The sequence below is a fragment of the Antechinus flavipes genome, chromosome 4, assembly GCF_016432865.1.
Source record: "Antechinus flavipes isolate AdamAnt ecotype Samford, QLD, Australia chromosome 4, AdamAnt_v2, whole genome shotgun sequence".
NCBI lineage: Eukaryota > Metazoa > Chordata > Mammalia > Dasyuromorphia > Dasyuridae > Antechinus > Antechinus flavipes.
Genome location: NC_067401.1, coordinates 255,928,358 through 256,000,446, shown reverse-complemented (window position 1 = coordinate 256,000,446; position 72,089 = coordinate 255,928,358).

Below are 72,089 nucleotides of genomic sequence, written 5' to 3'. Positions count from 1 at the left end.
GTTAATAATGAATATTAAAGGTATGTCATTTATAATTTTTTGTTTTGTTGTTTAGAATTAGTTATAAAACATCTACAAGCAGACCCCAGGATATAGATGCCTTATAGCAAGGTGAAGAGATGATAGTTTGAGGAACAATATGTTAAAATCCATTTTCCACATATTTATTAGGGCCTCATTCACATTTACAATGATTGAAACCCTGTTCAAGCATTTAATTCATTTGATTCCTTCCCCACCCCTACCCTCACCCCCATTTGTTTGTTCTTCTCTCCTGTACTGAACTATTAGAGATTCAGAATTGTAACATTCAGGCATACAACATTTGTGAGAATTCTTTATTTTGTACATATTGAATTATATTGGGTCTAATAGCACATGTAATCTTTCTCTTTAACTTCATATCCTTTGGGTGTAAAGAACAAAAGATTTTTGGGGAAGGACCTATACCAGGTCATGACACTAATTTTCATTCTCCCCATAATTCCTAGACGAAAGCTCACTCTAGGATGAGACAACCCCCTTGAGATCTGCACTTAAACTTCTCCCTCAACTCTGATTCTTAAGATCACAGGATCATAGATTTTTAGGTGAAATAGACTTCAGAGGCCATTCAGTTCAACCTTTTCATTTTACTCATGAGGAAACTGAGACCTAAAGAGGTTGTGACTTTGCCAGTGTCCTTGTCTTCATGGAACTCACAATCTTATAAAAGTGAATGTTGCTGTTGGTGGAATTGTAAATGTATCCAACCATTCTGGAGAGCATTTTGGAGCTATGCTCAAAATGTTATCAAACTGTGCTTACCCTTTGACCCAGCAGTGTTTCTACTGGGTTTATATCCCAAAGAGATCTTAAAGGAGAGAAAGGGACCCACATGTGCATAAATGTTTGTGTCAGCCCTTTTTGTAGTGACAAGAAATTGGAAATTGAATGGATATCCATCAATTGGAGAATGACTGAATAAATTATGGTATATGAGTGTTATGGAATATTATTGTTCTCTTAAGAAATGACAAACAGGATGATTTCAGAGCGGCCTGGAGAGACCTACATGAACTGATGCTAAGTGAAATGAGCAGAACCAGGAGATTACCATACACGACATCAATAAGACTATCTGATGATCAATTCTGATGGATGTGGCTCTCTTCAACAATGAGATAATTCAAACCAGTTCCAATTGTTCAGTGATGAAGAGAACCATCTATACCCAGAAAAAGGAATTGAGGGAATTGAGTGTGGATCACAACATAGCATTCTAAACTCTTTCTGTTGTTGTTTGCTTGCATTTTGTTTTCTTTCCCGAGTTTTTTTTCTTCCTTCTTGATCTGATTTTTCTTGTGCAGCAACATAACTGTATAAATATGTATACATATATTGAATTTAACATATATTTTAGCATATTTAATATGTATTGGACTACTTGCCATCTAGGGGAGTAGGTGGGGGAAGGAGGGGATAATTTTGAACAGAAGACTTTGCAAGAGTCAATGTTGAAAAATTATCCATGCATATATTTTGTAAATAAAATGCTTTAATAAAAATAAATTAAAAAGTGAATGTTGAAAATTATATTTATGTGTAATTTAAAAATGAAATACTATTAAGTGAAAGAAAAAGAAAAAAGAATATTCACCGATAACTATGAATCACTATTGCAGTAGTTCTCGGAAGGCCTACTTCAATTCACTATCACAAATTCTCACTGTGTATATCATAATTTACATGCCATTTATACATAATCACTATACATGTGTGAGTTTTCTGACTTCCCACAGTGTCCTGATTTTTCATAGCAAATATTGTGTTATGAACAGAAAACATTTTGAGAACCACTGTACTTGCCTTCTAATTATCTGCATTCTTACTGCAAATACCTTTTCTCTCCCAATTAAATTTCTTTCAATTGCTTCTTGTGTTATTGTCACATAATGAATCACAAAATTAATTTGAGGGTGCTTTTGTGTTTCTAGCCCCACAGGCCACAATTATAAATAAAACACTGCTTTCTAGTAACCATCCATAGCCACATGGCATTTTCACATCAATATCTATGTATCAAATGTATATACATATCACATATAGTTCACATATATTTATTTTTGTTTCACTCTATTTTATAAATGCTGAAAGAAAACTAAGTTGATTCCTGGCATATAAGAGCACATCAGCCTCTTGATTCCTTTGTTTAAATGACCTGAATATGTGTGGCTAATACAGAATTTCCATAATTTTTTTGTTGTTATTTTAGTAATTATAGCAACACATTAACATTAGACTCAAAGTGAGGTTAGTGAGTGAATACTGATTCACTGATTAACCCCAAGTTAGATAAAATACATAGGACAAAAAAGCATTTGGCACCTATTATCCTCACAGACATAAATACAAAGAGCATGGATATCATGCTCTGGGTTCATCTTGGCAAACCCAACCTGCACCAAATTTTATGCATAATTATAATTGGCCTTCAGTCATGATAGTCAATAGAATATTAGCTCCTTGAAAGTAGGGATTGTTTTAATTTTTATATATGTATCCACAGTACTAAGCATAGTGTTTGCCACATAGTAGACATTTAATAAATGCTTATTGATTGTCTTATTGTCAGACTTCAGTATTCTTGCCAAGAAAATCCCATGAATGGATAAAGTTCATGGGATCCTGTAGAGTTGGATATGATGGAACAAATTCAATATCAACAACAAGGTCTACCTAAGAACATGGGATTAGCAGCAGATAGGAAATTACTGAAATCTTAGGGATTGTTAGGCTCACACTTTGAAAGGGGTAGTAATTAAACATAGACTGATTTGGGTTTATCCCTGGCTAAAAAGAGAAAACTCTAACAATGGACTATGTTATTGGGATATCAGCATTGTGCCAGCAAAGGCTATTCTTTCCTATGCACTTCTTAAGGGTTGAGCTCAACATCAAGTGTTAAGAAGAAGTAAGATTCTATCATAAGTCTGGTGTGGGCTTTAACAGAATAAAATAGCCTATTTCAATTATACCTATCTAACTTAAGGAAAAAGGAATGAGACAGGAGAAAACAGTCATTTCCCATGAGTCTGTTTGTTCTTCTTTATCAATTGAACCACCTAAGTGAATGCCAAGGATTTGAAAAACAAAAACAAAATTTAAAATAAAATTAAAAGTCTTATGCTTTACCATTAATCCCTAGAGCTTTCATCACTTATGTCTTCCAGAGCCATCTTTCTCCTTTCTATCCTTCCTCTCTTCTTCCTCTAGAGAGAGCCTCAAACTTCCTGCCTTTCTATTCTGCCATAAACTTCCTCTCTTCCTATGCTGGGAAGAAAAACATCTACAGTGGTCTTTAACAATATAGGTCCCCTTCAAGAAAATCAGTAGAAGCCTTTCAAAAAGGACTGTTAAAGAGTTTCACACTAACACAGTTTGTGAATGAATGAAAAAAATATATACCTTAAATTATTAATAGATGGCAAGCATTGTGTTATATATACAAAAAGACAGTTTCTGTCTTTAAGAAGCTTACATCCTAATGAGCAAGATATTATCATGGAAGTTGGGAGATGAATGTTATCATCTGGAAATCACAAAAAGAGTTGGTGGAACAATGATGCAAATAAATTATAGTACTGATTACTGTAATTACTGATTCTGAGTTCTCAGAACAATAAGTAGAAGGGGTGGAGCTTAGCTAAGCAATATTTATTAGCTCCTCCTAAGCATGATCTTTAAATGTCCATTGTCCATAAAATTATCATGCTTGAAACTAAAAAATATTATTTTCTTAGAATATAGTTATTAATTTATTTATTGAATATGCTTTGAAATATTTCATATATGTTACAAATGAAGTTATAGACTGCTGAAAATCAAGGATTATATCACCTCTTAGGGTTTTTTTTAATTTTACAAGCCATAACTGATGCTAAGTGAAATGAGCAGAACCAGGAGATCATTATACACTTCGACAACGATATTGTATGAGGACATATTTTTTTTTTTTAATTTTTTATTTAATAATTACATTATATTGACACTCATTTCTGTTCCGATTTTTTTCCCCTCCCTCCCTCCACCCCCTCCCCTAGATGGCAAGCAGTCCTTTATATGTTGGATATGTTGCAGTATATCCTAGATACAATATATGTTTGCAGAACCGAACAGTTCTCTTGTTGCGTAGGGAGAATTGGATTCAGAAGGTATAAATAATCCGGGAAGAAAAACAAAAATGCAGATAGTTCACATTCGTTTCCCAGTGTTCTTTCTTTGGGTGTAGTTGCTTTTGTCCGTCATTTATCAATTGAAACTCAGGTCTCTTTGTCAAAGAAATCCACTTCCATCAAAATATGTCCTCATACAATATCGTTGTCGAAGTGTATAATGATCTCCTGGTTCTGCTCATTTCACTTAGCATCAGATGAGGACATATTTTGATGGAAGTGGATTTCTTTGACAAAGAGACCTGAGTTTCAATTGATAAATGACGGACAAAAGCAACTACACCCAAAGAAAGAACACTGGGAAACGAATGTGAACTATCTGCATTTTTGTTTTTCTTCCCGGATTATTTATACCTTCTGAATCCAATTCTCCCTACGCAACAAGAGAACTGTTCGGTTCTGCAAACATATATTGTATCTAGGATATACTGCAACATATCCAACATATAAAGGACTGCTTGCCATCTAGGGGAGGGGGTGGAGGGAGGGAGGGGGAAAAAAAATCGGAACAGAAACGAGTGTCAATATAAAGTACTTATTAAATAAAAATTTTAAAAAAAATTTTACAAGCCATAAACAAATGGTTGAGAATAGAGCAAGCCATTGTTAGAAATGCTGAAAAGTTGGATTTCTATAGTGTAGTAAACTTTGAGGTAATGTGGGGTCATGGGTACCACTGACCAAGAGGTTCTCAGAATGTGAGAGGTTAAAGGAGGTTAGGACTCACAGAATAATTAAATGATCAATAGAAGCCTTACGCAAACAAGGAATTGGGGGGCTAGTAAGGCACAGGTGGATTCAGCTGATCAGAAAGTCTTGTGGTTTTGAGAAAACTACAAACTTAAAGTAATAGCTTACCCAGTCTAAACTAGTTGGGGTCAATGATAGGATTTGACCAAATCACTGCTGTGCCTACTTAATAAGCTAATTGAATATTAAACAACATACCCCAGAGGAGAAGTTTTCCACCATTTTTGAGCATGAGATGTATGAAGGGGAGGACATGTTTTATACATATTAAGGGGAAACATGTAATGGGTGTAACAGAAAGAAGGTAACCCAGGTTCTCTGAAGGGAGGAGCTGCATCACATGAGCAAATATAAAAGTTTCCCCCATAATAAAATAAAGTTAAGATATTATTTGGAATTAGTGATGTTTCTGTGTTACATAATTAAAGAAAGCATTTATTTTAAGAAAAGGCATTTGGAAAAAAGGAGAGAAAAGACTCCCTATACTTCTCTCCTAAAAATATAGAATTACATTTTTTTGCAACATAGCTCTTTCTCTAGTCAGTGTTTATTCCTCCTGGTTTATCACTATCAGAGTTTTCTATTTCTATTATTTTATTTTTATCATCTTCTAAATAAAACACATTTTCCAAAATTGAAATAACTTCTCCTCTGTCAGTTTTTTGATTTTCTGTGTTGTAAGAAGTCCTCAAAAGAGGACTTTTTGTCATATTGGAGAAGGGATGTATTTGTCAGAATCCCAGGCTGCTCTTTGCGTTCAAATGATTGAAGGTATTCTGAATCCCTGTATTTTTGACAGGCCTTCATAGCATAAAATCCCAAATGTGCTATTTGTTTTGTAATCTAATTAGCTATAGCCACAGTGTGGCCTTATGGAAAGAGAACTGAATTTCATTTGGAAGAACTGAATTTGAGGAATCTTTAACATCAAATAGTCACTGTCAACAAGTTCCTTCATTTCTATTTAGGCCATTTGCTAACAAGTGCCTGAAAAATGCTCTGACTCAAATATAATGATTCTAAGAGAAAACAAGAATTGTGATTCACTACAACTTATTACCAAAGGAAACAATGGAATCTCACAGATTTTTTTCATTATGATTTGCCACACTGCTTTCATGTTACATGCATTGTCAGTCAGCTAAAGAAATGTTGGACTGCTCTCCATCGTCTTATGAGCTACACATATTGTTATATTCTGCTGTTTCAATGCTTCTATTAAAAACATTAGTTGTGATGTTACCATGTTTTTAATTTCTCTTCTCAACATTTCTTCCAATATGAAAGTGCTATAATATGAAATTCTTCTCCATTGATTGTTTCTTGCATAAAACTAATTACTATTTCATGTCATGACTTAAAATGAGATTTTCAGATAATTTTTAGAGACTTACCTTTCAACAAAGAAAAGTGAACAAGAATGCCTTTCATACAGTTATCCAAACCCAAGTGAATTTTCCCACTATATAATTTTAAAAATATATTTATTGGTGATTTTTAGATATTTTTATCATATCCCAATTACTTTTCTTTCCTGTCTCCAACCCAAAGTACCTTCACTGTTAACAGTCAAGCAAATAAGTCTAATAACATAGGTCTCATTCTTCACCAAGGGCAACTATTTATGTAAACTTGAACAAGTCACTTAAACTCTTTGATCTTCAACTACCTAAAAATCAGAGATGTGGTCTTTTATTTGTTTAGGTGAAGGACATTCTCCAAAACTGATGAAATAAATTATAACTGCTTCAAGTAGTTGCAATTCTTAAGTATTTCATATCTAGGGATCAATCAACACATACTTGTTTAGCAGCTGTTGTCCATGGCCATCTAAGCTGCCTGTTACATAAACAGCCATCTATATTTAACTTTGGAAAAATATTTGCCAGTCTATTGGAAACATGCTTCTTGGGGGGCTGATTCTGTAATTCTTCAGCAAAATTCCCATTGACGTCAGAAGGACTTTTGCTTGAGGCACAATTGCAGAATCAAGGCTGAGCTGGTGATATTTTAAAAGAGGTGTTATTTTGTTCTGGATCTGTTATTTGGTTCATAAATTTTGATTTTTTCTTTATTTTTATTTTTTCTTTTTGACTGAATTACTTTTACATTGGGCCCTGTCTTTAAGTTATTACTCTAATAATTCAATACATGTTATTAAGAACCTCTATGTAAAATAACCCTTTGCAAGAAATGACATTCAACAGGCCCTTTGCAAGAAATGACATTCAACACAGGAACTCAGGAAGGTATGTCTTTCTGAATGCAGGCCTAGCACTCTATGTATTGTGCGATCTAGCTTCCTGATTTCTGCTTTTCCCTAGTCTAGTCTATTCCATTGAACTATTCTATTTTTATTACATGGTAATATCACAACTAATGTTTTTGACCACTACCACAGAGTTTTGATGATTGATATTTTATAATACGATTTGAGACCTGGAAATGTTATTCTTTTTTTTTTTTTCATTTCTATCTTTGATTCATTGTTTCCCTTGGTCATTCTAGATCCCTTGTTCCTGCCAATGGATTTTGTTATTGTTTTATATTGAACTCTGTAAAAATATCCCTTTTGAGAATTTTATGCGTATAGCCCCAAAGCTATAAATTAACTTTGGTAGTATTGTCATTTTTATTATTTTGGCACTGACCATCCATGAGCACTGAATATTCTCCCAAGTATTTAATTAGTTGTTTTTTTAATTAAAATTTCAAAATTGCCTTAAAAAAACATGTGTTGAGTGTGTTTTGGTAGACTGACTTCAAAATGTTTCATTAATTTTGTAATTATTTTGGGTGAGGCTTCTCGTTTGATTTTTGACTCTTCAAATATCACTAGTATAGAATTATATAAAATGATAATGAAGAGAATGGCTATCCTAGTTTTTCCTCTTTCTGTATATTCTCCTTTGGCAACTTCACCTAGTCCCATGACTTTATGTCATTAGCTTCTAAATCTATATCTTTAGCTATAATCTCACCTCTGTGCTCCAATGCCATATTCTTGAGTGCTTGCTGGTTATCCTCACCTGACACCTTAAATTTTAACATAGAAATAGTTACTCATACATGGGGTTTTATTGGAAATCAATGAATTCCCAGATAAGGAAGCATTCTACCAATTAATTCAAGCCAGCACCTTTTGATTTATTTATAATATTAAAAAGTATTTTAGAGACATGAGAGATGGAGATTTATTCAGGGTCACCGACCTAGTATCCATAGAGGCAAGACTCTGAGACTAGCTCTCTATCCAATATTCAATCAGTAAGTATTTAATGATCACCTACTATGTTCCAGACACTGTTCTAAGTTTCAGAGAAAGAAAAAAGAGGCAAAATATAGTCCTTGACTTCAAGGAGCTCTAATCTAATGGGGAGATAACATGAAAACAAATATATTCAAAGCAAACTATATCTAGGGTCAATAGGAAGTAATTAACAGAAGGAAGGTACTGAATTATAAGGAGTTGGGAAGGCTTCCTGTAGAAGGGTGGAATTTTAATTGAAACTTAAAGGGAATAAAGAAGGTCAATAATCCAGCAGAGGAGGGAAAACATTTCAGATGTAGGGGAAAGCCAGAGAAAATACCCATATCTGGGAGATGGAATATCTTGCTTGTGGAATAGCCAGGGAGTTAGTGAGGTTGAAACAAAAAATACATGGTAGAAAGTAAGGTATGGAAGATTAGAAAGACAAGAATAAAATAAGTTATGAAGGGCTTTGAATTCCAAACAGAATCAATAGAAAACCATTGGTAGTTATTTAATAGATAATAACAGTTCATTCTAGATAAAAACATTTTAGTGGCTATGTGGTGGGTATATTGAAGTAGAGAGAGACTTATCAGCAGGATATTCTAATGGTCCAGATGTGAGCATGTTATGGGTCTATACCAGAGTGATGGCAATGTTAGAGGAGGGGAAGGTGTATATATATGAGAGATGTTGCAAAGGTGAAATTGACAGGCTTTTGGCAACAAATTGGATATGGGAGGGGAGGAATGAAAAAAGAGTGAAGAATTCAGGATGGATCCTAAGTGGTAAGCTCTGAGGGATTTTTTGGTGAAGGATTCTGTTTTGAACTCAGTTTTGAACATATTGAGTTTAATATGTTTATTAAACAACCAGTTGGAGATGTCTGAAATGCAATTGAAAATGTGAGATGTAGGTAAGTCAAGGGTTTGGAGTAGTATAGATTTGAAAATCATTAGCATGATTTTCTCCCAAAAGGGAGAAAAGAGGAGACCCAAGGAAAGGATCCTGATGGACACATATAATTAGAAAATGGGATCTCTAAGAAAATCTAGCCAAGAAGTCAGTGAAAGAATGGTGAGATAGATGGGAAGTGTGAGAATTGTGGTCACTGAATGAACCATACTGATTCTATCTTGTGGCTCAATTCTGGAGCTAGCTCAGTTCCTTTTTATTCAGTTCTAGTTCTAATCCAATTTCTGTCTTGTGAGAAAACTTTATTCAGTTGTAGGAATTATGAGAAAACTTTATTGCATTGTTTGAATCTATATCTGTATGGCTAGAAAATTGGACTGCCTCTACTTACTACTTAAAGACCCTCCCTTAACTAAGAACCTAGGTTATGCTGATCAGAAATCTAGTCAGATGCAAAGATTGATGAAAGAAGTTTTCTCACAATTATAAGCCTCAGATAATTCAGGTATATTTTGTTTGAAAACTGTCTCTATATTAGGCATGAGTTACTTTTTCTTTATTTTTTTTTTGATTGAATAGAAACTTGGTCTGAAGTGGGCACCTCTTTTTCTCATTTCAAGGAATTGTATCTATTGGTTTATCTTCCTCCCAATTCAGAAAGTTCCTAATTTTCCTCCAATTAGACATTAGATGGCCTAATCTTTTATCCTGATTTCTATTCTATTGCTTTCTTTTAATGCATAAAATCTGTCTCTCCCTGTATTTAGAGTCCAGTACCAAACTGAGAAGGACTAGTTCCAATTTGTTAAACAATTTGCATGCATTGCTTAATAAATAGATATGCTTGGAAGCTTGAACTTTCTTTCCTCAGTTATTTCAGATTTTGCCCATCATAAAGGAGGACCAAGAAAGAGTGTCACCCTAATAACCTAAAAAGAAGAGTATCAATGAACACAAAATGATCAACAATGCGAAAGGCTTCAGATAGGTCAAGGAGAATGAATATTTGGCAACTAAGAGATCATTAACAACTTTGGAGAGAGCAATTATGATAGAATGATGATAATATCAGAAGTTGGATTGTAGGGGCTATGAAAAAAGAAAGAACTTAAATGGAGACATCTATCATAGATGGCCTTTTTGAGGAATTTAATTACAAAGGACAGAAGATATATAGAATAATAGCAGGGGAATAAGAGTCAAGCTACTACTTAAATTTAATTAGTTCAATATTAATCTCATCATCATCATCATCTCTTCCACCTCTCTCCCTCCTCTTAACTTATTGATTTTTGTTGATGATACCACCATTCCTCAATCACTCAGTCTTATAACCTCAGAATCCTTTGTGACTCTTCTCTCTTCTTTATTTCCTGCAGCAACTCAGAGCTATCTAATTTGGTTCCCTAGTATTAAACAAAATTTATATATATATAGATTCAGCTTTTCCCATCACTAGATAATAAAAAGTTGATTAGTTTGCCATGGTCATTTTATGAATTTTTGAAGGAGGGTATGCTTATTTTAGTCACCTGATCTATTGATCATCCCTCTAAAATATTTCTGAATGCATTAATTTCTACTTCTTCATCCCAGCTATTCATTTTCCTTGTAGCTTCCTAATAAATTCTTCTTTCAGTCACTCCTCATTCTAGTTTCTTCTTCGTAATATTTTAAACCTCAATAACTGGGGGTGGACCCAAAATGGTGGAGAGGACACATGTTTCTTCTGACCTTGTCCCATGACTCTCACACTAATTACCAAATCCAGACTCTGAATTGGTTTTGGACTGACAGAATCCACAAATATTGGAAGTGTAACAAATTACCAACAGAAGATAATTTTGAAGATCACCAGAAATGTCTGTTTCAATTCAGCATGGAGGGAGGTAAGCCAAGTGCAAACAGGCAGAGCACAGACAGCAGTGCAGATAGCTAAGATCTGGGGTGATAGGGGTTCCAAGAGCTGGATGGTCTATAGGGAGGAATCTACAACAGTGCTGGCTACTCTACCCTGGTTGCAAGCCAGTAGACTAGCAGAGAACTTATAAAACATCCAACACAAATACAAAATAGGAAATAGTGAACCCCGCAAATGCCAGAATTTCATGGGACATGGCCATATCCACCAAGCACTGGGAGGGAGGCAGCACAGACTCAGTGCAGCCCCTGCTACTTGTACAGGAAGCTTGGGCAAATCTTCCTTGCCCTAAAAATCAGAGCTCAACTTTTAAAAAAAATGAGTAAAAAAGCAAAGAGAACTCTGAGCATAGATAGTTTTTTTTTTTTTTTTTTTTATGGTAAAAGAGAACAGATTTCAAAACCTGAGGAGACTAAAAGCAGATTATCTCCAGATGAAGCCCCAAAGGGGGATATAAATTGGTCCCCACCACACAAGGCTCTTCTAGAAGAAAATATAAAAAATCTTAAAAGAAATCTGGAGGAAAAATGGGAAAAGGAAATGAAAACTTAAGATGGTTTGGAAAAGAAAAAACAGAAATTATCTGAAGAAAATTCATTACAAAATAGACTTAAAGAAATGGAAGCATATAACTCCTTAAAAATAGATTTGACAAAATGGAAAAAGAAAATAACTCACTGAAAAACAGAATTTGTGAAAGGGAAAAGTAAAATAATTCCTTAAAAACAGAATTTGTGAAATGGAAAAAAAAATCCATAGAACAAAGCAACTCATTTACAAATTCAATTGGACAAATATAAAAAAAAATGTAAAATAAATAAATGAAGAAAATAATTCACTAAAAATCAGAACTGGACAAATGGAAATGAATGACTCAATGAGACATCAAGAATCATTCAAGCAAAACCAAAAAAGAAAAAAAAAGAAAAGAAAAGAAAAGAAAAGAAAAGAAAAGAAAAGAAAAAAATAGAAAAAAAAATGTAAAATACTTACTTGGGAAAACAACTGACCTGGAAAATAAATCTAGGAGAGACAATCTAAGGATTATTGGGCTTCCTGAAAACCATGATGAAAAAAAGAGCCTAGACACTATTTTTCAGGAAATCATCAAAGAGAACTGTCCAGACATCTTAGAATCAAAAGGTAATATAGTAATTGAAAGAACTCACCAAACATCTCCTGAAATAGAGCCCAAAATTAAAAGTCCAAGGAATATCATGGCTAAATTTCAGAACTATCGGAACAAATAAAAAATATTACAAGCAGCCAGAAAAAATAATTCAAATACCAAGGAGCCACAATAAGGATTACGCAGGACCTAGCACCTTCTACCTTAAAGGATGGAAGGGCCTGGAATCTGATATTCCAAAAGGCAAAGGAACTTGGAATGCAGCCAAGAATAGACTACCCTGCTAAACTGAGCATTTTCTTTCAACAAAGAATATAGACATTCAATGAAACAGGTGAATTCCATTTATTTCTAATGAAAAGACTAGAGCTAAACAAAAAATTTGACCTCCAAATATAGAGTCAAGAGAAGCATAAAAAGGTAAAAAAGAAAAAAAAACTCTTGAGAACTGTATTTCTGTTATTGGTATACATAGAGAGTTCCTGTATAATTTGATTTTATTCTTATAATATAAAAAAGGAACTAGAGGTGGAAAGGGGATTATACTGGGAAAAGATGAAAGTGGAGGTAAAATGAGAAAAATCATATCTCATGAAGAGGCAAAGGAAATCTATTATATTTGAGGGAAAGAAGAGAAGGACATTGTGTGAATCTTACTCTCATCAGATTTAGCTTCAAGAGAAAATATTAGACATATTTGGTTTCACAGAGAAACTTTTCTCACCTTATAGAAAAGTAAGAGGGAAATGGGGAGAAAGGGAAGGGGTAGCCTAAATAGAAGGGAAAAAAGAAATAGTAGGGGAAAGGTAAAAGAAAGGAGGAGGGACTCTAAAGAGGGAGGGCTGTTTGAGGCACGTGGTGCTCATACATAAGACATTGAGGAGGAGGGAAAGGGGAAAAGAAAAGAGAAAATTATAATATGTGGTAAATAAGATGGCAGGAAATACAAAATTAGTAATCTTACTCATAAATGTGAATGAGTAAACTCTCCCATAAAGTATAAGTGAATAGCAAACTGGATTTAAAGCCAGAATCCTACAATATGTTGTTTACAAGAAAAACATTTAAAGCAGAGTGATACATACAGAGTAAAGGTAAAAGTCTGGAGCAGAATCTGTTTTGCATCAGGTAAAGTAAAAAAAAAAAAAAAAAGCAAGGGTAGTCATCCTGATCTCAGATCAAGCAAAAGCAAAAATTGATCTAATTAAAAGAGATAAGGAAGGAAACTATATCTTGCTAAAGGGTACCATAGATAATGAAGCAATATCAATACTAAACATGTATGCACCAAGTGATATAGAATGAAATTCCTAAATAAAAAGTTAAGAGAGCTGCAAAAAGAAATAGACAGCAAGACTATAATGGTGGGAGATATCAAACTTGCTGTCTCAGAATCAGATAAATTGAACCACAAAATAAATAAGAAAAAAGTTAAGGAGGTAAATAGAATACTAGAAAAGGTAGGAATGATAGATCTTTGAAGAAAACTGAATGGAGACAGAAAGGAGTACACTTTCTTCTCAGCAGTTCATGGAACTTATACAAAAATTGAGCACATATTAGGACATAAAGAGTTCCAAATCAAATGCAAAAATACATTTTTCAGATCATAATGCAAGAAAAATTATATTCAATAAAAAGCTAGGGGGAAAATAGACCAAAAAGTAATTGGAAACTAAATAATCTCATCCTAAAGAGTGAATGAGTGAAACAACAAATCATAGACAATTAATAATTTCATCCAAGAGAATGACAATAATGAAACAACATACCAAAATTTGTGGGATGCAAAGTGGTAATAAGGGAAAATTTTATATCTCTAGATGCTTACTTGCATAAAAGAGAGAAAGAGAAGATCAATGAATTGGGCTTGCAACTAAAAAAGCTAGAAAAAGAATCAAATTTTAAAAATGCAATACCAAACTAAAAATAAAAGGAGAGATTAATAACAATGAAAGTTAAAAAAAAACTATTGAATTAATAAATAAAACTAAGTGTTGGTTTCATGAAAAAACCAATAAAATAGATAAATCTTTAATTAATTTGATTAGAAAAAAGAAAGAGGAAAATCAAATTGTTAGTTTTTCAAAAATGAAAAGGGAGAACTTTTCGCCAATGCAGAGGAAATTAGAGCAATAATGAGGAGTTACTTTGCCTAACTTTATACCATTAAATTTGATAATCTAAGTGAAATGGAGGAATACCTACAAAAATATAAATTTCTCAGCTTAACAGAAGAGGAAATAAATTACCTAAATAGTCCCAGTTTAGAAAAAGAAATAGAACAAGCTATTAATCAACACCCTAAGAAAAAAATCTTCAAGACTAGATGGATTTACATGTGAATTCTACCAAACATTTAAAGAACAATTAACTCCAATACTATATAAACTATTTGAAAAAATAGGGAAAGAAGAACTCCTACCAAATTCTTTTTATGACATAGACATGGTACTGATACTTAAACCACATAGGATAACAACTGAGAAAGAAAATTATAGATCAATCTTCCTAATGAATATTGATGCAAAAATCTTAAATAAAATATTAGCAGAAAGATTACAAAAAGTCATTCCCAGAATAATACACCATGACCAAGTGGGATTTATACAAGGAATGCAGGGCTGATTCAATATTAGAAAAAACTACTAGCATAATTGACTATATCAATAACCAAATTAACAAAAACCATATGATCATCTCAATAGATGCAGAAAAAGCATTTGATAAAATCCAACATCCATTCCTATTAAAAACACTAGAGAATATAGGAATAAATGGACTTTTCTTAAAATAGTAGCATCTATTTAAAACCATCAGCAACCATCATATGTTATGGGGATAAATCGGAACTATTCCCAACAAGGTCAGGGGTTGCCCACTATCACCATTACACTTCAATATTGTATTAGAAATTCTAGTTTGGGCAATAAGAGAAGAAAAATAGATTAAAGGAATTAGAGGAAGAACTGAGGAAACCAAATTATCACTCTGCAGATGATATGATGGAATGCTTAAAGAACCCTGGAGAATCAACTAAAAATCTACTACAAATAATTTGCAACTTTAGCAAAGTTGCAGGATACAAAATAAATCCACATAAATCATCAGCATTTTTATACATCACTAACAAAATCCAACATCAACAGATACAAAGAGAAATTTCATTTAATAAAATAAAATAAAATAAAAATCAATTTCATTGATAGTATATTTGGGAAACCATCTGCTGAGGAAAAGTCAGAAACTATATGAGGAAAATTACAAAATACTTTCCACATAAATAAAGTCAGGTCTGAACAATGGGAAAAATATCACATTCTCTTGGATAGGTTGAACGAATATAATAGAGATGACAGTATTACCTAAACTATCTATTTATTTAGTGCTATATCAATCAAAATCCCAAGAAACTATTTTACTGACCTAGAAAAAATAGCAACAAAATTCATCTGGAAGAACAAAAAATCAAGAATTCCAAGGCAATTAATGAAAAAAAAAAAAAAAGCAAATGAAGGTCGCCTAGCTGTACCAGATCAAAAACTATATCATAAAGCAGTAGTCATCAAAACCATTTGGTATTGGCTAAGAAATAGAATAGTTGATCAGTGGAATAAGATTAGATTCACAGAACAAAATAGTCAATGACTATTGTAATCTAGTATTTAACAAACTCAAAGACCCCAGCTTTTGGGATAAGAATTCACTATTTGACAAAAACTGCTGGGAAAATTGGAAACTAGTATGGCAGAAACTAGATATTGACCCACACCTAACACCATATACCAAGATAATGTTAAAATGGGTTCATGATCTAGATATAAAGTGATATTATAAACAAATTGGAAGAACATAGGATAGTTTACCTCTCAGATTTGTGGAGGAGGAAGGAATTTGTGACCAAAGCAGAATTGGAGCTCATTATTGACCACAAAATAGATAATTTTGATTATATTAAGTTAAAAATTTTTTGTACAAGCAAAACTAATGTAGACAAGATTAGAAGGGAAGCAATAAATTGGGAAAACATTTTTACATTCAAAGATTCTGATAAATATCTCATTTCTGAAATATACAGAGAATTTACTCAAATTTATAAGAATTCAAGCCATTCTCCAATTGATAAATGTTCAAAGGATATGAACAGACAATTTTTATATTTCTAGTACTATGAAAAGATGCTCCAAATCACTATTGATTAGAGAAATGCAAATTAAGACAACTCTGAGATACCATTACACATCTCTCAGATTCGCTAAGATGACAGGAAAAGATAGTGAGGAATGTTGGAGGGGAAGTGGGAAAACTGGGACACTGATACATTGTTGGTGGAACTATGAATGGATCCAACCATTCTGGAGAGCATTTTGGAACTATGCTCAAAAACTTATCAAACTGTGCATTTCCTTTGACCCAACAGTATTTCTATTGGGCTTATATCCCAAGGAAATCTTAAAGGAGGGAAAGGAATCTACATGTGCATAAATGTTTGTGGCAGCCCTTTTTGTAGTGACAAGAAACCGGAAACTAAATAGGTTCCCATCAATTGGAGAATGGCTGAACAAATTATGGTATATGAATGTTATGGAATATTATTGTTCTGTAAGAAACGGCCAGCAGGATGATTTCAGAGAGACCTGGTGAGGCTTCCATGAACTGGTGCCAAGTGAAATGAACAGAACCAGGAGATCATTATACATGACAACAACAAGACTATATGATGAACAAAACTGATGGACATGGCTCTGTTCAACAATGAAATGATTCAAACCAGTGACAATTGTTCAGTGATGCAGAGAGCCATCTATACCCAGAGACAAGACTGTAGGAACTGAATGTTGTGAACATTGCATTTTCACTCTTTTCATTGTTGCTTGCTTGAATTTTATTTTGCTTTTTTTTTTTTTTTTTTTTTTTTTTTACTGGTTTGATTTGATTTTGCTTGTGCAGCACAATACTTGTATAAATATGTATGCATATATTGGATTTACTATATATTTCTACCATGTTTAACATATATTGGACTACTTGTCATTTAGGTGAGGGCATGGGAGAAAGGAGGAAAAATTGGAAAATTTCAAGGGCTAAAATCAGCTGGAGTCAGGAATTCAGATTAAGGGAAAATGTTCAATCTTTATTCTTTGTGGAGGTGACGGGGGATAACAATAGTAATGTGAGCAGCTACAACATGAATGCAGCCAGCAATCTCTCTCCACCTCTCTTCCTGCCCCTCTGCTTCCACCTACCAAAACTATCCCTACGTCATTTCCTATACAACACATCAGGACTTGCACAAAGAGTGGGCGGAAGCCATTCTTTCTCCAAGCATATATATTAATAGAGTATGGTCTAATTATTATTTAGCCTCACGTGCTTAGGACCTCAGTGCTTCAACTCAAGCCTCAGCCTATTACATCTCCCACTTTCTTTTGTTTTAGAACACAGGTGGTCATGTCATCCCTGACTCCTCAGGGATGTCAGAACCCCTAAGGGGAGGTGATCACACCCCCCTTGACTTCTCAGGAAAAGAGGTGAAAGCACCAAAAAAGGAGGTGATCATGACCCCCCTGACTTCTCAGGAAGGGAGGTGAAAGCATTGTCCATGCATATGTTCTGAAAATTAAAAAGCTTTAATAAAAAAACCAAAACAAAAAAACCTGAATAACTTTTCTATGGCACCTTTCTGCTTATAGCATTTTCCAACTTTGAAAATTTAAGTGCCTCCCCATTGTCTTTCAAAAAAATGTCATAGCTCAGTAATATGGAATTTAGAGATTATTATGCCTGTACCTACCTCTAGCATAATATTATGTCATTCTACATATCAGCTATACTAGTTTATTTGGCTATCCTACATTATCCTACGTTATCAGTAATGGAATTATTTCTCTTTTACCTACTATCTATACTTCTAGTTTCTAAGTGTCATTTATTTTCTTTGAGGTCAAATTCAGATGCCATTATGTCCAATAACCCCTAGTTCTTTCAACTGCTTACAAGAGTGCTATAGAAATTACTGAAGTAAAAATATTGGATGAAAAGTAAAGAATACATAAAAGCATTATGTTCCTTTTTTTGTTCAATTATTTTAAGCAGGTTGATCAAGTTTTTCCCACTATTTAGGATAATAAAAAGTTGGTTAGATGGGCATGATGATTATATGAATCCTTGAAGGAGAGTATACTTATTTTAGTCACCTGATCACCATTGAATAGTGTGCTACTTCCTAACTACAATTTTAGGAACCATGGTGTCTCTCAGGGATAAGGCCTAATTATTGAGTTTTTACATAATCTCAACAAATTACATTAATTAGATGAAAGGATAAAGAAATAAAAATAAACAACCTGAATTATAATAAAACAAAATGCAAACAAGGAAATATATAAATTGAATCAATCTAAAACAATATTCAAATTAAATTAGAATGCCTCTGAGTTAATTTAAAACATCTGGTACCTAAGATATGTTCTCATGATCCTCAGAAAAACTAGTTTTAAAAGTGAAAATTTCAATTAGATTCATATTTAGCATTTGATGATCAACAATAAGGAGAAAGATTTATTAACTACCTACTATGAGCAAAATACACTACATATGTTTTGGAATATGAAGATAAAAATAAACAGTACTTGACCTCAGCATATTTACTTTTTACAAGGAAAGAAGAGCATGAACACAATCAAATAGACATAAAATATGTACAAAATTAAGTTTGGAATGAGAAAGGAGTGGGTTGGGAAAGAAAAAAGTTATTCTTTCAATCAATATGTACATATTTATGTTTTCCACATTTATTCAAACTAGTTTGTATATTCAGCTATATTCCATGACAGTAATAAAATGCACTTATTTTATGACATGTAAACTTGTGCAGTTTAAAATTAAAGAGAGTATAAGGACCATATAGTTTAACTTATTCATTTTTTTACAAATGAAATATGAAAATCTAAAGAGGTTCAGTTACTCATCCACGTTACTTCTCTATTTACTAGAAGAATAGAAACTAAAAGAAAAGTCTCCTAACTCCTAAATCATTATACTATTTGCATTATAGCATATTTATTTGCAATGAAATTACATCATTAATGTATATTGGACTTTGATGAAACAGACTTAGGGATCACCAAGCAGAAAGTTCTCCAGAATTCTATTTTTGGTAACTTTTTCTTGCCACAATCTAAGGACTCATGGGTTTCTCTTTTTTTAAAGAATCATAACTGACCTATTACATATTTCTTTCTCACATTCCTCTTTCAAGACAACAGGCCCTTAAAGAGCCTGTTAGGACATGAAAATGAATTTTCCATGTCATGTGAAAATAGCTGGGTATTCTAGTCTATAAACTTTATATTCTCAGATTGATTTGTAACATCACAGATATTTCCTCCACTGATGGAGAATATAACCCATCTATATCTGTCCATATTGGGTGATTATTGTTCATATCTATTATAACTTCACTCCAGGGTATATATTGTAATTAAAATAGCATACAGGAGACTCTTTGGTTATCCTTCACTCTTATCAGATGACTAACCTAATTTTTCAGTCATATTTTTCTTTCACATAATTTACTTTGATTCTCCTTCATTGTTCATTGTTTGTATGCTTTGACAGTTCACACTCATCATATTAATTTTTCAGAATCTGTAGTGTTCTGTGCATCTCAAGCAAACAACACTAGCAGCAGAATATTAGTATTAAAGAAATGGACATTGATTGCCCTAAGAAGTTTGGGATTATAAAAATAAATTTTACTTTTTTTCAAAGGTAATTCATTTGCTTCTCTTTCTCCTGAACCCAAATCATTGTTCATTTGTAGTTACTATCAATTTTATATTCACAAACAATGATTTCCAAGCTCTATGAGTTGTACATCTAATTGCATATCATATTCTGAGCAATATACAGTCTTCATCCACTTGTTTTTTTAATGTGAGTGGTTGGCTAAAGTTCTAAGTATTCTTAGGAAATTCTGCTGTACTTTGGTGCTTGGTATGACAGTTATGTTGCCCTCACAAATAGAAACTTCTAAAGAACTTCACCCGTGGTGAAGTTCTTTAGGTCACATGACTATTAGGTCACATAACTAATAAAGAGAGAGAGAGAGAGAGAGAGAGAGAGAGAGAGAGAGAGAGAGAGAGAGAGAGAGAGGTTTAGAGAGGCAGGCAGGCTTAGAAGAGAAGACTACCTTGTTGTATAGTTACAGAACATGAAAAGATAAGGAATCTAACTTCAACTTGGACTCTGTGTTAGATCTCCTATCTCCTTCATGGCAATGATAAATGTCTTTGGTGACCATACACCTTTATTCTTTCTGCCTTTTCTGATATTAATGATTGTTGAACAAGTTTACCTCTATTGTTATCTTTCAAAGAAGCCTGTCTAATTTTGAAATATGGACAGGAGATGCCTAGTTAGAAGAGAGCCTTTAAGATTGCATTTTACTCTGCTGAAACAATTTTAAAAATCATCAATGATCAATAAACAGTGTAATTTTATATTCTTTTCTTTTCATCTTTGTCAAATGGATTAGGATAAAGATGAGAAGTACAAAGAAATATCATTTGTAAAAGCCTACCCAATCTTTTGGGATGCCCTCATCAAGAATTCTCTTGATGTAAATGTAAATTATTTTCATAAAGAAACTATGAAAATGGAAAAGTAGGGATATAGGTCAGTATATGTTGAAATTTTTCCCATTTTTGGTAACATTATAATCTAAGATTTTCCTCTCACACTTTTAGTATTTTCCTTTCAGACTGTTTGAAAATCAATTCTTTAATATAATCAATTGTTTCACCTCCAGCATGGATATCCTTTGCATAAGTTTGGTCTGATAAAAGTACTTTTCTTATATTTGTTTTCTTCAGTGCCATATCCTCTTTTTCTATGAACACAAACAACTCTAAAAGTTTATATTCCAAATGCCAGTTGCTGAAAAATGAAAGGCAGAAATGAAACAATCCTTATCACCAAAAAGCTAATATTTTTCTGGGGACACTTTAAACACCCTCATATATATGTATATATATATATTTGTATATATGTGTAGATATAGATAAATATCTGTGTAGTAAAAGCTAACATCTTAATAGTGCTATAAGCATCACAAAGTTTTATATATATATATATATATATATTCTCACCTCAGTAAACTAGAAAGATAGATGCTATCATTATCCCAATTTTCTAGATGAGGACACTAAATAGAAGAAATTAAGTGCCTTGCCCAGGGTAGTTGGCAAGTATCTAAAGTAAAATTCATATTCAAATTTTCTTAACTCTACTTTCTGTGCTATCCACACACACACACACACACACACACACACACACACTATATATATATATATTTGGAAAATGAATACTAAGTAATTTTAGGAAATGAAGACATTACAATCAGAAATATTAGGAAAAGCATCATGGAGAAGATGGTACTTAGGCTGAATCTTGAAAAAAAAATAATCCTAGGAAGTAATGATGAAGAAGCAGTATACATGTATTCAAGGATAAACCACTATAGTCACAGGAATGAGAGATGAAGTGTCTCGTGAAGGAAAAAGCAAGAAAACCAGCATGACTGAATCATAAAGTGAGTGAAAGGGAGGCATATAAAATAAAGTTGGAAAGATAGTTTGAAACCAGGTGGTAAAGGCTTTAAATTCCAGCCAGAGGAGTCATGTTTTCTTATATCTAATAGAGAACCATTGTATTTGAGTAAGGGATGGACATGATCAGATCTGAGCTTTAAGAAAAGCATTTGGCAGCTATATATAAAATAGATTAGAGATGAGAATGACTTAATTCTCCCTACCCCAAGTCCCTTCTTTTTCTGTTTGCTATTGTAGTAAGTTCTGTCTTCTTCCTTTCTGAAAGCAATTGCAATAGTACAGATGAGAAGTAATGAAGACATATTGGGGTGGTTGTCATGGGAGAAGAAAAAATGGGCCAAAGGTGGGAGATATTGTGGGATTAGAAATGATAAGATTCATAGATTGAATTGATATATGGAATGAGGAAGAATGAGGAATAAAAGATAATGATGAGGTTGTGAACCTGGGAGAATGTGGTACCCTTGACAGAAATAAGAAGGTCAATTAAGAAGAGGTGAGTTTGTGGAAAATATAATGAGTCCTGTTTTTTTTTTTTTTTTTTTTTTTTTTTTTTTTTTTTTTTTTTTTTTATAAGTTTTTTTATTTAATAATTACATTATATTGACACTCATTTCTGTTCCGATTTTTTTCCCCTCCCTCCCTCCACCCCCTCCCCTAGATGGCAAGCAGTCCTTTATATGTTGGATATGTTGCAGTATATCCTAGATACAATATATGTTTGCAGAACCGAACAGTTCTCTTGTTGCGTAGGGAGAATTGGATTCAGAAGGTATAAATAATCCGGGAAGAAAAACAAAAATGCAGATAGTTCACATTCGTTTCCCAGTGTTCTTTCTTTGGGTGTAGCTGCTTTTGTCCGTCATTTATCAATTGAAACTCAGGTCTCTTTGTCAAAGAAATCCACTTCCATCAAAATATGTCCTCATACAATATCGTTGTCGAAGTGTATAATGATCTCCTGGTTCTGCTCATTTCACTTAGCATCAGTTCATGAAGGTCTCTCCAAGCCTCTCTGTATTCATCCTGCTGGTCATTTCTTACAGAACAATAATATTCCATAACATTCATATACCACAATTTACCCAGCCATTCTCCAATTGGTGGGCATCCATTCATTTTCCAGTTTCTAGCCACTACAAACAGGGCTGCTACAAACATTTTGGCACATACAGGTCCCTTTCCCTTCTTTAGTATTTCTTTGGGATATAAGCCCAATAGAAACACTGCTGGATCAAAGGATATGCACATTTTGATAATTTTTTGGGCATAATTCCAGATTGCTCTCCAGAATGGTTGGATTCGTTCACAACTCCACCAACAATGCATTAGTGTCCCAGTTTTCCCGCATCCCCTCCAACATTCATCATTATTTTTTCCTGTCATCTTAGCCAATCTGACAGGTGTGTAGTGGTATCTCAGAGTTGTCTTAATTTGCATTTCTCTGATCAATAATGATTTGGAACACTCTTTCATATGAGTGGTAATAGTTTCAATCTCATCCTCTGAAAATTGTCTGTTCATATCCTTTGACCATTTATCAATTGGAGAATGGCTTGATTTCTTATAAATTTGAGTCAGTTCTCTATATAGTTTGGAAATGAGGCCTTTATCAGAACCTTTAACTGTGAAAATGTTTTCCCAGTTTGTTGCTTCCCTTCTAATCTTGTTTGCATTAGTTTTATTTGTACAAAGGCTTTTTAATTTGATGTAATCGAAATTTTCTATTCTGTGATCAGTAATGGTCTCTAGTTCATCTTTGGTCACAAATTTCTTTCTCCTCCACAAGTCTGAGAGATAAACTATTCTATGTTCCTCTAATTTATTTATAGTCTCGTTCTTTATGCCTAGGTCATAGACCCATTTTGATCTTATCTTGGTATATGGTGTTAAGTGTGGGTCCATGCCTAATTTCTGCCATACTAATTTCCAATTATCCCAGCAGTTTTTATCAAATATTGAATTCTTTTCCCAGAAGTTAGGGGCTTTGGGTTTGTCAAACACTAGATTGCTATAATTGACTATTCTGTCTTGTGAGCCTAGCCTTTTCCACTGATCCACTAATCTATTTCTTAGCCAATACCAAATGGTTTTGGTGACTGCTGCTTTATAATATAATTTTAGATCAGGTACAGCTAGGCCACCTTCATTTGATTTTTTTTTCATTAGTTCCCTTGAGATTCTCGACTTTTTATTGTTCCATATGAATTTTGTTGTTATTTTTTCTAGATCAATAAAATATTTTCTTGGAAGTCTGATTGGTATAGCACTAAATAAATAGATTAGTTTAGGGAGTATTGTCATCTTTATTATGTTCGCTCGGCCAATCCAAGAGCACTTAATATTTTTCCAATTATTTAAGCCTGACTTTATTTGTGTGGAGACTTTTTTATAATTTTGCTCATATAATTCCTGACTTTCCTTTGGTAGATAGATTCCCAAATATTTTATGGTATCAACAGTTATTCTGAATGGAATTTCTCTTTGTATCTCTTGCTGTTGGGTTTTGTTGGTGATGTATAGAAATGCTGAGGATTTATGGGGATTTATTTTGTAGCCAGCTACTTTTCTAAAATTATGAATTATTTCCAATAGCTTTTTGGTAGAATCTCTGGGGTTCTCTAGGTATACCATCATATCATCTGCAAAGAGTGATAGTTTGGTTTCCTCATTGCCTACTCTAATTCCTTTTATATCTTTCTCGACTCTTATTGCCGAGGCTAGTGTTTCTAATACGATATTAAATAATAATGGTGATAGTGGGCAACCTTGCTTCACTCCAGATCTTACTGGGAAAGGTTCCAGTTTTTCCCCATTGCATATGATGCTTACTGATGGTTTTAAATATATGCTCCTGACTATTTTAAGGAAAAGTCCATTTATTCCTATGCTCTCAAGTGTTTTTATTAGGAATGGATGTTGGATTTTATCAAATGCTTTTTCTGCATCTATTGAGATGATCATGTGGTTTTTGTTTGTTTGGTTATTGATATAGTCAATTATGCTAATAGTTTTCCTAATATTGAACCAGCCCTGCATTCCTGGTATAAATCCTACTTGGTCATAGTGTATTATCCTGGTGACAATTTTCTGTAATCTTTTTGCTAATATTTTATTTAAGATTTTAGCATCAATATTCATTAGGGAGATTGGTCTATAATTTTCTTTCTCTGTTTTCAGCCTACCTGGTTTAGGTATCAGTACCATATCTGTGTCATAAAAGGAGTTTGGTAGGACTCCTTCAATCCCTATTTTTTCAAATAGTTTATATAACATTGGAGTTAATTGTTCTTTAAATGTTTGGTAGAATTCACATGTAAATCCATCTGGTCCTGGGGATTTTTTCTTAGGGAGTTGATTGATAGTTTGTTCTATTTCTTTTTCTGAGATGGGACTGTTTAGGATATTTACTTCTTCCTCTGTTAGTTTGGGCAAGCTGTATTTTTGGAGGTATTTTTCTATTTCATTTAAGTTGTCGAATTTATTGGCATAAAGTTGGGCAAAGTAACTCCTAATTATTGCTCTAATTTCCTCTTCGTTAGTGGTGAGTTCTCCCTTTTCATTTTTAAGACTAACAATTTGATTTTCCTCTTTCCTTTTTTTAATCAGATTTACTAAGGGTTTGTCTATTTTGTTGGTTTTTTCATAGAACCAACTTTTAGTTTTATTAATCAATTCAATAGTTTTTTTACTTTCAATTTTATTGATCTCACCTTTTACTTTTAGAATTTCAAGTTTAGTGTTTGACTGGGGGTTTTTAATTTGTTCCTTTTCTAGCATTTTTAATTGCAAACCCAATTCATTGACCTTCTCTTTCTCTATTTTATACAAATAGGCCTCTAGAGATATGAAATTTCCCTTTATTACCGCTTTGGCTGCATCCCATACATTTTGGTATGATGTCTCATTATTATCGTTTTCTTGGGTGAAGTTATTAATTATGTCTATGATTTGCTGTTTTACCCAATCATTCCTTAGTATGAGATTATTTAGTTTCCAATTATTTTTTGGTCTACTTCCCCCTGCTTTTTTGTTGAATGTAATTTTCATTGCATCGTGGTCTGAAAAGGATGCATTTACTATTTCTGCCTTACTACATTTGAGTTTGAGGTTTTTATGTCCTAATATATGGTCAATTTTTGTATAGGTTCCATGAACTGCTGAAAAGAAAGTGTATTCCTTTCTGTCTCCATTACATTTTCTCCAGCGATCTATCATATCTAGCTTTTCTAGTATTCTGTTTACCTCTTTAACTTCTTTCTTATTTATTTTCTGGTTTGATTTATCTAATTCTGAGAGTGCAAGGTTAAGATCTCCCACTATTATAGTTTTACTGTCTATTTCTTCTTGCAGCTCTCTTAGTTTCTCTTTTAAGAATTTAGATGCTACCCCACTTGGTGCATATATGTTTAATATAGATAGTGCTTCATTATCCATGCTACCCTTTAGCAAGATATAGTGTCCTTCCTTATCTCTTTTAATTAGGTCAATTTTTGCTTTAGCTTGATCTGAGATCAGGATGGCTACCCCTGCTTTTTTGACTTCACCTGAAGCATAGTAGATTTTGCTCCAACCTTTTACCTTTAACCTGCATGTATCTCCCCGCTTCAGGTGTGTTTCCTGTAAACAACATATTGTAGGATTCTGGCTTTTAATCCATTCTGCTAACCGCTTCCTCTTTATGGGGGAGTTTACCCCGTTCACATTTATGGTTAGAATGACCAATTCTGTATTACTTGCCATCTTGTTAACCCCGGTTTATGCTTTCCTCCCTTCTTTCCCCTTTCCCCCCCTTCCAAGTATTAAGCTTGTGAGCACCCCTTGTTTCTCACAGCCCTCCCTTTTTAGTGTCCCTCCCCCCGCCTTAGAGTTCCTCCCCCTATCTTACCCCTTTCCCTCCCAGTTCCCGTATTCCCTTCCGCTTAGCTTATTCCTTCCCTTTCCACTTTTCCCTTCTCACTTTTCAATGAGATGGGAGAAGTTTCACCATAGATTGAATATGTCTTAAGATTTTTCACTTAAAGCCAATTCTGAAGGCAGTAAGATACCCACTATATTCATCCCCCTCCATTCTTTCTCTCAGATATAATAGGTTTCCTATGCCTCTTCATGAGATGTACTACCCCCACTTTACCCTTTTTCTGGTACAATGTCCTTTCCACATCAATTTCTAGAACAAGGTATACATGTATTCTTTATGCATCTATATAGTCAAAATATAGTTCCCAAGATTAATCTTTACCTTTTTAGATTTCTCTTGAGTTCTATATTTGTAGATCAAACTTTTTGTTAAGTTCTGGTTTTTTCATCAGAAATAGATGAAATTCGCTTACTTCGTTGAATGTCCATCTTCTTCCCTGGAAAAAGATGCTCATTCTCGCTGGGTAAGTTATTTTTGGTTGCATACCAAGTTCCTTAGCCTTTCGGAATATCATATTCCAGGCCCTTCGATCTTTTAATGTGGATGCTGCCAGATCCTGGGTGATCCTTATTGTGGCTCCTTGATACTTGAATTGGGTTTTTCTAGCCGCTTGCAATATTTTTTCTTTCATCTGAGGGTTCTGGCATTTGGCCACTATATTCCTTGGTGTTTTGATTTTAGGATCCCTTTCAGTGGGTGATCGATGAATCCTTTCAATGTTTATTTTTTCCTCTGTTCCTATGACTTCTGGGCAGTTCTCTTTGATAATTTCCTGGAAGACAGTGTCCAGGCTCTTTTTTTCATCATGTTTTTCTGGGAGTCCAATGATTCTCAGATTGTCTCTCCTGGATCTGTTTTCCAGGTCTGTTGTCTTCCCCAGAAGGTATTTCACATTTTTCTCCATTGTTTGATTTTTTTGGATTTGCTTGACTGATTCTTCTTGTCTCCTCGAGTCATTCAATTCCACTTGTTCAATTCTGATTTTCAGTGAAGTATTCTCTTCACTCACTTTTTTAAAATCTTTCTCTAATTGTCCAATTGAGTTCTTTTGTTCTGTGGAATTTTTTTCCATTTCGCCAATTTTGTTTTCCAGTTCACTAATCCTATTTTTCAAGGATTTTACTTCTTTATCCACTCTCTCTTTAACTGACTTCTCCAGGCTCTTTTGCCAAGCCTCCCTCTCCTTTTCCCAAGCTTCCTTCTCCTTTTGCCAAGCCTCACTCTGCTTTCCCCATTTTTCTTCTAGCTCCCTTGTGAGAGCCTTTTTAATCACTTCTATGAGGTTCATCTGTGCTGAGGAACAGACGATCTCCTCCTTTGGGGAATCATCTGGGGACTGCCTGTTTTTAGTCTCCTCAGGATTTAGAGTCTGCTCTCTATCTGTGTAGAAGCTGTCTAGGGTTAAAGTCCTCTTCAGCTTCTTGCTCATTCTGTCTATTAATCAGAGACAAACTACCAAAGAAAAACAGAAAAAACTGGAGTCTTTCTTTGGGGGGGGGGCTGGGTGTGTTATCGAGCTTCCTCTACAGACTGCAGGGGGCAGCAGTGAGGCACTAGCAGGACTGTGCTGCGCCTGCGCTCTGAGATCCCAAAGCGTGCTGAGTCACTGAGGGGGGGAAGGGGGGCGGCCAGGTCCTGAGAGACTCCAGCTGTTTGCGGTTGTGTTCTTCAGCCCCGGTGTTTTTAGCTTCTCTGCTGGGCTGTTGACTTACTGCAGGTTCCAAACCTGTAGCGAAGCTCTCCCCGCAGAGACAGCTGCGATCACTCCCCACCCCCTCTCCAGTCTGCTCCCGTGCTCTCACTGCCGCTGCCCGCCGCCTGCGCCCGATCTAAAACCGCCCCAGCCCTCCAGTAAAGACAGACCTTTCTTGGCGGATCTCAAGGATGGCTTCTCTTGGTAACTATTTGTGGGTTTTTTTTCAGTCAAGCATTGATTCAGAGGCTTGTAATGAAGTGGATAGTGAGAGAAAGCGCAGAGCTTATGCAACTGTGAGCCTCCTCTCCGCCATCTTAACCGGAAGTCCATGAGTCCTGTTTTGAACACATTGAGTTTGAAATGTCTCTGGAACATTCAGATTGAAATATTCAATAGGAATTTAGTGATGCAAAAAGATAGAGTTGGATCTGATAATGAAATCCATGGAATATAAAGTTAGAGAGAAAGAGATGGAGACAGAGAGACAGAGAAAGACTGAGAGATAGAGATTGACAGAAAGACACACATAGAAAATTAAAGATCGACAGAATCAGAGAGAGAAAAAGGTTGGAAGGAGAGACAGAAAGAGAGAGAGAGAGAGAAAGAGATGGAGACAGAGAGACAGAGAAAGACTGAGAGATAGAGATTGACAGAAAGACACACATAGAAAATTAAAGATTGACAGAATCAGAGAGAGAAAAAGGTTGGAAGGAGAGAGAGAGAGAGAGAGAGAAAGAGAGAGAGAGAAAGAAAGAGAGAGAGAGAGAAAAAGAGAGAAAGAGAGAGAAAGAGAAAGAGAGAGGGGGGGGGTTTAGAGAGGCAGGCAGGCTTAGAAGAGAAGACTACCTTGTTGTATAGTTACAGAACATGATTTAGATGATAACCAGCAAAAGCATACTGAGAAGTGATCAGAAAGGTAGCAAGAGGAGAAACAAGAGAAAAGTTTCTCAAAAACCCGTAAGAGAAAGAATATACTGGAGAAAAGGGTGGTTAAAGTATCAGATGTTGTAGAGAGGACAAGAAGGATGAGGACTGAGAAACTGCCATTAGATTTGGCAATTGAGAGATCATTGGGAACTTTGGAATGAGGCATTTCTGTTGAGTGATGAGGTTGAAATGCCCTTAGGATGACTTTGCTTAGTTGGGTCTCTTGCCAAGATTTCTTTAAAGTGGTTTTACCCTTCACTGCTTCTCTCTGTTTTATGAGGTGATTTGGGTCATAATCTTCCATGATCCTTCTCTCTAAGATTTTACAAATGAGTTTATATTCTAAACCAGTGTTACTCTTGGCTGCCATATCTCTACATTTGGTATATAAGGCAAGTGTCTGCTGAGTAAGGCAAATTTTTTGGGGGAAAGGGGACTTTTTTGGTCTCTTCCTTATGACAATTGGTTTATATTGGTTAAGTCTTTGACCAACATTCTTTTCTCTGTTAATATACTATTATCAGCATCAATAAATTATTTAAATATATCAGCTTGGAGTTCTTTTAACTGCATGCCATATCTTTTCTTCATCTTGTACCTTTGCAATTTGATATTTTCTCTAAGAGATCAGTTTTCTGATTATACACAGTTGCTTCATTAATGATTCCCATATCAACAAGAAGTAATTTCCTATCAGTTAAAAATTTTCATTTTATTAAATATTCTTTAATGCTTTACATGCTCTGTGTATTTTTTATTTCTTTGAAAAAAATAATTCAGTGTAATCTACAAGTATTTGGTTTCTCTAATTCCCTATTCGTGATCTAATTTTTCTAATGTAATTTTATATCTTTACCTCTTTCTACCTGTGATTTGAAGTTCCCAAGCATTAAAGTATATGTTGACATAAATTTTTTTTTAGAATTTTTTGATGTCTATATGCTTAAAAGTCAATGGTGCAATATGAATTGTAATTACTTTATGGCTTTTTTTGGTAAATACTTTTCATGAATAATGCAAAATGGGGTTATCAAATTCCCTATGAATGATGATTCTTGTAGCCTTTGGGCATAGAATAGAAGCAATTCCACGAATTCTTTCATTTTGTCTTTTCTAAGAAAAAAATTGTAAGCTACCTTTCCATTTAGTGGCAATTTCCTTCTACCTTCTGATTTCCTTTAGAGAAAAATAATGTTAAGAATAATACTATTCAGTTCCTCTATCATTGTAGCCACTCCTCAGTTATTGGACAAAGATCTGACATTTGGAATAACAGTTAAAACAAAATTTATAAAACTTTTAGGTCACATGACTAATAAAGGGATAAATTAGTCACTTTTCTCCAATAAACTTCTACATTCTACCTCACCAAAACCAATTCTAGATTGGATTTAGAAATACTACAATAAAATTAACAGGAAAAAGGATACAAAATCTTCAGAAGGTAAAATTCTTAAGAATTAAGATTGGAAAATTTAAATCCTTAACACATTCACTCAGCAATGCCCCCATCCCCACCAAATTATTCTCTATGTGCCTGTCATAAGAACATAACCAACTTGAAGGTTTGTGCAAGGCTCTTGAGATTCCTTCCAACTGTGGAGATACTGACCCAGCTCTATCCCCTCTTTTTCACCCCACAAAAAGAAACATAATGCTTTCTGTAATGAGCATTTTTTAAAAATAAAATGCGGACTTCCTGTTCATAGGTATTTACTTTGTAACCTATTTTTCAAGCACACACTCAGATCCAACCTTCTAATAAATATGGTGGCAGAATTCTTTGACTTTTCCTCTTAAACAGAACCAAAATAAAACAAAACACCAAAAAAAAAAACCTTGAAAAAAAAAAAGGAGAGTCAAAGAAGGAATTGTAGTAGGACACAAAAATGAGGGTCTATACCAAGCCTTAAAGAAATGATAATGAAATTATCATTCAGTTTCCAGTCCTTTTATTATGAAGAATAATCAGAACAGGGATTCAGTTAAATAACTTTATAATTTCCAATAAATGTAAACGGAAGCAACTTTGCAACCAATTTTAGGAATGTATCCACCAACAATAGAGTAGGTGCAAAAAAGTGATGAAAAAAAATTTTAAACTATCATGCACCAAAGTGTTCAATATAAAATAGCCTCAGTAGGAGCCTAGAATATAAGAAATAAGTCAATGGAGTAGATCCTAAAACTAAATACTTTTACAAATATCTAAGACAAAGGAAAGCAAAATAATATCTGATGAAATAAAGAATTGTGTAGACTTCCAAAGGAAGATGGAACAAAAACGAAATCTAGAATGGTTGAAATGGGTAAATTGATATCCAGAAAAGAAGAAATTAGGGATGCATTTATTAGAAGTTATAGTTCCTAACACAAAATTGACAAAACTTTTTTGATAGATTAGATTAGAATCTATAATGGAGATTTTTCCATAAAGAAATTAGCAAAAATAATGGATGTGGAATACAAAAATATTGAAGTAGGAAAAAATCTGTCAGAAGAGAAGGAAAAGAATTTGAATGACATAAAATGCACTTGTGGGCTGTCTTTTTTGTTTTATTCTCTAGTTCTGCATTGACTTTTTGTTCAATTATGACTAGGAATTTTTTTCACATAGAACAATTCCATAAATTATGCCTAGGGCAAAAATGGCATAAAGCATGTACTCAGTCCACATGGCTGCACACCTCTGGACTTCTTCATCAAGTCAGAATAACTTTCTTTCACTTCTCCTCCCCTGGTATTGTCCCCAGACAAACTAAGATCTAGGGAAGACAGCTTAAAAAGACCAAGGTATTCAGGGTCAACACTAGTTACCTTGCCTAGTATCTTGCTTAGATGGTTTTGGAGACGAGAATGAGACTGATGACTTTGCATAGCTCTGCCTCACTTAAATCCAATGCACTTGCAAATCAAGACTTCATCCTCCTGATGTCATTAGTTCTCTTCATGAATAAAGGACAAACAACGTCTGTGCAATGTTAAGGATGGGACTGATTGAAGATATGTGAAAGGATACTTAACAGGCCTAGGTGAAATGATTGAATGGGAGGAATAGGAAAGAAGGAATAGTCAAAAAGGACTCACATTTTTGAGCTTAGATAACTGGAAAAGTGATGGAAATAGGGAAGTTAGGAGAAGGGGTAGATTTTGGTAAGTTCACAAGGAAAGATAATGCGGAATATTGGAGGGGATGTGGGAAAACAGGGACACTGATACATTGTTGGTGGAATTGTGAACACATCCAGCCATTCTGGAGAGCAATTTGGAACTATGCTCAAAAAGTTATCAAACTGTGCATACCCTTTGATCCAGCAGCGTTTCTATTGGGCTTATACCCCAAAGAGATACTAAAGAAGGGAAAGGGACCTGTATGTGTCAAAATGTTTGTGGCAGCCCTGTTTGTAGTGGCTAGAAGCTGGAAAATGAATGGATGCCCATCAATTGGAGAATGGTTGAGTAAATTGTGGTATATGAATGTTATGGAATATTATTGTTCTGTAAGAAATGAACAGCATGATGAATACAGAGAGGTCTGGCAAGACTTACATGAACTGATGCTGAGTGAAATGAGCAGAACCAGGAAATCATTATATACTTCAACAATGATACTGTATGAGGATGTATTCTGATGGAAGTGATTCTCTTCGATAAAGAGATCTAGTTCAGTTTCAATTGATCAAGGATGAACAGAAGCAGCTACACCCAAAGAAAGAACACTGGGAAATGAATATAAACTGCTTGAATTTTTGTTTTTCTTCCAAGGTTATTTATACCTTCTGAATCCAATTCTTCCTGTGCAACAAGAGAACTGTTCGGTTCTACACACATATATTGTATCTTGGATATACTGTAACCTATTTAACATGTAAAGGACTGCTTGCCATCTGGGGGAGGGGGGGAGATGGAGGGAGGGGAAAAATCAGAACAGAAGTGAGTGCAAGGGATAATGTTGTAAAAAATTACCCTGGCATGGGTTCTACCAATAAAAAGTTATTAAAAAAAAGATTTTGATAAGTTCAGATCTGAACTATCTCTCTAACTTGCTATTGTCTCTCCCTTACAGATTTCATTTGGACATTTCACAGAAACAAAGAACTTGACATTTAGTTCCAGTCTTCTTGTCTTAGCTTCAAATGGCTTTTCAAGTAAGTGTCTGTCATGTGAAATAGAAGGTATTCTATGACTTGAGTCATGTAAAAATGTCAGTTTACAAGAGGTCGTTTTATTATTTTTTGTAAATAGTATTTTCCCCAATTCATGTAAAGATAGTTTTCAGCATTAATTTTTAATTAGATTTTGAGTTCCAAACTTTTCTCCTTCCCTCCTTTCCTTCCTTACTTCCCAAGAGAGCAAGAAATCTGATGTAGGTTATACACGGGCAATCATAGTAAACATATTTCCAATTAGTCATGTTGTGAAAGAAAAAACCATGAAAATACACAAAAAATTTTTAAAAAGTAAAAATAGTAGGCTTTGTCTGCATTCAGACTCCATAATTCTTTCTGTGTATGTAAATAGCATTTTCTATCATAAGTCTTTTGGAATTGTCATCTATCATATCTCTGAAAAGAGCTAAGTCTATCATAATTGATCAATATACAAGAGCAGTGAAGTCAATATAACTGGATTCTAACACAACTAACATTCCTCTTTCTCTCCTTCTCTTTCTTCTTCATTCTTTCCCTCTTTCCTTTCCTCCTTCTTTCCTTTGTTTTTCCTTCCTCTCTTTCTCTTTCCCTCCCTCTCTTTCTTCTTTCCTACCTTTCTTTCTGCCTCCTTCCTTCCTTTTCTTTCTCCTTCCCTTCCTCCTTCACTCTTTCCCTCCTGTATAGTTCTCTTGGTGAGCTCCTTTGGCCATTAAAATATTACCATATAGGAATCATCTGCTCATCAGTCAGTGCATTTGCTTGCCACATTGCCAACACACATGAAAACAGCTGTCCTAAAAGTTTCTTCTCGTTGTGTTACATTGTTATAAACAAAGTCATAGTAAATATAATTTCTAAGCACATTTAATTTCCCCAATATCTTGCATTCCCAAAGAGCTTAATGGTTTGAATGGTAATTATCTAATTGTTTAATCAATGACTGAATAGCTAAGTTCTGAGCACATGCAAAGGCATTAATGTGAATCTTTATCATTAATTTCTAGCACAGTGTTTGGAACATAGTAGGTACTTAATAAATGGTTGTTAAATTAAACATGTAAACAACACAGAGTATTTGCTAGTACAAGCATTTTTGTCAGTTTCTTCTCCCATTATTCATTGTCATTCAGTCATTTTCAGTCATGTCCAATTCTTCATGACACCATCTAGAGTTTTCTTGGGAAAGATAACTAGAGTGGTTTGCCACTTTCTTCTCCAACTCATTTTACAGATGAGGAAACTAAGCCAAATAAGGTTAAGTACTTGCCCAGAGTCACATAGCTAATAAATTTCTGAGAACAGATTTGAACTCGGGAAAATGAGTCTTTCTGCTTCCAAATCCAGTCTGCCACCTAGCTGCCATAGCAGCTTCCATTCATTAGAATTTACCTTTTGGCTTGTTCTTGATTAGACTATAAATTTTAAAAGTATCTTTTTTTAATGTGAGCTTTATAATCATCAACAAACATAAACATTTCAATGTATTTTTTTTTTAATAAGAAAGAGCCTTTGATGAGAAACTGTAAACTTCTATTAGGTATTTTACAAAAATGCCTCAAATAGCTCTTTTATTGACAATCTTTTTCACTGATACATATGCTCAAATTTGTAGGGTATGTCAGTTAGAGTTACACCTTGAGATCCTTTGCATATGATGCACTGATCTGAAATTTTTCATATATGTGAAATGTGATCTTCTGTCATTAAAATTTCTCTTAAAATATTTTCCTAAACATTTCTTAAGTGAGAGATTATTACAGAGTTTAATAAATGTAACATGGAGAGCAGTCTGGAATTATGCCCAAAAAGTTATCAAACTGTGCATACCCTTTGATCTAGCAGTGCTACTACTGGGCTTATACCCCAAAGAGATACTAAAGAAGGGAAAGGGACCTGTATATGCCAAAATGTTTGTGGCAGCCCTGTTTGTAGTGGCTAGAAACTGGAAAATGAATGGATGCCCATCAATTGGAGAATGGTTGGGTAAATTGTGGTATATGAATGTTGTGGAATATTATTGTTATTTAAGAAATGACCAGAAGGATGAATACAGAGAGGCTTGGAGAGACTTACATGAACTGATGCTGAGTGAAATGAACAGAATCAGGAGATCATTATATACTTCAACAAAGATACAGTATAAGGATGTATTCTGATGGAAGTGGATTTCTTTGACAAAGAGAAAATCCAACTCAGTTCCAACTGATCAATGATGGACAGAAGCAGCTATACCCAGAGAAGGAACATTGGGAAATGAGTGTAAACTGTTTGCATTTTTGTTTTTCTTCCCGGGTTATTTATACCTTCTGAATCCAATTCTCTCTGTGCAACAAGAGAACTGTTCAGTTTTGCACACATATATTGTATCTAGGTTATACTGTAACCTATTTAACATGTAAAGGACTGCTTGCCATCTGGGGGAGGGGGTGGAGGGAAGGAGGGGATAAATTGGAACAGAAGTGAGTGCAAGGGATAATGTTGTAAAAAATTACCCTGGCATGGGGTTCTGTCAATAAAAAGTTATTTAAAAAATATAAATGTAACAAAAAGCTAATATAAAAAATTTGTAAAAATGTAGATGTTCATCAAGGGAAAACAAATTAAGGAAGCTGCTAATGACCTTAGAAGGCCAAAGTTGAATGATGAGTAATACTCTCAAATGACATTTGTATAGCTTTTATAAGTTTGCAAAGTATTTTCCATATATTATTTTTTGAGATAAAAACAGTTATATGAAATAAATATCATCATCTTTCAGATGAGGTAACTTAGTCTTCAAGAGGAAGATTGAATAAGTTGGCCTTGGTTAAATAGCTAGTAAGTATCAGGGGGTAGGATTTGAAGCAAAGTTTTCTTAACTCCAAGATGAGTATTCTGTCCATTAGTTCTGTAATTGCCTACCTATTATGCCACGCTAAGAGCCCTCTTACTCTTAGAATCCTATAATAAATGGTATGTTATTCATGGAAATAATTTAGTAGATGAAGTAATAATAAAGAGAATGACAATAAAGAGAGTTATCTAGCTTTGTTGAATCCATGATGAGGGCTAATACATTTTGGCTTTAATGTCTGGCTATTTCAATGTATAGTCTCTTTATGTGCCATTTAGAATGTTGGTGGAAGGGCTTAGGGTGAAATTTGAAGGATTAAGAAGAAATATGACTCTTATTGATAGAGCAGAGAAAAAGGAAAACATTTAATACAGGGGTATTCAAGTCCAGGAGTGATGACTTGCTCAGGGTCACACAGTTTTTAAATGGCTGTGATTAGATTTGAACCTGAAGCTTCCTGATCATAAGTCTAGCATATCACACTTTTTCCTCATTATTCTGATCTTATTCAATATCAGTATCTTTATCTTTCTCCTCCTCTTCATTTACACAATATGTATTATCTACTCCTTGAGTATAGTATAGTATCTTCACCAGCATGAGAACCATAGAATCTTATGGACAGTGATCAAATAAGTACTGGAATATATATATATATATATATATATATATATATATATATATATATATATATATATATATATATATAAAACTTCTGTAATTTGCAAATTTCTTTTTGGAATAGTATGTAATGTTGTTCACTCATTTTTCAGTTGTGTCTGACTCTTTGTGATCTCATTTGGTGTTTTCTTGGCAAAAATACTGGATTCATTTGCCATTTCCTTTTCCAGCTTATTTTACAGAAAACTGAGGCAAATAGAGTTAAGTGATTTGTCCATGGCCACACAGCTACTAAGTATCCGAGACAAAATTTGAACTCAGGAATATGAGTTTTTTTGACTCTAGACCTGGAAATCTATCTACTATGGCACAAAGTTACCCAGAGTGCTATTCCCAACAGGGTAGCTGCCTTCTCTGGTAGCTGGAATTTAACATGTAATGAATAAAGAGGGGAATTGTACATTGCTGACATTCAACATTCTCAGGTAATAATAATATTAATCCATACATCTTTCCATCTATCCATCCATCTATCCTTCCATCATATCCATGAACATACATTGATTCTTCTTTTACCGTGTGCCAGGTATTATTCTAGGTGCTAGAGATGCAAAGAAAGGCAACAACAATTTCTGCTCTCAAGAAATTTGCATTCGAAGGAAGACAACATGTACATAAATGAGTATTTTATAAGACACATACAGAATAGCCAAGCTAGTCTTAGAGAAAAAAGACACCAGCAATAAAGATGACTAGGCAATTCCTTCTTTAGAGAGTTTAATCTGAGCTTAGCAGGAAGACAGGGATATTAAACTTCCATTAACATTTACAAACAAAATAAGGAATAAGTGGGGAAAAGATCTTGCCTGAAATTTGGAAAATAACAAATACAATTTATCTGTTTATTTGTATAATGCTTATTCTCTGAAGACCAGAATTTTGCATCTTATTTTCAACAAACAAGATATAATTTAAGACTGGTCTCCTTAGTTTCCATAAAAATTCCATTCCAGAATTTTAGAAAATTTTCAGAAACATCCATAGCATGTTGTTTCTTTAAGATACATACCACTCCCACACATACTTTGCCATATATTGTAGAAATTGTTAGCTTTTTAGAAATAGACCTATTTATTTGATAAACTGTATAAAACAGTATATCAATTTGAAAATCATTAGCTATTCCTAGTAGGAGTTAAAGACCACATTCAAAGCTGATTATATGCATGTTTTTTAAGAGTGTTAATGTGCTAATCTGTTGGTTACTTGATCCAGGCAAAATGCCATGATATTCCACATGAGCAAAATACCATGGTTCTTAGAGATTTCATATAAATATTACCCACTGTGTTTTCACATTTCCAAGTGTTGTACTTTTCTATTAAAGTCAATAAGCTGGAACTAACATTAGAATCAGCATAGCGATTTAACTTTAAATGACTACTTAATGTAAGTAAAAACTCTTGCTACCTTTCAGGAACACACTACAATTTATGTTATTATTTCATATAAACATTTTAAGTGCTCATTGAAGCAATAAAAGTGCAATTCATGGAAAACACATAAATTATATATTATATTCTTGCTAAGCTTGTCTTATTTCCTAGTTTTATTTCCTATCCCTAGTAGAATATAAGTTTCTTGAAGACAGTGACTAATTTTTTTTTTTTTGTCTTTGTATACCCAAGACCTAAAACAATACCTGGCACAGTGTTTAATAAATGTTTGTTGAATTGAATTCTCTCTAAATTTAATGGTTTTATTTTTACAGTCAAAAGTTCTGATAAAGGCCTCATTTCCAAAAATATATAGAGAATGGATTCAAATTTATAAGAAATCACGTCATTCTTCAATTGATAAATGGTCAAAGGATATGAACAGACAATTTTCAGATGAAGAAATTGAAACTATTTCTAGCCTTATGAAAAGATACTCCAAATCATTATCGATCAGAGAAATGCAAATTAAGACAACTCTGAGATATCATTACACACTTCTCAGATTGGCTAGAATGACAGGGAAAGATAATGGGGAATGTTGGAGGGGATGGGAAAAGTGGGACACTGATACATAGTTGGTGGAGTTGTGAATGCATCCAACCATTCTGGAGAGCAATTTGGAACTATGTTCTCTACTAGGCTTTTATCCCAAAGAGATCTTAAAGAAGGGAAAAAAATGTTTGTGGCAGCCCTTTTTATAGTGGCTAGAAACTAGAAATTCAATGGATGCCCATCAATTGGAGAATGCCTGAATAAATTGTGGTATGTGAATATTATGGAATATTATTGTTCTGTAAGAAATGACCAATAGGATGATTACAGAAAGGCCTGCAGAGACTTTTATAAACTGATGCTGAGTGAAATGAGCAGAACCAGGAGATCATTATACACTTCAACAACAATACTATATGATGATCAATTCTGATGGACATGGCTCTCTTCAACAATGAGATGAACTAAATCAGTTCCAATTGTTCAGTAATGAAAAGAACCAGCTACACCCAGCGAAAGAACTATGGAAAATGAGTGTGGACCACAACATAACATTTTTATTTCTTCTGTTTTTGTCCGCTTGCATTTTTATTTTCCTTCTCAGGCTATTTTTACCTTATTCCTAAATCTGATTTTTTCTTGTGCAGCAAGATAACTGTGTAAATATGTATACATATATAGCATTTAACATATGCTTTAACATATTTAACATGTATTGGTCTACCTGCCATCTAGGGGAGGTGGTGGAGGGAAGATATAGAGGTCTGGAACTCTGAATAGGTGCACTTGAATCAGACAATGAAGCACTTAAGGCTAATTACCTATTCCATATGAGACAATGACTCTATTAGCATATGCTTGGATAAATGGCTCTTCTCACAGTTGATATTGACTGAATGTTTGTTTTTAAGATAACCATAGGCAAGGATTAAAGGCTGGGGTGAGAGAAGCCAGGGTGACTTTTGTGGCAGGACGAGGAGGAGAGAAGTTGATGACTTTGGATTCGAGAATCCAGGAGACATCATTGGCAAGCCTTATAACAGTTTGTCTGTCTCCTTCACTTCTCTTTCTAAAGACCAAGGACTTTAATTTATCCTGATTCTGGCTGACCCTGAGGCCCTCCAAGCAACTACCCCTTACTTCACAGGAAGGAGGGGAAAAGTTGGAATAGAAGGTTTTGCAAGGGTCGGTGCTGAAAAATTATCCATGCATGTTTTGTAAATAAAAAGCTATAATAAAAAAAAGAAAAATAATAAATGGATTTAAGTGTTATTTAATGCTTGAGCAGCCTTGTATAATGGCTGGTGCCAGACTCAGTCACAGGTTGACTGTGTGACTCTAAGCAGGTCACTTAACCTATTAGCATTTAACTTGCAAGCAACTTACGATAAAATTTGTGTAGCAGTTGCTGAATTGCATTGGTACAAAGGGTTCTCTCACTGGTACTTTCCCAAACCAATGAAATTATAGATCTTGACAACAGCAACAACTAAATAATGTTTGGGTCCTTGGATAATTAAGCAAAAGGAGTAATTTAATAAGGGGGAATGAATTTGAGATCAGTTTAGGGTAGGACTTGAGGGCCCAATTTGGGGTATACAAATTCTGCTTCCAATAGATACTAGTTACATGACCACACATCAGTGCTCCAGATAGCTTTCTTAATACTATAGCTATAATGTAGATAGTTCCATGGACTCCCACAGAAACTGACTTAGACCAAAACATAAACACACAAATACATGATGGTGCATTTAATAGAGTATTGGGGTGAAAAGTAGGAAGACTCCTCTTTCTAAGTTATAATTCAGCCGTAGATATTTACTAGCTGTGTGATGCTAGAAAAGGGTCTCAATTTCTTCATCTATAAAATGATTTGGAGAAGGAGATAGCAAATTATTCTAGTATCTTTGTCAAGAAAATATTAAATGGGATCACAAAGAATCAGACATGACTCAACAACACTTGTAATGTTCTTGCTTGGTTTTCTGGAGGTTTTGGAGAAGCCTTCGTTTCAGCAGAGTAATCACCACAAGAATAGGGTGTTGTAAAGATTAGGCAAGGAAACAGTATAATAACAGGTAAAATGGAGATGCCTATAATAGTAGGGCAGATGAAAGGAGCAAAATAGATTTTTGTTCATATTTTTCCTCTCAAGGGAACAGAATTTCTGGGAGTTTGAGGATTTCATCTGGTGTAAAAATCCAAATCCTTTATTATCTCCTTCACAATCTAGTTTCTTTGTCCGGGGCTCAGTTGGCTTTCTTAGAGGCCTTCCGGAGTCTTGGTTTTAGTGGAGAAGCAAATGAGGAGAGCCTGCCACCACAGTGATGTGAGATGGAGTGAATGAATTTGTCTCTCCATTCCCCAAGCAAGCCATCAGGAGCCTGACCAAAGATGGAATGAATCTCTCTCTCCTTGGCTCTGAGAGCTTGAGCTCCTGTCTCCAATCCTTTGTCTTCTCTGACTCTTTCTCTGGCTGAGGCTCCCAGCTTATGTACTCTACACTGAGTATAAACCAATCATTATGTCACTAAGAAACCATTATTTGTTGTAAAATTAAATCAATCACACTGAATTTAGAGGACTTTTAAGTACCATGCTAAACTAGACAACCATTGTATCATCAATTCTACTGACAACACCTTGTAAGAATCCTTGTTTCAGAGTTCTGACCCATAACAAACACTCATTATCTATATTTAGTTAACTACACATATACATATATACATACATAAATATAATTTGGGACAAGATAGAAAAAATATAAAGCATGAATTAAGGAAGACAAGTTTTATAAGCAATAGAAAGCATGGAAAACAACCTAAATGGATGACAGAAGAAAACTTGTCCCAGAGAGAGCTGTTTAGAGATGAAGATTATCTATCTGGATCCAGCATTACTGGTGCCTAATTAATACCTTATTATGTAAGTTCTTTGCCAAATACACTAATCTCTAAATAATAAAAGAGGAAAGAAGAAAATTACAGAGTTAATGTGCATGGAGTCACCTTTCTGGAATTGTGTGAGAGAATGAGTGATAAGTGTATAGAGAACATCTGCATCTTTGGTTTACCTATCAGTTCCTTTCATATTAGGACATATGCATTTCCCATAACATTATATAATATAATTTTGCTACAGATGCAGCATAAGAGTAGAGGGCTTGGAGTCAGGCAAATAAATATTCATAGAATTATGCTAGAAGTGATCTTAGAGGACATTTATTCCTATCCTTTCATTTTACAGATGAGAAAACTGAGACCCAGAGAAGATGAGACTTGGCCTAAGATCATACAGTTAAAGCTACAATTGGATTTGAGTGTGGATCCTTTGATTCTTCAAAGAGGTATTCATTTCTCCCTAAATTCAACCTATGACAACAATGTGACTCTAAAGGCAATCCTTTTAACTTGCCTCAGCAAATAATGAGAACTCATTCATTAAGTCATAGAGGATCCTTATCTAGGTTGGTAGTTCACCCATTAGGAATTCTTTGTACTGGTGAAATCTCAGATTATTTCTTTCCATATATAGTATTATTGTACCACTTTACAGCATGCAAGAATGTATCTACCCCAACTTAAATAAAGATTCTCTAAGAGGATTTTAGGGCAGATTTTTTTTTTTTTTCATTTCATGGCTCAGATTCATATCATCTGGTGGTAGGAGAGAATAAAGATTCATGATTCTAAAATGAACGGTGGGTTCAAATAATTGTGGATCCTTATCTGAAAGTTATAAATTTCTAAATTAGAACTTATCTTATGTTGACTTCTTGATCATGGCTGAAATTAGAAGCTTTTTAGATATTAAGAATTGACACAATATATTAAATCTGTCCTTTTTATACTTAAAAAAAAGAAGCTGCATGAAATGCATTCAGATTTTACTCTGCAATTCTTATTTTATTAATTTTAACTGAGAGAATCCATCTCTTCCAAATAATGATAATTCAGATACAATTGAGTTTACAAGGTAGGAAGTTGGTACAGGATGATACATGCTGCATTTCTGAGATCACATCTAAGTTATAGAGTGAAGACTTGCCCAAATCCCATTTCTTGGCAAAGGACAACATTTTTCCTCCAAATGAACTTTAGACTACATTATAATCTGAAACTCAGCATAATGATCATATTCTTATTTTACTTCAGGGGTTCTTTATAAGTGACAATTTTCTTGTTTTACACTAGAATTAGAATTAGAATGTTCTATATTCCTTCAGGCACAATTTTATGTTTCTCTCTCTCTCTCTCTCTCTCTCTCTCTCTCTCTCTCTCTCTCTCTGTTTGTCTGTCTCTCTGTTTGTCTCTCTTCCTCAGCAGTGCCAAGCCCTCACCATTAGGACATTCTCTCTCATCAGACAATTTAACAACTCTCAATTCCTGAAAATGAAAGATTCAATCTTTATTTTCTTTTCATCTACTTCATGACTAGGTGGCTTGTTATTGTTCAGTTGTTTCAATTATGTCTGACACTTTGTGATGCCATTTGATATTTTCCTGGCAAAGATACTGGAGTGTTTTGCCATTTCCTTCTCCATATCATTTTACAAATGCAGAAACTGAGGCAAACAGCACAAAATGACTTACTCAGGGTTACTAGAATTTGTTGGTATCATACTATCTTTAATTTGGGAGATAATGTCTTAATGCAAATAAGGAGAAGAAATTCATATTACTGATTCTAAATTGAGAAGGATAGTACAGGAGTAAGAAATCAAAAGAATTGAATTGTTTTTTTTTTATTAAAGCTTTTTATTTTCCAAATATATGCATAGATAATTTTCAATATGTATCCTCAAAAAACCTTTTGTTCCACTTTTCTTCCCTACCTCCAACCCCCACTCCTTGACAGCATGTTATCCATTATCTGTTAAACATGTGTAATTCTTGTGTACATATTTCCACAATTATCATGCTACACAAGAAAAATCAGATTAAAAAGGAAAAAAATGAGGAAGGAAATAAAATTCAAACAAACAACAACAAAAAGGTGAAAATACTATGTTGTGATCCACATTCAGTCCTCACAGTCCTTTCTCTGGGTGCAGATGGCTCTTTTAAGCACAATACCAGTGGAATTGGGTCTGAATATCCTGTTGAATATAAATCTGAATTGCTGTTGAAAAGAGCCACATCCAGCCCTGTTTGTAGTGGCTAGAAACTGGAAATTGAATGGATGCCCATCAATTGGAGAATGGCTGGGTAAATTGTGGTATATGAATGTTATGGAATATTATTGTTCTGTAAGAAATGACCAGCAGGATGAATACAGAGAGGCTTGGAGAGACTTACATGAACTGATGCTAAGTGAAATGAGCAGAACCAGGAGATCACTTTACACTTCGACATCGATATTGTATGAGGATGTATTCTGATGGAAGTGGATTTCTTTGACAAAGACTCAATTTCAATTGATAAATGATGAACAGAAGCAGCTACACCCAAAGAAAGAACACTGGGAAACGAATGTGAACTATTTGCATTTTTGTTTTTCTTTCTGAGTTGTTTTTTACCTTCTGAATCCAATTCTCCCTGTGCAACAAGAGAACTGCTTGGTTCTGCACACATATATTGTATCTAGGATATACTGTAACATATTTAACATATATAGGACTGCTTGCCATCTAGGGGAGGGAGTGGAGGAAGGGAGGGGAAAAATCGGAACAGAAGCAAGTGCAAGGGATAATGTTGTAAAAAAAAAAAAATTACCCGGGCATGGATTCTGTCAATATAAAGTTATTATAAAATAAAATAAAATATTAAAAAAAGAAAGAAAAGAGACACATCCATCAGAATTGATCATTGCATAAACTTGCTGTTGCTGTATACAATGAAGAACTGAATTTTAATTCTGACTTGCCACTTACTAGCTGTTTATGACTTTAGAGAATTTGTCTTATCTCTCTGGACTTCATTTCCTCTAAAATAAAAGATTGGGTTAGATTATTTCCAAGTTTCCTTTCAATTCTAACATTTTAGGATTAATTTTATAATATGTATGCAAATATGCTAACAAGTCTTCTTAAGATCAGGAACTGTCATCTTAATTTTCTGTGTCCTTAGTATGTATGTCAGTACCTTGTATGATGGTTTACATATAGTCAAAAAATGTTGATTGGCTGAATGAATTTGTGGATCCATCTGCAATTAAAAAGACAAACACACAGACTATCAGGGAGCCAATGACCTTATTCCTTTACCAAAATTGGATAATGACATTTTAGTACTTATAATCTATTTTGGGAACTTTTTGGCAATGGCCAATAGGGCACTTGATAGGTTGCTTTGTTACTCATTAAATGCAATAAAGAAGAATCTTCTCTTTTGTCCAAAGGAAGATAGAGATTAAACAAACAACAGCAGCAGCACTAGCAAACAAATATGGTTCTTTAGAAAAACCATTTTTTTAACAATAGCTTTTTATTTTTCAAAATATATGCAAAGATAGTTTTCAACATTCAACTTTGCAAAACCTTGTGTTAACATCTTTCTCCCTCTCTTGCCATTGCCCTCCTTCCTTAGACAGTAATCCAATATAAGTTAAATATATGCAATTCTTCTAAACATATTTCCACATTTATCATGCTGCACAAGAAAAATCAGATCAAAAAGGAAAAAAAATGAGAGAAAAACATAAATAAGCAAATAACCAGAACCAAAAAAGATGAAAATACTTTATTGTGATCCATGTTCAATTTCCATAGTCCTCTCTCTGGATGCAGATGGCTCTCTCCATCACAAGTCTATTGGAATTGACCTGGCTCACTTCATTGTTGAAAAGAGTCAAGTCCATCACAACTGATCATCATGTAATCTTGTGGGTTTTTTATTCTACTCATTTCACTTAGCATCAAAAACTGTGTTTTTAAGACTTAATTACTGCATCTAATTTTTTTCAAGCTACATGGGGTCACAGGAATGTACTTTTGGGGATAAGAGTTGCCTTATAAAGTTTTTTTTTCTTTTGCAGTCTTATTGAAATTCAGAGAGATCAATTGTTTTTGAACTCACATCTGATGACTACAAACCTGACATTAGATCTAGGCTCTTGCTCTTGAGAATTGGCAACAAAATAAAGATTAGAGTTTGACTTCTAAAGATTGCATTTTAGATTCTGCCAGATTTGAAGTTCAATGGAGGTATCCATTTTCAAAGTTTTAGAAATAGGAAGATTCTGTCTAGTTTACTGTAGAAAATTGCCTTGTTGAATATGAATCACTGCAGCTCACCATTGTGTTCAGATCATATCTTTATTACAAAGACCTACTGAATAACTTAGATGCCAGTTGACATCTCTAGCACCACAAAGAATAGCTTTGTGGGCAAGTTCCCCAGAGCAATTAGGGCTTTATTTTCTTCCCCCTTTTTTTATCAAAGAAATGATAAAAATTATTTAATGAGATATTTTACTTTACTTTTCTTCAGGCTTCATCATAGAACAGATATGATTTAATTTATGAATAAACTGAGAGAGAAGTAAGTGCTCACTAACAATTATAGATTCCCTGATAATTTGAGGCAAGATGGAGAGTAAAACAGAACATTGGTTCTGAAGTCAGAGAAGCTAGTTTAACATGCTGTCTCTAATCTTTTATTACCTAGGTGATCTTGAACCTCAGTTTCCACATCAATAAAATGAGAGGCTTTCTCTAGTGTTTATGATAATTCTATATCTATAATCCTTTGATCCTTTGAACCAATGAGAAAAATTAATTCCAATCATATTCCCTGCTGCCTTCCTGGAAGGCATTTGATATATGAGATCATTATCACAAATTATTATTCCCTACAAGAGAATTTTTTAAGCTGCATCATATATATGCATATTTATGTATGTATAACATATGTATATATGTGTGTGTGTATTATATATACATGTGTGCATGTATGTGTGTATGTTTTAGATGAAACACACGTACACACTACAATAAAAGATAGCCAATCCTTTCCATTAATTTGATTCAGTTTGACTCTGTGTTGACTCAGTTTAATTTTTATGGTTAGTGAAGATTATATATCTATATTTCAACAGAATCATACATGTGGGGTTCTGGGCAACAGGACCTTCTAATTAAAGTCTGATGCTTCAGCCCTATTTAGTAATCCAGAATACGTGGATGTATGACATTAGATTCATTTTTTTCATGGAGACATGAGAATTCACCATGTCATTCCCCTCTAGCCATGAAGTATTTGATTTCAGATCCTATGACCCAAAATATTAGTAATATAGCACGTTGTAGCATATAATCTTGAAACAATATAGTTTATCATTTTAAAAAATGATCTGTAGTAAAGTGATGTCATATTCCAAGTATGTTTCTTTTGCACCCCCAGCACAAATTGAGCTCAGAGAAATGTTATCAGCCATTCACAAAGAAATTTAATTGTATGTTTTACATGGCATAAAAGGGGAAACACTAAAAATTCAGGTTAAGTCTATTAAGCCAAGTTTCCTTGATTTTGGTTAGATGCCAATACACACCATGATAACCGCTTCCAAAGCTAATAGTGAAGGAGATTAGAAATTGGTGTCCATTACAGATCTGTGGAAAGTGATTTTTTTGCATTAAGACTTAACAGCTGAACCGAATAAAACCCACAGCCTTCATTTTCTTTCTTTCGTTCTTTGTTTCTTTTTTTCAGTTAACTATAATTGCAGTTTTGGCACATAGGCCCTGTCCTCCTTTGGCTTGGCACTAATCCTTGGTTAAAGAACATAGTGAAGACAACCAAAGAGAACAGACCCTGCGATAGACCCCCACAATCCACCCTGGGAAAAAGGGGAGAAATAAAGCTCTTGGACATTGAACACCAAAAATTTTGTTCAAATACATAAAAAAGATTTTAGGTTTCCACTTCTCAAAATCCTTCTAGTGATAAATTGGGACCAGGAGTCAGAAATTGTTGTTGTTACCTTTGATCTTCTCCCTGCTGCATTGTATTTAGCTTATATTACAAGTGTGTATGTGTGTGTGTAAGAGAGAGCCACATATGCACACAACATACACATACACATTATATTTTCTTATAGTGTCAAAATAGAGGCAATACAGTAGGAAGAGAATGCTGGACTCAGATTCAAACTGACCAAGGTTTTAATCCCACCTCAGACATCTTTGGCAAGTCACTTAACTTCCATGAGTCTCAGTTTATTTATCTATAAAATGGGGATAATAATAGAACCTCTCTTACAGGGTTGCTGTGAGGATTAAATGAGATCATGTATGGAAACCACTTTGCAATTTCTAATTAAAGAGTTATATAAATACGAGCTGTCATTATGGATGAAATGTAGGGATTATATAGTAAAAGATACAGTATGTTTAAGCTAAAACAAGACAGATTTCCTAAAATGTTTTTTAAAAATTATCTAGTTTATGATGTATATGCTTTAAACTTTAATTAGATCTGATTTAATTCTCTATTTCACTCTACACACAGACAGACCCATATGGATCCAACATTCCCCAAATTGTGCAAGGTCTGGAACTTAATAATTTTTCTAGAGCTTTTGCTAATTTTATAGTATATAGCAATCCCCATATAGAGTAAACTGGCAAGGGTTTTTCCAAGATCCAAATCCCTCTTTGTGTTGCTAGTCAAAAGCTAAAAACTAGTGGGTAGTTTTGAGAGGTGGTTGTGATATTTGACAACTGGCAAAAAGATTAAATGAAACTATATTTGTAAAGTTCTTAGTGTAGTAGGTACTATATAAATATTAGTTATTCATTTTTATTATTTATCTAGACCCTCAATTTCCTAGTTGAAAGCATTTGTAACATCAACAAGCTCCAGATATTAGGGCAGAGTGTCTTGGTTGGAAGACCAAACATAAAATAATTTGTTTCATTGATACATGGAATTCTTGATAAAGAAACTCTGTCTACATAGATACATAGGTATCCGCCCTTTAAAGTTGACTGGGGAATGAGGAAAGAGAAGCTTAGAGACTAAATGATTTGTTTACCTGTTGGCACATAGAGAGTATAAGTCAGAAACTGGATTTAAATATGTGATTTCCTGATTTCCAATTCCTCAATTCTCTATACTTTAGAGTCTTTCTAGAGAGGATAAGCCCTCTATTTTCTATATGTCAGAGTCTTTCTAGAGACATTGAAGGAATGGAGATTGGACTTGTTATTTTCAATATTTATGGAATTCTGAGTGAAATAATTCCTCCCAATTCAGAATCGGCTTCCTTTCCGCAATTTATAATCTTATGGAGTTACCTAGAGACACTCAAAGGTTAGATGACTCCCCAAGATAACATCTAATCATGTGTCCAACATATGGTCTCCCATCTTCATGGCTTCAAGATTAGCTCTTTTTCCATTATGCCATACTTGTTTTAAGAATAGGAAAGGATAAATATTAGATCAGGAATATATAATCTTGTCCCTAATCTAGGACTATGATTATTTATTCTCCTCCTCCAACATCATATAATGCATTCAGTATCCAGAGGGTCAACAGGAACAAAAAGCCTTTCTGGGAATTTCTTGAGACAAAGAGGCAAATGTCTTCAAGGCAGCAGATACTTCTAAGAACAGGTAAACATGAGAAGAAAAATTCTATTTTAATAGACTCGGAAGAAAGAGGACAGGGCAAGATAGGACTGCTCACATGCTTGTCTTTTTAAGCTCTGTCATCTTTCATCAAGACAATAGCTTTGTATGTACCAGTGTGGTAAAAGCAATGAGAGATTTCTACACAAACTAAAAGGAATCTTGTTAGTTTATATGAAACAATTTTCCGCACTCTTCCTCTTCCTTCCTCCTTCTCTTAAAGTATCCCTCTTCCTCACCACTTCATTATTTTTAGATCATCCCAATATAATGAACACAGATCTGAGCCTTCTGATCATGAAGTTTTTAGAAGTTACATGTATCATCTTTTCATATAGAAATAAGCAGTTTAACAATATTGAGTTCTTTATGATTTCTTTTCATGTTTATATTTTCATCTTTCTTTTGAGTCTTGAGTCTGAATGTCAAATTTCCTATTTTCTATTCTATTTTACATTCTATTAGCTCTGGTCTGTTCATCCAAAATGCTTGAAAATTCTCTTTTAAAATATTTAATATTTAATTTTCCCTTTAAAGGATTATAAATTTGCTGTGTAGGTTTTCTAAGTCATAACTTAGCTCCTTTGCCTCTTGGAATATAATATTCCAAGCCCTCCACTACTTTAATGTGGTAGCAACTAAATCTTGTGTGATCCTAAGGCTCTGTGGTATTTGAACACTTTCATCCTGACTGCTTGAAGGATTTTCTCCTTGACTTGGGAGCTCTGAAATTTGTTTATAATATTCCTAGGAGTTTTCATTTTGGGATATCTTATAAAGGGAGACATACCTGTGCCCTCTGTGTATATATAATCCTAACTGCCTATTCAGAGCTGTTCATCTTTTCTTTTTTCCTTTTAGATTTTTTTTTATTCTCTGCTGTGCAGTTTTTACTTTATTCTTTTCTTTCTCCATCCTTCCCTTCCCCATCATGAAGGCTATAATTAAGCATGAGATATACACACAAATATATATATATACATATATATATATTGTACATATATATTATATATACACACTATATATTATATATACTATATATGTACAATACAAGTACAATATACTATATATGTGTGTGTGTATATATATATGTATGTTATATATATATATATATATATATGTGTGTGTGTGTGTGTGTGTGTGTGTATAAAATCATGCACCTTTACATTCATATGTAACTAAGATGGAACTAAGCTTGCTTATCATCTGTTTCTCTGAAAATGGATAACATTTTCCTTCACAAGTCGAAGTCTTTCTGCATTTTTCTAACTCCACCAACTCATCATTTCCTATATCATAGCAATATTCTAACCTTATACTGTTTAGTTATTTTAACTAGTCTAAAACAATATTAATTTATATAGCTGACACACTGATAGTTTCCCTATTTTTCTCTTTTGATTAAATCTGTTTTTGCTTTAATTTTGTCTGAGATCATGATTATTGCCCCATCTTTAATAGTAATAATAAATCATTTTATTGCTCTTTATTTTGGTCTTTTCATCTCTTATTTCATATTCCTCCTGTTTCCTCTGTTTTACTTCTACCTTGCTTTCCTATTTCTAACCTACCCCACTTTTGAAAGAATCCCTTTTTTATCCTCTCCTTCTACCCTTTTCCTTGTCCTTTTGTTTCTATTTAAATTTAAAAGATTTTTATAGCTTTCCATTGCTTATCTAATTCCTCTTTGTTAACTCTTCTTCTTGGACCTCATTTGTACAAGATAATTACTTTTTAGCCTTCCCTACATGGGTTTGCTTTTGAGAGTCACATAATTCTCATATCTACCCCAACTTTTTTGTTACCCAAAAATTAAAGACAATTTTAAACATATCGTTTACATTTGGCCTCCCCAAATACTTTGTCCTTAGTCACTTAGTCTTTGATGTTTACTTTATATTTTTTTTGGATCTTGTCTGTCTAAATTTTTATTACATTTGGGTCTTTATGCAAGAAAATGCTGAAAGTTTGGAATTTCATTGAATATTCATTTTTTTTTTAAATTCAGGTTTATATTTAACATTGCTGGGGATGTTTTCTGCCTCAATCCCAGTTCTTTTGTTCTTCAATATATAGAGTTCCAAGATTTGTGGTTTTTCAAGGTAACTGATGCGGGTCTAGTGGTAGAGGATTGATGTGTGAGAATGGATGTGAGAATCCTCTCTGATCTGTGCAGGTCAAATGTGAAATAATTCACAAATCTGAAATCTGTTTGTGGCAAAAGGAAGTTCTATTGTTTGCTAAGAGGGAATTCCCTTAGCAGGCAAATTCTTAATGAAGATATTTGCAAAGAGTATGTGAATAACAACCTATTTTATGAGCAAATCTCGGGTGGGGGTGGAGGCAATTTGAGCTCATTATCGTACCAAGACCTCCAATTGAATGAAATCATTTTGAAGGCTTTTTTCCTAGAGCCTGGAATTTCCTGAAGAGTACTGGCACCCCCAAAAGATCAATGGAAGGTAATTTCCAATTGAATGAAGCCACTTATCTTAGAAAAGATTTGTCTGGAAAGTATGTTTCTTTCCAGATTTTTTTGGAGCCTAAGACCCTGAATCTCCCTTATTTTACATATTAAAGGGGACAGTTTGAGAATGATTCTTTTCACAGATAAAAAAGGACATAGTTTCAGAGTTCAACCCCATTGCTTCCCCCCAACCATCAACGGGGGCAGTTTCAGGATTCACTCCATCATTACCACTGCTGAGTCTTATATGATTCTTATTATGGCTCCAACATATTTGAATTGTTTTTTTTTCCCTTACTTCTTATAATATTTTCTCCTTTGATTTTAAAGAGGAGAAAGGGACCTATATGTGCAAGAATGTTTGTGGCAGCCCTCTTTGTAGTGACCAGAAACTGGAAACTGAGTGGATGCCCATCAATTGGAGAATGACTGAATAAATTGTGGTATATGAATATTATGGAATATTATTGTTCTGTAAGAAATGACCAGCAGGATGATTTCAGAAAGGCCTGGAGAGACTTACGTATACTGATGCTGAGTGAAATGAACAGGCCCAGGAGATCATTATATACTTCAGCAACAATACTATATGATGATCAATTCTGATGGATGTGGCCATCTTCAGCAATGAGATGAACCAAATCAGTTCCAATAGAGCAGTAATGAACTGAACCAGCTACACCCAGGAAAAGAACTCTGGGAAATGACTATGAACCACTACATAGAATTCCCAATCCCTCTATTTTTGTCTGCCTGCATTTTTGATTTCCTTCACAGGCTAAATGTACACTATTTCAAAGTCCGACTCTTTTTGTACAGCAAAATAACTGTCTAGACATGTATACATATATTGTATTTAACTTACACTTCAACATATTTAACATGTATCATTCAATCTGCCATCTGGAGTAAGGGATGAGGAGAAGGAGGGAAAAAGTTGGAACAAAAGGATTTGTAACTGTCAATGCTGAAAAAATTACTTATGCATATATCTTGTCAATAAAAAGCTATTAAAATATTTTCTTCTTTGACCTAGGTGTTTTTAAATGTAACCAAGGGAAAATATTAAATAAATAAATCAAATACAGAATTAAGCCTGGGGATCTGAAATTTTTGAATGTTAATATTTTGAATTTTGAATACCATATTAGTAGTATATTGAATATTAGTATATTGAATGATAGTATTTTTCAAATAGAAGATGGACACTGCTTTCCTGGTCTGGGCTCTGCTCTTTATCCAGAAAGGTCCTTGATCCCCTGCAATCACAAGTATTAGTGCTCCTTTTGGCCCTGGAACTGTGATTAGGTTCCTTGCTCTTTTGCAAACAATCACAAGTTCTACTTTGTGTCTCAGAACTGTGACCCCAAACTGCTTAAGAACAATATAATTGCCAATCAGTACCAGCAAAGGATCCTCTGTAATCTCTTTCTGATCAGTTGTCTTAACTTATCTCTTGACAGTGAGCTCCTGAAGCTGCTGCTACTGTTGTAGCCACCTCCAAAGTTCATCATTGGTGCTTCTGCATCATGGACCCTCTCCCTCCCCAATGATGTTATAGACCTCTTCTGTGGCCTTCTAATTTGTCATAGGTTGGGGAAAATGTCTCTTTGTGACATTTTTGGCTCTGCTGCTGCAAAGCTGATTTTAAAGCTGTTTTGAGAGGAAGACTGTGAAGTTTCAGCTTGGTCCAAGTTTGTACACTGCCATCTTGGTTCCAAAAAAGGAGTTCAAGATGTTGTTTTTCAATTTTCAAGGTCATCAGTGATAATTATTATCAGTGATTCTCTTCAATAATTAAAACTTGAGTTGGATGAGGCTTTCTTTCCTAACTTAACCTCACAGTTATTACTACTTCCAATCAAGTGAGACCCTTGGCCATTCTTGATTAGACAATAGTCATGATCATTCTTGGAATGGTTTACAATCTTAGACAATAGTACTTTTTTGAAATGAACATGAATGCTCTTAAAAAAAAATCTATTTGCCATGGAAAGGAATAGATATGTCTATATCTACTATCTATCTATCTATCTATTGTTGTTCAGTCATTTTCAGTCATGTCCAACTCTTTGTGACCCCATATCGGAGGCTTTCTTAGCAATGACAATGCAAATTTCCTTCTCTAGCTCATTTTCCAGATGAGGGAACTGAGGCAAACAGGGTTAAGTGTCTTTCCCAGAGTCATGCAGTTAATATCTGAGGCCAAGTTTTCTGACTCCAGAGCTGATGCTGTATACACTACACCACTTAGCTGCCCAGATATACGTGCATGCATAAACACAGAGATACACATGAATACATGCATTTATACACACATATATATCCATATATATATATATATATATATATATTCAATGCATAAAAAGATAGATATAGTTCTATGTACATAGCTTTTTATATCTGTTTCCAATTGTAGATAAATATAGATAAAAAAGTATACTAGTTAAATATTGGAAAGACAAAATCTAAAGTCTTTCTTAAACAAATTTTATCTGACTTGAATATGTTTCAACAAAGATAGAACTTTCTTCCTTGTCCATTCCATAAAGGTGGCATTTAAAATAACAGCAGTTAGTCCCAGCTAAAACTTCACAGACTGTTGAAACTAAAAAAAAAAAATGTGACTAAAGAAAGAACATGTTTTCAGTAAGCTGAACAAATATGGCATTGACGTCATGGAGGGAATAAGCGTATGGGTTTAAAAAAAAAAAAGGACACTTAACATACATAGACATAGGGATTTTGTGTTATATGGGCACTTCTCCAAAATATTGAATCCTGGAATTGGGGTTCCCTTTGAAAAGATTTAACAATGTCTGGGGATTTCAAGGAATATCATCATAACTCAAAAGGAGCCTTCAAATGTCATTTATACCTTGTTCTGTTTCTCTGTTGTGCTGACTGCCCTCTGTGATAGACTTCAGCTCAGCAAATGCTTGAGAGTGGATTTCAGCAGATGTTCACATCTGGATCACCTGCTGCCATCCCATCAGACCCAAGCATTTGGTGTGGCTTTGGTTTACAATCAGCATAGCTTGTGATGACTTTAACTCTGAGGTAATTAGACCTTTGAAAATAAAGCTGCTTCTTATTAATTAAAACATTCTATAATTTTCTGGCTGCTTAATAATCCCCCTCTCCCTCCCCTGCTTCTCCTTCTCTCTCTCTCTCTCTCTCTCTCTCTCTCTCTCTCTCTCTCTCTCTCTCTCTCTCTCTCTCTCTCATTATCTCTCCAAGGAAATTTATTGAAGTTACAGGACTTCCAGTCATAGGTTTTAACATCAAAATAGAGTAGGAAAAATTCTTGTTTATTTTTTTAATGGATAGGGCTTTCTCTCATTATTTCATATGTGTATGGGATTGCCCTGAGGAGAAATGATGTCTATCAATTCAAGTATTCACCTTACTGTAATTTGTAAAACTAAAAAGTTGTCTAGAGCCCTAAAGGATATGGTGATGAAGGTCAGGTCAGAAGACCAAAAAAATCTACTGCTCCTTCCATCCTTCCTTTCCCTCTTTCCCTCTTCTGTCTCTGTCTCTCTCTATCTCTGTCTCTGTCTCTCTGTCTCTCTGTCTCTTTCTCTCTTTGTCTCTCTCTTTCTCTCTCTCTCTCTCTCTCTCTTCTCTCTCTCTCTCTCTCTCTCTCTCTCTCTCTCTCTCTCTCTCTCATTATCTCTCCAAGGAAATTTATTGAAGTTACAGGACTTCCAGTCATAGGTTTTAACATCAAAATAGAGTAGGAAAAATTCTTGTTTATTTTTTTAATGGATAGGGCTTTCTCTCATTATTTCATATGTGTATGGGATTGCCCTGAGGAGAAATGATGTCTATCAATTCAAGTATTCACCTTACTGTAATTTGTAAAACTAAAAAGTTGTCTAGAGCCCTAAAGGATATGGTGATGAAGGTCAGGTCAGAAGACCAAAAAAATCTACTGCTCCTTCCATCCTTCCTTTCCCTCTTTCCCTCTTCTGTCTCTGTCTCTCTCTATCTCTGTCTCTGTCTCTCTGTCTCTCTGTCTCTTTCTCTCTTTGTCTCTCTCTTTCTCTCTCTCTCTCTCTCTCTCTCTCTCTCTCTCTCTCTCTCTCTCTCTCTCTCTCTCTCTCTCTCACTGGGGAGAAGAAGAGAATCTTTTTCAGCCCCTCTTACTTAGTTGATGTTTTGCTTGAAATTTGTATAATCTGTCTAAAATATCTGTTAATCCTGCCAGCTTTACATTGTTTAAAACGAGACAAAATCTTGAAAAGAAATAGCTAGAATTGTGTATCTTATGTGCTGATGTTTTAAAATTGTATTTTGCCTCTTCTACATTATGGAGGTTAGCGGCACAGTGACCCTATGTAAATTTTTTTTGGCTCTCCCTTGTACCAGAGAAGAAGTCTGAATTATTATGGTACTAAAAGACCAAAACTACACATATATTTTATGCATTTCTGGATTTCTAACATTTTCTGCATTGTCTGTTGGCTTATCAGTAGTTTCCACAAAACTCCTGAACAATTCCATTCATTTTCTTATACTGACCTGTGATATATTGAAACTGCAATGGGGAAAGTTGTGTTGTGAAAGGGATAACTGTAGTGTAAAGGAGAAAGTTCTGATTTTGATTCGGCTTTGCTTACCTTTCTTTCCTATGTGGGTTTTCTACTCTATACCCTGAAAATACCAAAGGAAATTCAATATTTCCATTGGTGACTTTTAAGCCCAGTTCTTCCCTGCCCTATGCAGGTCCCTTGTTTTTAATCATTAAATTGCTGGTATTCAGTGACACTGCACATCTGTTTCTAGTCTACCAAGATCAATCGTGATGGGTGTGATTGAATACTGCATTAGGTGAAGCACTGAGATTACAAAGAAATGTTACATATGTCCTTTGTTTCCGCCCACTTCTACATGACAGAGTCAGCATCTGGTAAGAGTAGTTTTGAAGAAATGTTTGGCTGGGCTGTCCTAGGTAAGTATTGGTTTAGGGAGGCCCATCAGCTGAGGAAATGGTTTATCTTAGAAATGACTGACCCAAAAAGGTTGGCTTCATGGTCCTACAGCTGGCAGTAAAGATCTAATATATATTTGACCCCTTGATGCTACTATGAATTTCTGCTTGTTGTGTCATATCTGTGAATCCCAAATTAGCTGTTCTCTGATCTCATCTTGCCTTTTTTCACTTCCATGAACTCATCATAGTTCTAAAGTAGGAAGAATAATTTGAAGTCAGTTAAGGTATATCTCAAATAGTATCTCCTTTATGCAGTATTCCCTGATCCTAACCTTCGCTCAAGGTTATCTCTCATTCCTCAATTTTTTTTTCCTAGATAACTTTTACTGATTATCTATAACTTTATCTTTGGTCCTAATTCTTCCATTTATTTTCATTTATGTCTTATCTCCCTCCTCCCCAAACAGATGGCAAGGCTGAAAGCAGGAACTGAGTCAGGAAGATCCAAGTTCAAATGTAAGAGACTTACTAGTTGTATGACCTTAGACTAATCACTTAATCTTTTTTGCCTCAGTTTCCTCAAAATATAAAATAGGGAAATAATAGCATGTATCTTAGATTTGTTGTGAGGACTGAATGAGATAATATTTATAAAACCCTTAACATGGTTCTTGGCACATAATTGGTGCATAATAAATGCTTATTCTCTTCTCTTTGTATCTCTCCTGACTACCAACTTGGATCCTTGAAAATATTGGTGTCTTATAAATATTTGTTCAGTTGGATTGAATAGTGTTGTTTCAAAATTACCTTCTTGGGGCAATCTTTCTAATTTGAATCCTAGTAGTCTGAAAGAACTGATTTTGGTTTTAAAAGTGCCTAACTCATTTCCAGCAAGTAGTTTAAACAATAAGAGAATCAGGCTCAGGACATATTAATATTAAACCCCATGGAAATGCAATTTTCAGTTTGAAGGATAAACATATGTTGGGACTTGCTAAAGTCAAAGTCCTCTGAGCAAGGTTAAGTTGCTATTTAATACATTGGGTGTATATATTTAGAAGTCTGGTAAATTACTATCACCAAGAGAATCATAACTTTTTCTTTTCCTGATTCAGGGTGTGTAAATTTGCAGGGCAAGTGTTTCATTTCTGTAGACATTTGCATTTAATTTGCTTCGGACTTTTAATGTGAAAAGAAAAGAAAAAAATTAAGAAGGTAAGTAAATCATACATGATAAAGTACTGTAGTCTATACTGTAGCATGACTGTAGTTTCAGTGTATGCTTTGACAGATTCGTGATTTTATTTGAGTGGATGCTGCCTCTGTTGACACAGATGACAAACTTTGTGGAGGAAGAAAGCAAGGAAACAATAATTTATTAAGTGTATATAATAATTATAATTATATATTATTAAGTGCTAAATGATTTATTTATTTATATTATTTTATTTTTAATATATGGAATAAAACAAGCATTTTCATAACATGGTACAATTAAAAAGATGATTACACATGAAATGCAAATTTACTCTGCACAATTTGGTATTCCTTTCAAATATACATTGTTAAGTGCTTTATAAGTAGCATCTAATTTGATCTTCACAGCAATCCTGGGAAGTTGGTGGTATTATTATCCCCATTTTAAAGTTACAGGAACTAAGACAGAGTTAAGTAACTTGTCCAATGTCTCACAGCTAATAAGTGAGTCGGAATTTGAATAAGGCCTACCTGACTCCAATTCCAGGCCCAGCACTTTATCCATTATATTACCTAACTGCTGTGAAAAGTACATTGATTTTAGAGTTAGAGAGCTTAGGTTTAAATCTTATATCTTATATTTACCCTGTATAAATTTAACCTTGGATAAAGGTATTTAATCTCTCTAGGCTTCATTTTTTCTCATATATAAAAATGAAAGAATTAAACCAAATGGTTCTGGACTTTTTTTTTTCCATTTGTAGATCTGTTACTTCTATGCCTTAAGAATGGGAGTTGCCAAAAAGTTATTATCTAACGGCTAACATTCCTGTGACATATCTTTTCAAAATTAGATAAGCTGGTTCCCAGATCATGAATGTATAACCCCTTACCAGATCTAAGTTTAAAACATTTCCAACTTGGTAGGTAGGTCTTGCCAGAATACATATTGTATTACTACATAGTATTTGAAAACTAGGTATTGAGAGAGAGAGCAATAAAATATTTATTAAATTCTCACTATGGGCCAGGTACTGTGCTAAATTCTGGTTATTCAAATACAAGCTAGTAAGATGCCAGCTTTCTCTCAAAGGGGGGAAGATAACACATAAAGGTGGGTTGGAAAGAGTACTCATGTGGAGATGATTAGGAAATAATACACAGGGTTAGTTTCAGGAAAGATTTTTTAAACTGCTCATCTATTTGAGCTAGGTACTTACAGTGGTGGAGTTCAAGATTGAAATGAAGAAGGTATATATATATATTATATATATATATATATATATATTATATATATATATATATATATACATATATATAATTTTTAAAAAGGGCTATTTTCATGAAAGGGTGCCATGGTAAATATTTAACAACCACTCTCTAGGGGGAAAGGGGGAGAAATAAAGCCACCACAAAAAACAGTTACCCACAATTTACACCTGTATTGTTTAAATTACACCTGCATTGTTAAACATTTTCTCCATCATCTTCTTAGATCTAGGCAGTAATATTGTAAATTGAACCCTGATTAGGTATGAGATGACTCTTTCACATCCCTGTTTTCATGACATATGTTTAACAGACAATATGGAAACACATTATATGAAAAAAAAAGACCCCATGGATATTTATATTTGCTTATGTTTTTATCCCCAAACAAAAATCTAATCGCTTTAAGTTCTAATGCTTTTTTTTCACATTTTAACATTTTAAGTTAGTCTATTTCTCTTTCCCTATTTAAGAGTTCAGTTGATCATTAACAGAGCTTATGCTTAATGTGAGGATACAAGAGCCTGTTTCTACAAGATATGCTTTCTTCCTAATAGTAGTAGTACTCTGTTTCAAGGAGATCCCATGTCTCAGTGTACTCTGCCAATTCAGTGTCTTGGAGTATAGCTGTTTTGGTCGTTGATCCACCCTCTGCCAAGTGGTCCTTTTAGGGCTGCATCATGATGCTACCTCTTTTTTAGACTCACCACCTCCCCTCCCTTACTTCTTCCTAAAAGTTGAACACCTTTTACTATTCTTTGGGGAGCAACTCCTTACTTATAATTCCTTGGTGCATATTTATAATTCCTTGGTCCCCTACTGTGACAGCACCTACTTAGGGAAAACTTTCTTCCTCATATCTCTTCCCCTTCTCTTTACTCCTTCATGTTCCCACCCCTCATTTCCAAAGACACACAATTGGACTTGCCTTGTCAAAATCTTCCTTATGGTTTTCATTGTTTCTACTCTAACTTGCTATTACTTTTTGCTTAATAGTGTTTTAAACCACTAGTATATCAATATATCTTCACTTTATAGTGGTTCTATAAATTCATTTTTTCCTCTTTTTCTTAATCTTTCTCTAATTTCTTTTTTCAGAAGCTTCTGCTCTTTTGTTTTTAGGTTTGCCACTGATATACTTAGATGCCATTGGGATTCAGCAGGGAAAAAAACCCACCAGTGTAGGATTGTGATGACATGAATGATTTACAAGACATTTTTGGAAAACTTTGGAAACTCTTGTAAATTTGAGATTTGATTCCATAAAGAGGATTTTCATATAGTAGGGTCAGCTCCTCAGTGATAGACCTGGCAATAACCCAGAGAAAGGAAATCATGAAACTGGAGGAATCTTCTCCAGTTTAAAGCAGCAACAATGGAAATGGAATTAGATATAACAGGCAATGCAAAATGTATGAATCCTCTGTAGGTCTGGTGTGGGCTCCACTAATCCCAGCAGGTGTCATGCAGACACACTGGGAACAAAATAGTTTATAGTGGAGTTAAGGATAAAAACAGTGAGAGATGGGGAGGGAGGTAGAAAGCACATTTTCAAAAAGATTTTTTGTTTTGTTTTGTTTTGTTTTGTTTACAGAACCAAACTTTGGGTCTTCAAAGACATTTCAGAACCCTGTGCTGTTTTTCCTTCTTTCCCCAAAAAAAGAATATCAAGAAAGACTTTTTACAAATATTTCATTGCAAAATAGTCTGATTTTTAGCAATTAATGCATATAATATCAGGGAGCTGAGTTAAAATGATTCTACTCTTGAAAAAAAAGAAAGAAAGAAATCCATTGCAGACAACATAGAATGTTATGAAAATAAGCTTTTCAATTAGTGTGTGGTCAGCACACCTGCAAAAGAGAGTTATCCAAGTATCAGCTAATGTTAGTAAGAACAATTCTGTGATTCAACTGTCCATTCAGCCTTCTTCTATTGCCACATTTACACAGATGTTAATCCCAGGGGTGCAAACTCCAAAAGGATAACTCCAATCTAATCCAAAGAACATAAGAAATATGAATTGGGATCAGGAAAGTTTTCATTTTTGTGAGTCTTGCACTTCAATATAATTTTTCATGGTGCTGTTTTTCATTGGCCTCTGGATCTCCACATTTAATCTACTTGTCACTGCAAAAAGAAAATACCTATAACTTTTGTCCTAAGATAAATTATTTCATCAGAAGAATCTATATGTAATGTGGAATTTTTTCAGTTGTGCTGCAGTAAGGTATGAACTCATCAGGACACAAGCGTAAGACTTTCATTATAGTCTGGTGCTCTTTTCTGACTTCATTGTGATGTTTAACAAAAGAATTACATGATTTAGTGAGAAGTCGCTTTAGAAGTCATCTAGTTTGATCTATCTACAATGTCCCCTTGGCCCTTAATAGCTACTAACTTCTGAATCACTCTCTGAAAGATGGGGATTTTTCTTCATCTATAAAATAGAGATAATAATACTTATAATGTTTATACAACAGAGTTGTGAGACTCAGATGAGATGACCTATATAAAGTTTTTCAGATTTTAAAATGCTCTATAAATTATAAACAATACTATTATAGTTATTATAATTGTTATTATTGCTGACAAGCATTCCCAGAAAGGGAAATTTTCAACCTCCTGAGAGAGACCATTCCATTTTGGAGCGATTTTAATTATTAGGGAAGTTTTTTCTTAACTAAAACTGAAACCTTACTGCCTGTAACTTCTTCCCATTGCTTGTGCATCCTGATGCCAAACAGAATAAGTGTAATCCATTTTTTTCACAAGGCTGTCCTTCAAATACTTAAAGATAATTTTTAGGTTCCCTTCCCATTTAACATATTTTCCTTTCTAACCTAAGTGATATTTATCCCTTCAACAAATCTTATATAGTGGACTCTAGTCCTCTCACTATATATCATCATACAATGGTGGAAGGAGCTTTGTTATCATTGAAATCAAGGTAAACTGAGACAAGTACATTCATTTCATTAGCACCAATAATTTGAAACTTTCTTCCTCCATTTACCTTAATTTCAGTTATGACATTTTCCACACAAAGATTTCTCTATAATAGATAAAATCATAGATTCACCTCCACCCTCCCTCCCTCCAAATTGTTACTAATGTTAAAATAAGGATAGTTGTTTTAGGGGAGTGAGCATAACCTTTAGGAATGTTCTAGTTTCTCAATGTCCTTCAGAGACATAGCATCTAGTGTAAACACAATCCAAAACAACCTAAATGAATTCTTACAAATTGGTATTCTCAACTTATTGAAATTGTTTTCTTATGTTCCATTCTTATCAAAAGGTTGTAGGTTATGACAAAACCTTAGAAGATTAGATTAAATCAGTAGTTCTCAAGTTTATTTTGTTCATTATATTGTCAACATCATGGGAGAGTTGGGAGACTCATTCATAAATACTTTCTAGAAGAGCAGATGTTTTAGTTGATTTCTTTGTGAGTTTAAGATTTGGCATGTTTCATGGTTAGTGGGAATGTTCTGTTTATTTTGTGAATGCTATACTTTTTACATATGTAGAGTAGATAAAATTTCTATTAGACAGAATTATTCATTAATTTTCTTTTGTCTGAAATAATACAACATCTCAAAATGTTACAGCAAACAGTGAAACTGGTATAATATTTTGAAACCCTGAGACTAGATGATTCTTTCCTGATTTAACATTCTACCAATGGATAAGTAAATTTTCTCTTTGTTTTCATTAAGTAAATGTTTTATTGATGCTCTTTTTAAAACATTTTTGTCACTTCCCTGTCATAGCTCTTCACCTCCCCCCCCACACACACACACTATATAACCTTCCCTTGTGACAAAATACAGCTAAGCAAAAACTAATCATCCATTGACTCTGGCTTACAATATATACTCCATTCCATTCTTAGAATCTACTGCTTTTGTTCTAAGAGGAGTGGAAAACTTTGATTTTCTTTGGTCTTACTAGGACAGAAAAAAAAACTAATACTTTTAGTAAAGATTTTCATCTGTGTGAAAATCCAAGCTATTCATATAATTAAATTAAGGAGAATAACTCATTTCCCAAGAATCCATTATGTATTCTGATCTGCCACCTAGAATTTACAGAAGAAAGCTCAGCACTCATTTTGTAACTAGGAGAGTTAAGTAAAGAAATAAACCACAATGTTCTAATACTAACTTGATTTTATAGCCTAATATTATTTGTGATCTAATCATGTATTCTGGAATCTTGGATAAAGGACAAATATATTTGGTTTGGACCTAGTCAAATCTGAGCTCAGATACTTAGTAGCTATGTGACCCTAGGTGAACCACTTAACTTCTTTGGGCTCCAGTTTCTTTAACTGTAAAATGGGAATTATATTAACAGCTACCTTGGGACCCTAATGTATTGTTGGTGGAGTTGTGAAATGATCCAGCCATTCTGGAAAGCAATCTGGAACTATGCCCAAAGGGCTATAAAACTGCATACCTTTTTACTCAGTAGTACTACTACTAGGTCTGTATCCCAAGGATATCATAAAAGATGGAAAAGGACCCACATGTGTAGTCAGTTCTTTTTGTGGCAGCAAAGAATTGGAAAATGAGTAATGCCCATCAATTGGTGATTGGCTGAACAAGTTGTGGTATAGGAAGATAATGGAATATTATTGTTCTATAAAAATGATGAACAAGCTGACTTTAGAAGGGCCTGGAAAGAACTGATATTGAGCAAAACAAGTAGAATCAGGAATACATTGTATATACAATAACAGCAAGAATGTGTGATGATCAACTATGAAAGACTTGTTTTTTTCTCAGTGGTTCGGTAATCTAAAGCAATCCCAATAGACTTAGAACAGAAAATTCCATTTGTATTCAGAAAAAGAACTAGGGAGACAAGGTGAATCAACATATTTTTATGTTCATTTCTTTTTTTCTATTTTTTATCCCTCCCATGGTTTTTCCATTTTGCTATGATTTTTCTCTCCCAACACAATTCATAAAGCAATGTCTGTTAAAATAAATAAATAAATGTTTTTTAAAAAGCCAAAATCTAACTGAAACAGAAATAATGCCTTTAAAAGTAAAATTGGGCAATTGGAAGTTAATCATCCCAAGAGGCTTCAAGAAACAATGAAACAAAGTCACAAAAATGAAAAAAGAAATAAAGTTTTAAATGTTTCATTGATGAAAACTGACCTGGAAAACAGACAAAGAAGAAATCATTTTAAAATTATTGGCCTGCTTGAAAGCCAAGGTTACAAAAAAAGAAAGGGGAAAAAAAAACCACCTACCTTGCAGGATTGTTGAGGGGATCAAATGAGATAACTTGTTAAGCACTTAGTGTAATTCCTGGCACATAGTAGACCTTATATAAGTGTTTCTTCTCTTCTCCTTCTCTTCCTATTCTATTTCTGGGTACTAGTAATGATAATAACAATTAACATTTATAAAGTATTTTAAGATTTGCAAAGGACTTTACAATTATTATTTCATTTGATACACGCAAAAAAATATGAAAAGTATCGCTATTATCTCCATTTACAAGTGAGTAAACAGAAGTTAAATGATTTGCTTGATGTTACATAAGTGTCAAAGGCAGAATTTGAAATCCTGTTTTCCTCACTCCAAGTTCAGTTTTCAAGTCCGTTCTTACTCCCTGAGAATAAATTAGATAATTTTGAAAGATGCATTAATTTTTCTATATCACCAGAATATCACAGACTAGCCTCCAGAGAGTGGCTTATAAAGTAAGAGATTTATCCCCAATCAATATTCCTGGTTGATCATGGTTATAGGGGAAAGGAAGATAAAAGGGAAAGGAGGAGGAAGAAGAATAAAAGGAGGCTATAGATGTTGTTTCTGAGGCAAAATTAAAAAAAAAATAGGTTTATTTTTTTTTTGACATTTTGTTTTAAGATCAGCATCTACATAGTCATTCCTCTAAGGCATGCTATCCTTACCTCAATAACCATTTCTGGAACCATCTGGAACCATTGTGGGGGAAGGGGAAGGACCTGTAGTGAACTCTTTATGTGGAAACTTCTCCCATCAGGGAATGTTAATGTAATTGCTTCTGCTCATGCCTTCCAGTCTCTAAGAGGAATATCTAGTTACAATTATATCTCTGCCACACCTCAAATATCTCTAATCTAAGAGTATAAAACTGGTTTCAGAAGAAGAGAATCCTTTGCCTACAGATACTGTTTACACAAAAGATCATCATGAATGTTAGATAATTTTACCCAAGCCAAATGGCAAGCAAAAATTAGAGACATTCTCCAAATGGGAAATTAATTTAAAATATCCCCAAATGGTTAAAGTTGAATAAATTCTTCAGTTGGTAATGAGATAAACTACCAGATTAAATCAGGAGAGAGAGAAAATGATCATACTCAAGGGAAGTTCATTTTTAGCTGTTCATTACATATGGTTCATTCCAGAAATGCTTCAAGAGAGAACCTCAAAGCAGGAGGGGAAGAGAATGTGTGTGTGTGTGGTGTGAAAAAGAGAGAGACAAAGAGAGACAGAGGGAGACAGAAACAGAGAGATGAAAAGAGACAGAGAGACAGAAACATGGAGAGAGGAGACAAGGAGGAAGGAGGGAGGGAAGGAGGGAGGAAGAGAGAAAGAAAGAAAGAAAGAAAGAAAGAAAGAAAGAAAGAAAGAAAGAAAGAAAGAAAGAAAGAAAGAAAGAGAAAGGAAGGAAGGAAGGAAGGAAGGAAGAAAGAAAGAAAAAAAGAAAGGAAGGAAGGAAGAAGGAAGGAAGAAAGAAAGAAAGAAAGAAGAAAGAAAGAAAGAAAGAAAGAAAGAAAGAAAGAAGAAAGAAAAAAAGAAAGGAAGGAAGGAAGAAGGAAGGAAGGAAGAAAGAAAGAAAGAAAGAAAGAAAGAAAGAAAGAAAAAGAAAAAGAAAGGAAGGGAAGGAGGGAGTGGAAGGAATGACATAAAGGACATAATGAGGTATAGTTAAATGTTAATGGTTTGAGGGTTCTATTCAAAAATTTGCTCTATGTTTCTTTCTGTCTCTATGTCTGCCTGTATTTTTGTCTCTTTTCTCTCTTAGACTCTGTTTTTCTGTCTCTTTGTCTCTTCCTCTCTTTATTTCTCTCTCTCTATTTGTATGTCTCTAACTCTGACTTACTGTGTATCTGTGTGTCTATCTGCTTCTCTCTCTCTCTCTCTCTCTCTCTCTCTCTCTCTCTCTCTCTCTCTCTCTCTCTCTCTGTTTCTTTGTCTCTGTCTCCCTGTTTCTTTGTCTCTGCTGCCCTGGAATAGCACTGTAGGTTTAGGCAGAAACAAGGTTACACTAGCAATTCAGAAGCATCTAAGAGTTAAGTGACTTACCAGACTCAATAGTTAATATGTTTCAGAGGCAGGGCAACATGAAATAGCTCTCTATTTATTATGCCATGCTGTTGCTCCTAATATCAGTAGAATCACAGAATGTTAAAACCAGAAGAGATTTTAGAGATTATTTAGTCTGATCCCTTCATTTTACTGATAGGGAAACTAAAGCCCAGAAAGTGAAATTACTCATGCCAAGTTATATGTCAAGTTATATGAAGAGTCAGAACAAGAAACCTTAACTACCTAAATCCCAGTCTATATTACTACATTCTGCTACTTCATATCAGTTCCCTTATCATACCTCATTCCTTCAGAATCTTGCTTTCACTTAAATATCTATTAAACACTGATAAGCCACTGTCTCTCTGAGGGGAAATGAATGTTGACAGGGGACCCAAAAAGATGAACATCATGTAAAGCTTAAAGGAATGAATCTCTGAAAATTGAATGACAATGGACAATGATACATTGTAATACTAGGATATAGATTATTAGATCTGGTACTTTAGAGATCTTACTTTTAGAGGTATAAGGAACTGAGAAGTCATATAGAACAATCCCTTAATTTTATAGTGGAGGAAATTAGGACCCAGAGCCTGAAGTAACTTGTTCATGGTCCACAGGTAGGAAGTAAGTAAGCAGAGTTCTGGTCAAATCTGTTTCCTAACTCCAAAATTCATTGATCATTCTGATGGGTCATGTGTCTCATTTCTATCCTTCTTGAAGGTCACAAAGAAGCCTCAAGAGAGTGATGGTGATCTGCTGGATAAGTTAGATTTTAGGGCTACTAGATGGTGCAGTGGATAGAGCACCCGTCCTGAAGTCAGGAGGAGCTGATTTCAAATGTAACCTCAGACACCACTTACTACTAGTTTGCAAGTCATTCAACTCCATTTGCTTTCCCCCTCCAAAAAAAGGAAAGAAAGCGGTAGATTATAGCTTCACAACCATAGCATTGTTACTTCTCCAAATTGGTTTGAGTTTCCATGACTTAGTATGACTCTAGAGATCCAGGAGAATCACCGAAGCTCACATTTTCCTTGAACCAGTGTCATAGAGAATGAGTGACAATACTAGACAATGAGAAGAATATTAGCAAGAGGGGGAAATTGATGAAGTTCTTTGTTTAGAAACAGTTCATGCTTAAAATTGTCCCCTTGTGGTGGCAGCAAGCAGTAATTCAGCTCCTAGGTTTTCTCCTTTCTTAAACATCTTCTTCTTAAATCACTGTGTGAATACCAATATAATTAAAGGAAAGCAACAAGTGAGTAAAGTAATAAGCCAGACATGCAATGCAGACTCTGATCATCTAACAGATTGATTTACATGTATAGAAACTATATTACACTGGAACTTAAAAAAATTCTGGTGTTGAAGATGAGACAAACATCATAGGACCATAGATTTGGCTCTGAGAGAGATTTTAGAGGTAATATAGAACAACCTCCCCCTCCCATTTAAAAAAAAAAAGAGGAAAATAAGATGCACAGAGGTCAGGTAACTTTCCCATAGTCACACAGACAAAGTAAAGGTAAAACCCAATTTTGAACCTGGTTCTTCTAATTATAAGGCCATTGTTCTATTTTTTTGGATACTACTTCTCAAGATCTGCTTATAGGCCAAAACATTTTATAACAGGATTTTATTCAATATAATATTTATGTCTTAGGGAAATGTAATATGGGTAGCAGTATCCTCATACTGTTTGATAGTTATGACATAAGAGTCATGCCTTCTTGCATAAGAGTTTGATTTGATTCAGTTCATTTTAATTCAATATACGTTCATTAAGTGCCCATTATGTATAGCACTGTTCCAGGTACTGGATATACAAAGGAAAAAAATGAAATTGTCCTTTTTTAGTAACTTATATTTTTGGGGAATTTGGGATAGTGATAATTTGGGGAAGGTGAGAGCCCTGTGAAAAGAGGATCAGAAAAGACTTCTCACATGATACCTGAACTAAGCATTGAAGGAAGCTAAGGATGTTAGAAGGTAGAAGTCAGAGGGAGAATGTATTCCAGGCATAGAAGGCATTTTATCCAAAAACACAGAGTCAGGGGAATTATGAGCTCATAAATTTAACTGGTGTTGTATTCAGTCTTGTCTAACTTTTTGTGACCCCATTTGGGGTTTTCTTGACAAAAATACTGGAGTGATTTGTCATTTTCTTCTCCAGTTCATTTTATGGATGAGGAAACTGAGGCAAACAGGATCAAGTAACTTGCCCTGGGTTTTATAAATTAGTAAATGTCTGAGGTTAAATTTGAACTCAGATTTTCTGACTCCAGGCCCAGCACTCTGTCCACTACGCTATCTAGCTGTTCCTTATCACCATAGATTTAGAACTAGAAAAAATTCTATAAGTTATCTTGTACAGCTTTCTCATTTTACAAATGAGGAAACAAAGACCCAGATTTACCCAAACTCACACAGGTAGCAAGTTTGCAGGTCTGGGAATTAGACCTGGTCCTTCTAATTATAAATGCAGTACTCTTTCCAATAAACCATATAGAGTAAGATCTGAACACACCTTTTAATACTCCATCATAGGTATCCTATTCCACCTGTGCTTAGAGTTCAAATTCCAGCCCTGCCAAAAATTACCCATATGCTTTTAGGTATTACTCAAACTCTCTGAGCCTTAATTTCCTCATCTCATTTGAGAGGGTTAGACTACATAATTCTGGAGGATCTTTCTACACTAAATGTATGAAACTGAGATCCTTGGTATGGATACATGGAAGAAAAAGTAATAAAATAATGCAAACACATTTCTATACTGCTTTGTGGTTTATAATATGCTTTTCTAATGATAGCCTTGTGATGGAGGCAGTGAAGCAATAATTATCCACACTTTATAGATGAGGATATGAAAATTCATAGACCTGATATGACTCACTCAAAGTCAAAATGCTAGTAAATATTGAGCTGAGATTAAGTCCATCATGAATTCTATCTGGGAAGAGCAATCTTAGATTTGGAAGGGAGATAGAGGTTGTCTGGTCCAACCTTCTTTCCCCATGCAGAATGCCTTCCTATAGCATCATAATAAAAGCTGATATCTATGAAGTACATTATGGTATACAGACCACTTCTCATGGATTATTTCTTTCTTTCTTTTTTTTTTTTCTCCTAAGGCAATTGAGGTTAAGTGACTTGCCCAGGGTCACACAGCTAGGACGTGTTAAGTGACTGAGACCAGATTTGAACTCTATTCACTGTGCCACTAGCTGTCCTGCCATAGATTATTTCATTTTATTATTTAAATCATGGGATTTGAAACCAGGTTTAAATAACTGAAAATGTAAGCTCTTTAAGAGCAGGGATATTTCATTTATTGTTTTTGTACATGTATGGTATTGGGTATTGTTTGCCTAGCACAGTATTGAACAGTATTAAACACTCTGTTTTAACATATCCACTAATTAGTAATTTGCTATCTCACAAGTTGGTCTATTCCATTGTTAGAGATATCTAATTATTAGTCAGTATCTCCTAATATTAAGCCAAAAATAGGTTTCCTTGAATTTTATACATTAGCCTTAGTCAGAATTACACAGACTGTCTACTTACTTTTCAACATGATAGCCCTTCATATATTGGATAACTACTCTTATGCCAAGGCAAACTTGGAGCTAAAAATAAGTAGAAGAATTAGCTGGGATAGAAAATTAGAGATGAACACAACCACAATAACAATGATCGGGAATAGAATTTATTAGGAAAAAAACAGTAAAAGTAGGAGTAGTAGTCAATGATCTCAGATCTCAAAGTTAAAAAAGATTCAATTGAAAGAGAGAATTCTAAATTATATGTCAGTCATATTAATATTGTTTTTAGATGCATGCATAGTATGTGTATATGTATAGATGTATGTAAGGATATATGTGTGTATATATATGTATATATGTATGTGTGTGTGTATATATATAATATGTAATACTGTAACCTGTTTGGGGAAGGTAAGGGGAAGAAAAGAGAATAACAGAGAACAACAACAAAAAAACCTACAAGGAAGCAAAGAAAAGACAATCCTGAATACAATGTGTTCTTTTATTACATATGTTTTCTTGAGATGGAAATTTATTATTCTATATTTTGAATCTTGTCTTATATTCTTCTGTGTACGTGACAATTTTTTTCTTTTTCCTTTTACTATTTTTTTTCTATTTTGTATTTAAGTTTTAAATAAGTGAATGCATAAAAAAGAAGAAAAATGATAAGCAGAACTACAGAGTGAAACAAAAAGAATTAGGAAAACACTACACAAAATGTCACAATATAAATTTTTGTATAAAGATCAAGTGTGGTTCTGAAGAGGACTTAAAAAGTGAGTCCCTTCCATTCATTGCAGAGATGAGGAATTTAAGGTGTGGAATCCTATATGCATATTCTCTGATAAGTTTAATATCTTGCTAGGTTTTTTTTTAATAAATTTTTTTATTTGTCAAGATTCATTGTGAGTATGGATGGAAAGTTTTGCAGCTATGCCTTCCACATTGCAGAGGTTAGAGTGCAGCACCCCCCGATTTGGAAAGTCTCTGTAAAACTTTTTGACCCTCTTTTCATACCTGCAATAAAGTCTGATTTCTTTTTTTCTTTTATGGGGTGTTTACAATACCTTATTTTAAAGTTTGAGTTGATATACAATATTATAATGTATTTCTGGCTTTCTAAACATTTTTATGTCATCTGCTGTTCTTCATGGTCATCTACAGCTTCTACAAATAAAATTTTCCCAAAAATTTCCATTTAATTTCTTATGACAACTTGCAATTTATCAAATCCACTATAGAGAAAGTCATAATGTGGAAAAATAATTACATTAAATGAATGTGAAGTAAAAACAAAAGACACCATTTTTTTTTAAAGGGGATGCCAAGAGTTGTACATAATATTCTACATATAGTCTAATTAGATTCTGCTAAAATCTTCTTCTGAGGCCCTATTGTGACAAAGAGATGATGCTGCATTTCCAAAGACTGTGCCAAAACAGTCATCCTCTGATGGGCTGTACAAAATTATTGACTATGACGGACTGTTGTCAAAGAACTAGCCTAATTTAACTCAGAAACAACTCCAATTTTCCTGGAGAATGATTTATTTTTGTTTATTTTTCAGCCATTGCAAATCTCAAAGACTTTTTAGAAAATTACTGAATTAGTATTTTATTATATTTGTATCCCCAGTACTTAACTAGCACATGGTAGACATTTAATAAATGATACTTGATTTACATTTTGCTGCAGCATTATGCTACACAAATACTTCTCAGTGAAATGGTTGGACTTGGGCCAATCTTGTCTTTTATTTAGTTATTTATTTTCAATCAGCAAAATCTTGCCTTTTCTCCCTCTCACCTATCTCACTATGCTTGC